This window comes from Eleutherodactylus coqui, chromosome 6 (assembly GCF_035609145.1).
Source record: "Eleutherodactylus coqui strain aEleCoq1 chromosome 6, aEleCoq1.hap1, whole genome shotgun sequence".
In the NCBI taxonomy this organism is placed as follows: Eukaryota; Metazoa; Chordata; class Amphibia; order Anura; family Eleutherodactylidae; genus Eleutherodactylus; species Eleutherodactylus coqui.
In genome coordinates this window covers 21131986-21204074 of record NC_089842.1, presented here as the reverse complement: position 1 = coordinate 21204074, position 72089 = coordinate 21131986, and the positions used below count along the sequence as shown (strand labels likewise).

General features: G+C 45.7%; 1 long non-coding RNA gene across 1 annotated transcript; it reads left to right on the top strand.

Moving 5' to 3' along the window:
• Positions 1-26664: 26664 nt before the first annotated feature.
• LOC136631930 (uncharacterized) lies at positions 26665-50380 on the top strand. Its single transcript, XR_010793098.1, has 4 exons — positions 26665-26712; positions 33573-33698; positions 47241-47275; positions 50152-50380. It is a non-coding gene; the product is annotated as an uncharacterized lncRNA (long non-coding RNA).
• Positions 50381-72089: the final 21709 nt, after the last annotated feature.

Here is a 72089-nt window from a genome sequence, read left to right as displayed (position 1 = left end):
GCTAATCTGGAATTATTTCCATCATTAAGATTCTTAAAATTTTAGAGATAGAGATTAAAATCAATTGCAAAGTTGAAGAGTGGCAAGTGACAAATAGAAATCCACTTTCTGTGTTTATATATGACTAGGGCCACAACACAAAACTGAAATTCATGTTACGTGGCCCACAGATATCTGATTGCTCATACACCATACTATCATACAGTGACATAACTCACAAAAAAGGAAGCCAAATACGGACAACCTGATAAACTGCAGGGCAGGCTGCACCATATACCCTAGTAGCATGCAGAAGGCCAGATTCTGGGAGTTATGTATTTGTACACTTTCTCTCCGACCTCTGTGATTTTAATCAAGTTTTTTGTGAGATAGCGTAGGTTCTAATGTACATTTGGTGGCATTGCTGCAGCCCATTAGCTTATGTATTTTGGCCAAATTGCAAACTAACACATGCATTTATCAGTTTTTGCATGCAGTTTGCTATAGATACTGGGGGAGCCCAGGATGTAATCCAGTGTGGCACACTGTGGTGATACAGGGCAATCCACTACTTTGCCAGTAGGGGCTGCATTCCTGTATGGTTTGGCACACTTATCTATGGCTGGCATCCTTGGTATCAGTTTATATGTGCAGACTATGTTTGTCTGCAGTCACCCCCCCCCCCACAATTTGGGTTGAGGTGATTGGCTGCACATTAGTCTGCACGTGAACATTTTAGCTCTTCCACATTGTAATCTGGCTTTCTGCATGCTACTAGGGTATATGGTGATTGAGCCTGGCCTGCAATTTATCAGGTGGTACATATTTAACCCCTTAGTGACGAAGCCTGTTTGCGCCTTAGTGACGGAGCCAAATTTTGGAAATCTGACATGCGTCGTTCAACGTGGCATAACTCCGTAAAGGCTTTACATATCCCAGTGATTCTGACATTGTTTTTTCGCCACATGTTGTACTTCATTTAGATTGTAAAAAGAGACCGATATAATTTGTGTATATTTATTAAAAGTACCAATATTGGAAAAATTTTGAAAAAATTGTCATTTTTTCACATTTTCAACCGTAATATCTCAAAGATGTCCAAACATACTGTACAAATTTTTGATAAGATATGTATTTCCATCTGTTTACTTTATTCTGAATGCACACTTGAAAAACTTTTGTGTTTTTTTTTAACCATTTAGAGGACGTACAAATTTAACATTACTTTTCAGCATTTTGAGGAGCACTTTGTTTTCCTGCACCAAGCCAAGTTTGCAGAGGCTCATAAGTGTCAGAATAATAGATACACCCACAAATGACCCCATTTTAAAAACTACACCCCTTAGTGTATTCACTGAGGGGTGTCATGAAGATTTTGACCCCACCAGTTCTTTTCAGGAATTAGTTCAATTTAAGGGACAAAAAATAAAATTTCATATTTTTGCAAATATGTCATTTTAAAGACATATTTTTTTCCTATAGAGCCCATGAAAATGAGGATTTACACACCAAAATGGATACCCCCGTTTCTCCCGTGTTCAGAAACATACCCATTGTGGCCCTAATCTTATGTCTGGATGCATAACGGGAGCCAAAATGAAAGGAGTAGTCGGTGTCTTTCAGAACATAAATTTTGCTTGAAGGCGTTTTAGGCCCCATAGCACTTTTGTAGAGCTCTTGAGTGGCCAAAACCAAAGAGAACCCCCACAAGTGACCCCATTTTGAAAACTAGACCCCTTAACGAATTTATCTAGGGGTGTACTGACCATTTTGACCCCACAGTTTTTGAATGAATTCAAGCCAAGCAAAAGGAAAAAATTGTGATTTTCATTTTTTTGTCAATTCTGTCATTTTAAAAACAGCTTTTTTTGTACAGCACACGCATGAATGAAGCCTTTCATCCCAAAATGGATACCCCTGTTTCTCCCGTGTTCAGAGACATACCCATTGTGGCCCTAATCTTTTGTCTGGATGCACAACGGGGCCCAAAATGAAAGGAGTAGTCGGTGGCTTTCAGAACAGAAATTTAGCATGAAGGTGATTTAGACCCCATTGCACACTTGTAGAGCCCTTGAGCAGCCAAAACAACAGAGAACCCCTACAAATGATCCCATTTTGAAAACTAGACCCCCTAACGAATTTATCTAGGGGTGTACTGTGTATTTTTACCCTACAATTTTTGAATAAATCTAAGCAAAGCAGTAGGAAAAAAATTACAATTTTCATTTTTTTTGGCAGTTGTATCAATTTAAAAACTGGTTTTTTTGTACAGCACACATAGGGATGAAGACTTTCACCCCAAAATGGATACCCCTGTTTGTCCCGTGTTCAGAACCATACCCCTTGTGGCCCTAATCTACTTAAAGGACGCATGGCTAGGCCTATAATGGAAGGAGCACCCGTTGGATTTTAGGGTACAACGGAATAAATTCCAGGCCCCATTGCCCACTTATAGAGTCATTGAGCGTCCAAAACTATAAAGACCCCCACAAATATCCCCATTTTAAAAACTAGACCCCTTAACGAATTCATCTAGGGGTGTACTGCGTATTTTGACCACACAGTATTTGAATAAATTTCAGCAAAGCAGAAGAAAAAAATTACAATTTTCATTTTTTTGGCAATTTTGTCAATTTAAAAACTTTTTTTTTTGTACAGTTTACATAGGAATGAAGACGTTCACCCCCAAATGGATACCCCCGTTTGTCCCGTGTTCAAAAACATACCCATTGTGGCCCTAATCTACTTACAGGAAACATGGCAAGGCCTATAATGGAGGGAACACCAGTTGGATTGCAGGGCATAACTGAATAAATTCCAGGCCCCATTGCTCATTTGTACGGAATAAAAATTGACTCCCTAAAATCCCCCCCCCCCACGCCCTTTTCGGCGTTCCCCAAATCTTAGATAAAAGTAATAATGTGAACTGTGTGGTATTTCCAAAGACGGGTAATTATGGAGGCTGGTTGGGATGGGCACATGGGGCAATAAAACCGGGTATCCCCCCTCCTCTCATGCTTTTTGGGAGTCATTTTTTGACCTCAGTGGCGGGGATGGGGTGTAAAAAGTGGCGCTCTGTGAGTCTCCGTAAGCTTGATGAGGTGCGGCGGTCTCACACAGAAGGCGCTCAACAAGCTGCTCCTGGAACTGCAGGAAGGCGAGCGTTCCCGGGGCTTCTTGTAAATTGCGCATTACAGGTAGCGGTCTGAATAACGCCGGGCTCACACAGCCGTAGGTGGATCCCAGCTGTGAGCCTGGCTGTGACCCTGCGTACGGCCGTGTAATGTACTGCGCATAACTGCGTACTTACACGGGCGGTCATGCGCAGTACACTTTTTTTGTTGTTGTTTGTATTTCCCGCACCGTCGCTTAGCGATGACGCGGGTACCCGCAGCCCGTATACAAGGTAGTTGCATATGGGCTGCGGGTATATCCGCGACCATGGAGCACAATGTACTCGACGTTGCGGATATCCGCGGTAAAATAGAACCTGCTGCGTTCTCTTTTCTGCGAGTGGATTACGCAATTCCAACCCGCTAATGTGAGCGGAATTGTGTAATCCAATGCGATTGATCTGCGTATTACCGCGGATCAGACGCATGCGGAATCCGTAATTCCTATCCGGTCATGTGAGACCGGCCAAAGGTAGATCGCTACCATTTTTTCACGTGACCGGGGACCGCTCAACGAGGCCACCCGTCACTGCTCCAGGCTCTCTGTGACCGTTGGTTGCCGAGAGCAAGGAGATATTAAGTTTCCTGTGCTCCCCGACTCCTGCGCATGTGTCCGGTGTTTTGCCGGCGGTCGCATGCGCAGAATACGGGAAAGTTCACGGAAGAAGATTGCGTCGGGGTGCAAATATGGAGGCCTCCGGTAAAAAATTTTATCTCCTCTCACCGATCGCATCAGTGAGGGGAGATGAAGCTTCACCTTTTTTTAACTTTTACGTGATCGCCATTATTCTTTGGATAACGGCGAACACGTGATCAGGAACCACTCACCGCGGCCCTCCGTGAAATCTCCAGGCTCTCGGCTAAGTTTTGTAGCCAGGAACAGGGAGATTTTAAAAAACCACGGCTTTTGCGCATGCACCTGCCACATTGGCGACGGGCGCGTGCGCAGAAGCTGGGGTGAGGTCCGCGGATAAATCCGCAGGCCTTAGGTACGTCATTTCATCCTCCCTCACGGATATGATCCGTGGGGGGAGATGAAACGCAAGCTTTTTTTAACTTTTTAAAACTTTTTTTTTACTTTTTGCACTTTTTTTTTTTTACCTTTTACCCCTTTTTTTATTTATTTTTTTTTACTTTTTGCACTTTTTTTTTTACTTTACATGATCACTGTCATCCATTGGATGACAGTGATCATGTCCCTGGTGACATCCCTCTGCTCTTGGCTACACATGGCAGCCAGGAGCAGAGCAATTTTGAATTTCCCGGGGCTCGAGCCCCTCTGTGCACGCGCCCGATGTCAATCATCGGGCGCGCATGCGCAGACGGGGATTTCGGGTCCCGGGACATCGGGACATCGCAGAGGACCGGGGGTGAGTATCTTCACCTCCCCTCATGGATCCGATCCATGAGGGGAGGTGAAACTTTACTTTTGTTTTACTTTTTAAACTTTTTCGCGATCACCGCTATCGCAATGGATAGCGGTGATCGCGGGCCCGGGGACCGCTCACAGTGGTCCCCGGTAACACCTCCTGGTTCCCGGCTACCTTCAGGAGCCGGGAGCCAGGAGATTTTAAATTTGCCGGGGACACCCGGGCTTCTGCGCGTGCGCGTGACATCATCGTCAGGCGCGCATGCGCAAAAGGCCGCCGGCGGGTCCGGGAGGACCAGATCTCCGGGGGACACCGCCGACAAGCCGTGTGAGTATTTTCAGCTGCCGTGATGGATCCGATCCATCATAGCAGCTGAATTACTACTTTTTTACACTGTTTTATTTACTTTTTTGCGATCGGCGCTATTCATTTTATAGCGCCGATCGCAATGCCGGGGGTGAATGCCCGCATCCTGGGATGACAGCTCCATGCTGTCGGCTACCTGCGGGCACCGACAGCATGGAGCTGTCACGTCCTCAGGCCAGTGGGCATCAATCCAAAGAGGATGCATAAAACTACGTCCTCTAGGATTAAGGCCCACTTTCTGAGGACGTAGTTTCCCGATGGGGCCGTCGTTAAGGGGTTAACCTCTTTGTCTGTGAGTTATGTCTTTGTATGTCTTTTCTCTCACCTCTGTGATTTTATACTATGATACAATGCATCCATACCCACCTATTCATGTACGCTATTATTATTTCAATATTAGAAATCCAGCATTGAGATAAAGTGCTAGATCAATCTGTTTGACTACACCCAATATACAAGTCCTGTATATCTCTCTACAATTGTCCAGTATTGGAGCCAATAATAGTGTAGCTTCTGGATGAGGCACTATGCCTGTAACTTGTAGGGAAGTGCTACCACCCTCACTACTGATGGAGATCACTATCTTTGTAGACCTAAAAGATGTATTATCTTAGAGACTTCATAAGTCGATCCAGTTATCAAGCCCTGGCTGCAGGATTGGTTTCCCTAACTGTAAACTTAGTACAGCAATATATAGTATCTTGAAGATCTCACCTGTCCTCAGTAGATACCTCAGCATTAGAGATGAGCTAACGTACTCGTCCGAGCTTGATGCTCGGGCGAATATTAGGGTGTTCGGGATGCTCGTTACTCGTAACGAGTACCACGCGATGTTCGGGTTACTTTCACTTTCATCTCTGAGACGTTAGCGCGCTTTTCTGGCCAATTGAAAGACAGGGAAGGCATTACAACTTCCCCCTGTGATGTTCCAGCCCTATACCACCCCCCTGCTGTGAGTGGCTGGGGAGATGAGGTGTCACCCGAGTATAAAAGTCGGCCCCTCCCGCGGCTCGCCTCAGATGCGTTGTGACAGAGATCAGGGACAGTGGTATCGTGTTGGAGCTGCTGTCGGGAGAGTGTTAGGAGTTAGTGTAGGCTTCAAGAACCCCAACGGTCCTTCTTAGGGCCACATCTAACCGTGTGCAGTACTGTGGAGGCTGCTGTTAGCAGTGGTGGTATCTGCGGCGGTGTATGCTTCCTCCACTCAACCACGCTCCTCCTCCTCCCCCTCCTACGCAACCTCTGTCTCGCAATCAAGATGTGTCAGCAGCAGCAGCACGTCGCCAGCAGTCGGTGTCACGCGGCGTGTCAGCACAGCGGTGGGCAAGCGTCAGCAGGCCGTGCTGAAACTACTCAGCTTAGGAGAGAAGAGCCACACGGCCCAAGAACTGCTGCAGGGTCTGACAGAGCAGACCGACCGCTGGCTTGCGCCGCTGAGCCTCCAACCGGGCATGGTCGTGTGTGACAATGGCCGTAACCTGGTGGCGGCTCTGCAGCTCGGCAGCCTCACGCACGTGCCATGCCTGGCCCATGTCTTTAATTTGGTGGTTCAGCGCTTTCTGAAAAGCTACCCCCACTTGTCATACCTGCTTGGAAAGGTGCGCCAGCTCTGCGCACATTTCCGCACATCCCACACGCACGCTGCCACCCTGCGGACCCTGCAACATAGGTTTAATCTGCCAGTGCACCGACTGCTGTGCGACGTGCCCACACAGTGGAACTCTACGCTCCACATGTTGGCCAGACTCTATGAGCAGCGTAGAGCTATAGTGGAAAACCAACTCCAACTTGCGCGGCGCAGTGGGAGTCAGCCTCCTCAATTATTTACAGAAGAGTGGGCCTGGTTGGCAGCTATCTGCCAGGTCCTTGGAAACTTTGAGGAGTCTACCCAGATGGTGAGCGGGGATGCTGCAATCATTAGCGTCACCATTCCTCTGCTATGCCTCTTGAGAAGTTCCCTGCAAAGCATAAAGGCAGACGCTTTGGAATCAGAAACGGAGGCGGGGGAAGACAGTATGTCGCTGGATAGTCAGAGCAACCTCATGTCTACATCTCAGCGCGTTGAGGAGGAGGGGGAGAAGCATGAGGAGGAGGGGGAAGAGACAGCTTGGCCCACTGCTGAGGGTACAGATGCAGCTTGCCTGTCATCCTTTCAGCGTGTATGGCCAGAGAAGGAGGAGGTGGAGGAGGAGGATCCTGAAAGTGATCTTCCGAGTGAGGACAGCCATGTGTTGCGTACAGGTACCCTGGCAGACATGGCTGACTTCATGTTAGGATGCCTTTCTCGTGACCCTCGCGTTACACGCATTCTGGCCACTACGGATTACTGGGTGTACACACTGCTCGATCCACGGTATAAGGAGAGCCTTTGCACTCTCATTCCCGAAGAGGAAAGGGATTCGAGAATGATGCTATACCACAAGGCGCTGGTGGACAAACTGATGGTAAACTTCCCATCCGACAGCGCTAGTGGCCGAAGGCGCATTTCCGCGGCCCAGGTAGCAGGGGAGGCGCAGAGATCAGGCAGCATGTACAGCACAGGCAGGAGAACATTATCCAAGGCCCTGGACAGCTTTATGGCTCCCCAGCAAGACTGTCTCATCGGTCCCCAGTCAAGGCTGAGTTGGCGGGAGCACTGTAAAAGGATGGTGAGGGAGTACGTAGCCGATTGCAGCACCGTCCTCGGTGACGCCTCTGCCCCCTACAACTACTGGGTTTTGAAGCTGGACACGTGGCCTGAACTCGCGCTGTATGCCCTGGAGGTGCTTGCTTGTCCTGAGGCTAGCGTCTTGTCAGAGAGTGTGTTTAGTGTGGCTGGGGGAATCATCACGGATAAGCGTACCCACCTGTCAACCGACAGTGCTGACAGGCTTACACTCATCAAGATGAACAAAGCCTGGATTTCCCCAGACTTCTCTTCTCCACCAGCGGACAGCAGGGATACCTAAGCAATACGTAGGCTGCACCCGCGGATGGAAGCATCGTTCTCTATCACCATCCAAAACGGGGACCTTTTTGCTTCATCTATCTGTGTATAATATTCCTCCTCCTCCTCCTGAAACCTCACATAATCACGCCGAACGGGCAATTTTTCTTAGGCCCACAAGGCTCAGTCATATAATTTTTCTAAACAATTTTTATACGTTTCAATGCTCATTAAAGCATTGAAACTTTCACCTGAACCAATTTTTATTTTAACTGGGCTGCCTCCAGGCCTAGTTACAAATTAAGCCACATTAACCAAAGCGATTAATGGGTTTCACCTGCCCTCTTGGTTGGGCATGGGCAATTTTTCAGAGGTACATTAGTACTGTTGATACAGCAATTTTTGTGGGCCCTCGCCTACAGTGTAATCAAATGAATTTTTAGCCCACCTGCATTACAGCTGACGTTACATCAGCTGTGATGGGCAATGCAATGGGATATATTTATGTACCGCCGGTGGCTTCCTGGCACCCACCCATGCTGTGGGTCCACAGGGAGTTGTAAATGCATCTGTTTCCACTTCTAAAGAACCCCAGTCTGACTGGGGCATGCAGTGTGGGCCGAAGCCCACCTGCATTAAGCACGACATTACCTCAGCTGTGATGGGCACTGCAATGGGATATATTTATGTACCGCCGGTGGGTTCCAGGGAGCCACCCATGCTGTGGGTCCACAGGGAGTTGTAACTGCATGTGTCCACTTCTAAAGAACACCAGTCTGACTGGGGCATGCAGTATGGGCCGAAGCCCACCTGCATTAAACATGACAATACTACCTCAGCTGTGTTGGGCAATGCAATGGGATATATTTATGTACCGCCGGTGGGTTCCAGGGAGCCACCCATGCTGTGGGTCCACAGGGAGTTGTAACTGCATGTGTCCACTTCTAAAGAACCCCAGTCTGACTGGGGCATGCAGTGTGGGCCGAAGCCCACCTGCATTAAACATGACATTACCTCAGCTGTGATGGGCAATGCAATGGGATATATTTATGTACCGCCGGTGGCTTCCTGGCACCCACCCATGCTGTGGGTCCACAGGGAGTTGTAACTGCATGTGTCCACTTCTAAAGAACCCCAGTTTGACTGGGGCATGCAGTGTGGGCCGAATCCCACCTGCATTAAACATGACATTACCTCAGCTGTGATGGGCAATGCAATGGGATATATTTATGTACCGCCGGTGGGTTCCAGGGAGCCACCCATGCTGTGGGTCCACAGGGAGTTGTAAATGCATGTGTCCACTTCTAAAGAACCCCAGTCTGACTGGGGCATGCAGTGTGGGCCGAAGCCCACCTGCATTAAACATGACATTACCTCAGCTGTGATGGGCAATGCAATGGGATATATTTATGTACCGCCGGTGGGTTCCAGGGAGCCACCCATGCTGTGGGTCCACAGGGAGTTGTAAATGCATGTGTCCACTTCTAAAGAACCCCAGTCTGACTGGGGCATGCAGTGTGGGCCGAAGCCCACCTGCATTAAACATGACATTACCTCAGCTGTGATGGGCAATGCAATGGGATATTTTTATGTACCGCCGGTGGGTTCCAGGGAGCCACCCATGCTGTGGGTGCACATGGAATTCCCATTGGGGAGTTGTACCTGCCTGTGACTATATATAAAAAACCGCGGTCTGACTGGGGCATGCAGACACCATGACAGAATGAATAGTGTGTGGCACATAGGTTCCCCATTGCTATGCCCACGTGTGCAGCTCCAGATGGAGGTGGCACAGGATTGGATTTCTCATTGCTTCTGTACAGCATTGTGGGCTATCGCCCCGCCACTTTTAAAGAGGGTTGCTGCCTAGCCGTGCCAACCCTCTGCAGTGTGTGCCTGCTTTTCCTGTGGCAGACACACTTATAAATAGACATGAGGGTGGCGTGGCATGAGGGCAGCTGAAGGCTCTGTAGGGACAGTTTGGTGTGCGCTGTGGACACTGGGTCATGGGGGGGGGGGGTTGGGCAGCATGTAACCCAGGAGAAGTGGCAGCGGAGTGTCATGCAGGCAGTGATTGTGCTTTGTTGGAGGTAGTGTGGTGCTTAGCTAAGGTATGCATTGCTAATGAGGGCTTTTCAGAAGTAAAAGTTGGTGGGAGGGGGGGGGGTCACTCATGCTGGTATTGTGGCTTAATAGTGGGACCTGTGAACTTGAGATGCAGCCCAACATGTAGCCCCTCGCCTGCCCTATCCGTTGCTGTGTCGTTCCCATCACTTTCTTGAATTGCCCAGATTTTCACAAATGAAAACCTTAGCGAGCATCGGCGATATACAAAAATGCTTGGGTCGCCCATTGACTTCAATGGGGTTCGTTACTCGAAACGAACCCTCGAGCATCGCGAAAAGTTCGTCCCGAGTAACGAGCACCCGAGCATTTTGGTGCTCGCTGATCTCTACTCAGCATGCTTGGAGAATTTAGCAATAGCCATAACAACTTTTGGAACAGGACTAGAGATGAGTGAGCATGCTCGTTCGAACATTAGCATACTCGAGAGTACTCATTACTTGAGCGAGCACAAAGCGGTGCTCGAGAAAATTTTGAGCACCTCCCCACATGTTTTCAATGGAGCCGCAGCTGCTGCCGGCGGCTCCATTGAAAACAATGGTCTGCCGGCACCCCTGAAATGTTTTTCATGGAAGGGCTATACATATAAGCCCTTCCCTGAAAACAATCATTTTAGTATAATAAAAAAAAAAAAAAAAAAACTTACCTGTCCGCTACTGCTATGTCCCCACGGGGATGGAGAACACATCTGCCGCATGCAGCAGTTGTTTCCTTCATTCCCGATAGTAAAAAAAATTCCCTGCTGCTACATGTGCTACACCTGTGACAGATGCAGCAGAGGAATTGTTCAATTCCCTACTGCAGCTGTCACACATGACAGCTGCGGTAGGATGGATCCTGCTGCTGACACCCCGTCATTGGTTTTTCAGGGAAGCGCTTTAAACATAAGCCCTTCCCTGAAAAACAATAATTTTAGTGTAAAAAAAAACAACCAAAAATACTTACCTGTCCACCGCTGGCATGTCTTTGCGGGGATGAAGAGCACATCTGCCGCATGCGGCAGATGTTTCTTTCATCCCCACAAGGGAAAAAAATTCCCTGCTGCACCTGCCACATACCCGCCTGCTTGATGGGCTGCCCCAGATTGGCTGAGCACTGTGACCAATCAGAGGCAGCTCTTAGCTATTGAATGACAGCTGAGAGCTGTCTCTGCTTTTAAATCCCCGCCTGATGAATACTACTGAGAACAGTGCAGGGAGCAGAGCCGACTGGACGCGGCTAAGCCCCGGCAGCTGAAAAATGCGGCAGATGTGTTCTTCATCCCCGTGGGGGACACATCAGCGGCGGAGAGGTAAGTTTATTTTTTATTTTAATTTTTTTACACTAAAGTGATTGTTTTTCAGGGAGGGCTTATATGTAAAGCCCTTCCATGAAAAACAATTCAGGGGTGCCAGCAGACCATTGTTTTCAATGGGACCACCGGCAGCAGCAGCGGCTCCATTGAAAACAGTGCAGAGCAAGGGTCACCTTGAAAATGCTCTACTCTCCCATTGACTTCAACGGGGTTCGTTATTCGAAACGAGCTCTCGAGCATTACAAAAAGCTTGGCTCAAGTAATGAGCACCCGAGCATTTTGGTGCTCACTCATCTCTAAACAGGACCCCACACTTTCAGTAACATTTGCCAGGTCTAAATCTTAGCACCACCTGCACTTTGAGAGCAGGCACCTTCAGCTTAATATGGTGACAAATCAATACAGAGGTTACCTGGACTTCAATCTATACTGAGGACTGTCCCTTCTTAGGAAATTTTTCCTCTGCCATCATAGCTATTCTGAAATTTTCAGCCACTTTGTATGGTTCTATGGCATCTACAAGAGAAGATCGGAGCTTCCACCAATTTACCATTCTGGTCCCTTGACCAGATGGACTTCAACAGTTTTTGTGCTTTTTAATGGAAAGAATGCTCCCTCCATCTATTTTATTCTTTATCAGGAGTGGGACCAGTCTCTTATGTTGGCACTTATGAGGCTTAAATCCAGCAGAAAAACTTAATTAATTAAAGGGGTTGTCCCGAGCCGAAACAGGTTTTTTTGTTTTTTTTTTGTTCGGCGCAGGACAAACCCAAGGGATGTGTTAAAATAAAAAAAAAAATGTTACTTACCCAAATCCCCGCTCTGCAACTTCTTTCTTCTTTTCCTGCAAGATGGCCACCGGGATCTTCACCCACGATGCACCGCGGGTCTTCTCCCATGGTGCACCGTGGACACTGTGCGGTCCATTGCCGATTCCAGCCTCCTGATTGGCTGGAATCGGCACACGTGACGGGGCGGAGCTACACGATGATGCGTAGAAGGGGCGGAGCCAGAACACCGCTCGTGCCCGGACCGACCAGAAGGGAGAAGACCCTTCTGTGCAAGCGCGTCTAATGGGCGATTAGACACTGAAATTAGACGGAGCCATGGAGACGGGGACGCCAGCAACGGAGCAGGTAAGTGTATAACTTCTGTATGGCTCATATTTAATGCACGATGTACATTACAAAGTGCATTAATATGGCCATACAGAAGTGTATAACCCCACTTGCTGCCACGGGACAACCCCTTTAACTTAATGATGTCCCAACTGGGGGTGTTGTACACAACAGCACTTACACCTTACTGATAGAAGAGAGACTAACTATTTCATCTGAGCGTGGATTTTCAGACTTCCTTCATTTGACTCTATCTTGCAGAAATAGTTTCCCAGGAAGGTCAGAAATTTGACAAACCTGCCAGTTAGAAATTCATAGCTATCAGGCAGGGGAATATCACAAACCCCATAGAAACAAAATGCTATCATTTGAAAATTGTTTTTCTTCCTCTCTAACTATACACTGCTAAAAAAAGGTCTAAAAAACATAACAATTATAAAAGCATATTAATAAGGAACACATTTGCATACAATAACTGGCTTCACATGTGTACAAATACCTTCAGAGCGCTCCAGGGCAGGTAAGTACACAACCAAGAACAGGTGGCACCCACAGGCTGAGCTGTATTATGTCCAATCTAAATAGTGCAAAACTAGAGTCAAAGAGAGATGAAGATTCATTCACAGTACAGTCACCTTAAGGAATCTAATTCCCTGACAGAAAGGCATTTTTAAGAATAGGGATATATACAGAAAACAGAGGAGACCTCATCTTCTTATAATAATTATCCCAGGGAACTCTTGATCCTTTTTTCTGAATTTTTAACTGCTAGATGTAAAAATGAGCTGCTTAGTGGGAGGAAAAGTAAAGATATATCTCATAGGGGGATGAAAAGATTACACCATTGTGAGATGTTGAGAGTGTCCACTGAGCAATGCCAGGCCTGGAGAGTTTGTAAAGAGCCTGTAATGCATATTACATAAACAGTGGGGAAAAAAGTATTTAGTCAGATACCAATTGTACAAGTTCTCCCACTTAAAGCACACAAAATCACTTTGTCTGATTTTTAATTAATTTATTTGCAAATTATGGTGGAAAATAAGTATTTGGTCACCTAGAATCAATCAAGATTTCTGGGTCTCACAGACCTGTAACTTCTTCTTTAAGAGGCTTCTCTGTCCTCTACTCATTACCTGTAGTAATGGCCCCTGTTTGAACTTGTTATCAGTATAAAACACACCTGTCCACAACCTCAAGCAGTCACACTCCAAACTCCACTATAGTGAAGACCAAAGAGCTGTCGAAGGACACCAGAAACAAAATTGTAGCCCTGCACCAGTCTGGAAAGACTAAATCTGCAATAGGCAAGCAGCTTGGTGTGAAGAAATCAACTGTGGGAGCAATACGAAAATGGAAGAGATACAAGACCACTGATAATCTCCCTTGATCTGGGGCTCCACGCAAGATCTCACCCTCAAAATGACCACAAGAACAACAAGTAGAAATCCCAGAACCACACGGGGGAACCTAGTAAATGACCTGCAGAGAGCTGGGACCAATGTAACAAAGACTACCATCAGTAACACACTACGCCACCATGGACTCAGATCCTGCAGTGCCAGACGTGTCCCCCTGCTTAAGCCAGTACATGTCCGGGGCCGAATGAAGTTTGCTAGAGAGCATTTGGATGATCCAGAAGAGTATTGGGAGAATGCCATATGGTCAGATGAAACCAAAGTAGAACTGTTTGGCAGAAACACAACTCGTCGTGTTTGGAGGAGAAAGAATGCTGAGTTGCATCAAAAAACACCATACCTACTGTGAAGCATGGGGGTGGCAACATCATGCTTTGGGGCTGCTACCAGGACGACTGATCCGTATACATGAAAGAATGAATGGGGGCATGTATCGTGAGATTTTGAGTGCAAACCTCCTTCCATCAGCAAAGGCACTGAAGATGAAACGTGGCTGGGTCTTTCAGCATGACAATGATCCCAAGCACACCACCAGGGCAACAAAGGAGTGGCTTCGTAAGAAGCATTTCAAGGTCTTGGAGTGGCCTAGCCAGTCTCCAGGTCTCAACCCTATAGAAAACCATTGGAGAGAGTTGAAAGTCTGTGTTGCCCAGTGACAGCCCCAAAACATCAAAGCTCTTGAGGAGATCTGCATGGAGGAATGGGCCAACATACAAACAACAGTGTGTGCCAACCTTGTGAGGACTTAAAGAAAACGTTTGACCTCTGTCATTGCCAATAAAGAATATATAACAAAGTATTGAGATGAACTTCTGTTATTGACCAAATACTTATTTTCCACCATAATTTGCAAATACATACATTAAAATTAAAACAATGTGATTTTCTGGATGTGTTTTCTTATGTTGTCTCTCATAGTTGAGCTCTACCTATGATGTCAATTACAGGCCTCTCATCTTTTTAAGTGGGAGAACTTTTACAATTGGTATCTGACTAAATATTTTTTCCCCACTGTATAAATATATATTTATTTACGTATATTTTATATTTTTAGGCTCTGTATTTTATATATGTCGTAGGACCTTCGATAACATCACTGAGAGCGGGGGTGACATCACCAGGGGCAGAGCATGAGAAGCACTCACATACTAGCTGACAAGTGGTCATTAGAAGTTATATATATATATATATATACACACGTCTTCAGAATCTATTCCATTAAGCCTGAGGAAGACCCCTAAGTAGATTTCAAAGCTCACTATAACATCATGTCTTCTTGTAAGCCATTAAAATCTATAATATTACTTGGTTTCTCTTAATGAGGACAATTACTTTTTTAAGCCTAACAGTATTGCCGAATGCTGAAAGTATTGCAATGTTTTGAAACTGTTATACCCAATTAAAGTGACTGTCCTGTTTGTTCAACTGTCAAGTAAAGATTATTCCTGTTTATCCTGAACTGTCTCCTTCTCTACCTGCCGTCTACACCTATTAGTGAGATAGGGAAATTCAATGGTTTCCTGATATGCTGTCGGGCTCCAAATTAAAGTGATATGACCGGTCATAAGAACACAAACACACAATCTTTATAGGATTTTACAAAGCGAGTGGCTTTATGCCAAATACAATTAAGAATACAATTAATATGCACATAGCGGTTTAATATATATTAGTTTCTTATCAATTTGTCCTTCTCTTTACATCCTGTAAAGCTCATTAGTAAGTTTTGGCAAGAAATATATTAGATAAGAACACAGAACAGGAAACTTTATGGTGGTCCAATTAGTACCCCCCGCTGGATTATTCAAAGTGAAATCTAGAATATTTTGTAGGTGAAAGTTCAAACAATACAGTGAAAATTAAAAGCAATGCAAATATATGTGTAGCTAAGTGTTATAGCAGACAAGCAATAGAAACAGACATCATGGAGTCTTTGTAGGCTATCTTTTAGACCTAAAGCCTTCACAAGTGCAAGGAAGCAAAATACATAATAGTCAGCTGTAGCAGGTTCGAAGATTGAGAGCCTCATTTAGGGTTAATGGAACACAAAAAGCACACGTTAAGCACATAAAATCCTGTGCTTCACCTGTACTTGCTGCAAAAAAGTAATCCATGTACAGTTATGCTGCATGCTTCGTGGTTGTGTGGCAAACTGCTGCACTACAGATTCCCTGTAGAAACCCAGCCTCATAGGCATAGGTAGCTCTAGTTATCTATTAAAGATGACCTCTTACCTACTAATACACAGGGGCAGAAATACCCTATTATTGTGTGGCTGTGTAGGACATAAAGGAAGTATGCATTCAAATACTTAGTGGAGTGAAGACTTTTGAAACCAAGTAATACAGTAACGCACAATCTTATAAAGATGCCACATAAAGATGTGAATTACGACAAGATATCTCCCCGTCGCTTCCATAGAAATCTTCATGTTGGTCCTCTGACAGTGAATTGGATGCTTCTTGCATAATTATGAAGGGCGGTACACTGGGAGTGGTTATATTTATGATCCATTAAACTATATAAAGATCTTTCCATGCCAAGGTAGTCAGAGTCTTGGGCAGACGAGGAGCAGGTAGGCATTACATTTATCTATGAAGTCTATGAGATCTAATTGTTTCATTTTCCAAATTTAAGTTTGTAAAAAAAAAGGGGGGAAAAATCGAGCCAAATTTTTTTTTTCTGTTAACCCATTTCAACCTTTAATTTGCAATTTTTTAATGATGCATTTTTTATATATTAGAATATTTCTCAAGAGTAAGTATACTTTTGTAAAACGTTTGACAAATCATAGAGATGTATTAAAAGTTTTGATTAATGGAAGTCTGAGTGCTAAGACCGCCACTAAGGATGAGCGAGTATACTCGCTAAAGCACTACTCATCCGAGTAATGTGCTTTAGACGAGTATCTCCCTGCTCGTCCATAAAGATTCGGGGACCGCTGCGGCTGACAGGTGAGTCGTGGCGGGGAGCAGGGGAGAGCGGGCGGGAGAGAGGGAGAGAGAGATCTCCCCTCCGTTCCTCCCCGCTCTCCCCCGCAGCTCCCGAATCTTTAAAGGGGTTGTATCGCGAAAGCAAGTGGGGTTATACACTTCTGTATGGCCATATTAATGCACTTTGTAATATACATCGTGCATTAAATATGAGCCATACAGAACTTATTCTCTTACCTGCTCCGTTGCTGGCGTCCCCGTCTCCATGGCTCCGTCTAATTTCGCTGGCTTCTTGCTTTTTTAGACGCGCTTGCGCTGTGCGGTCTTCTGCCTGGTGAATAGGGCCGCTCGTGCCGGAGAGCTGCTCACCGCGTCGTCATCGTAGCTCCGCCCCGTCACGTGTGCCGATTCCAGCCAATCAGGAGGCTGGAATCGGCAATGGAACGCAAGGAAGGAGAAGAAAATCCACGGTGCACCATGGGAGAAGACCCGTGGTCCACCGTGGGAGAAGACCGGCGGTGCCATCTTTAAAAGAAGAATAGAAGAAGCTGCAGAACGCTGATGCAGGTAAGTGCAATGTGCTTTTTAAAAACTAACCTATGCTTTCTTTTTAACAGGACAGAATGCGGGGGTAAGTGAAAAAATTTTTTTTTCGCTTTCGCCGCGAGACAACCCCTTTAAGGACGAGCAGGGAGATACTCGTCTAAAGCACATTACTCGAACGAGTAGTGCTTTAGCGAGTATACTCGCTCATCCTTAACCTCCACTGATCATTGAAATAAAGGGCTGCAGTGGTCATCTCGGCATTTTGCCCCTTTGGCTACGTTTGTTATGTTTTCTCAATGCAGACAATGAGTTTAATATAGAAGAATTGGGGCCAGAGTGAGGCATTAGTATTATAGTGAGGATTGGGGGTGCTGAGAGGGGCTCTGAGGGTAGTCGTTGGATTGGGAGATTGTGCAGACAAGAGTCATGAGTTGGAGAATTCTTCATGTTGGTCTGTGCCCAGAGAGAAGAAAAATGAAAACGGATAACTGCAATCAGAGAAGACATCTCCAGTGATCACTGGAGGTAATTGAACTGCAATCATTATCACTGCTTACAGCTGGTATCTGATATGATATTTTGACTGCATTTTTTAGAGGTATATTGGAGATGAGCTGCTATATCTAAGTTAGCGATGTTATAAAAGTGCTTTGTAGAATATATCTATATATATATATATTTATATATTTATTCTACATATATCTATATATCTATTTTTCTGGGGGGGGGGGGAGGCCCAATTCTGAGTTTTGTTATGGGGTGACCCCATGAATTCCTTGTATGTCCCTGTTCTGACTTGAGCAGTGAGTATGCACTCATTGTGACATCAGTTGCCAAATCCACGTAGTCCCAGAGCTGCCCCAATTGAATGGGTAAGAGAACCCTGGGCCAGCAAATACCTTGCCTCAAACTCAGCACTACAAGGAAGATTAGCACAGACATGGTGCAGAAATGAGGGCTAGAGACATGCTTAGCCTCAGGTGTGCCTTCACCTGCTCAGCTTGGCCAAGAATGTAGGTGAAGGTCCTGAGGAAGCAGAGGCATCACACATGGATGGTATCAGCAAACTCTGTATTGTAAGGGTGTCACTAAGGCAAATGATTACTGTGTGGGGTCACTGAGGGACAATGTTACTAGGAGAGGGTCACTAGTATGCATTATTACTGTGGGGGCATACAAACGGAATGGACTAACATGTAACAAAAATTGCCATGGGGAGCATGACATCCTTTTTCATTGCTCAAAAGTTGGGAGGAATGTGTAGATATAAATTATTAGTAATTAAAAGATTAACCCATTTAGGATGAGTCACTGTAAATTTACAACTCCTGGCCCTTTGCCTAAAGCCCAGCTGTATGTAAAATTACCATGGGGATTTAAGCCTCCTCCCTCTGCAATCAATCAGAGGCAGGACCTTTTGTCAGCTGTTAGTAACAGCTTATAACCAGGGGGAGAAGGCAGGAGGGGTTTTTAACCCTTTCTGCGTTCTCCTTCCCTTAGAACACAGCACTCAATGAGCGCTGTGTACTGAAAAGTAAAAGCAGAAGTGTATCTTCCACTACGGGAGCCTGGGGATCATGTGACCACCGGGATTCCCCGCTACAGCAAAGCTACACGGTGTCAGAAAACCCAGAATAGCTCTGCTAGTGACTAATGTCACCACATGGGATGTTTTTCCCTGTAAATGGGGCTCCTATGGATGCCCCAGCTACAGTGGAAAAATGTCAAATAAAAAAACCCCCAAAAAATGTGAATATCCCCCAGGAGCTCTTATATGATGTCATGGGAGACATAGATAGTAAAAAACATAATTATACACATCAGTAAATAAAAACTACAGAATACAACAACTAAATATACATAAGAAAGAAAATAACCCACCGCCGACGCCAATCAAAACAGTCGCCATATGCGCTCTGTAAACCAAAACCATACATATTATATATCAAAACATCTGAAACAAAATGAGAACCCATTCCCATACTTTATTATAGCGTAAATATACTAATTTTTTTAAAAAAATCATTTTTTCAGCCTTTTACCCCCAATAAAACTAAAAAACAGGTAAAAAGTCAGTGAAAATGATATTAAAAAATAGCCCTACATGTCACGGGAAAAAAACGCAGCAAAAATAATTTTGGCAGCTGAAGGAAAAAAAATAGGGCAGTAAAATTATCACATGGGTTAAATCCCTAAAAAGTGTCTGGTCCTTAAGATACAAAACAGCTTGGTCCTTAAGGGTTAATGAGTTTGTGCTAGAAAGTATGTGTGTTAAGGCCCATTTATACAAAGCGATGATCGCTCAAATGGCAGTTTGATTGACAGCTTTGAGCGATCATTTTGCATAAACTATTAAGTAGCTACTTAATAGCAATTTAGTGTGCACAGGAAGCCCTTAGCTGAATGCAGTTAGAAGCCCGAGGGCTTTTATCTGCTTTTAGTCCCTTTGTTCTCCGACGGGAAACAATGTTTTCAGCACTACCCGCTGAGAACTGCTGATAAGGCTGAATGACGTGCCAATGATCACTAAAACATTCGCTTTTTAGCGATTTTTAAGCGAACATCGTTCCGTGTAAATGGGCCTTTAGCTAGAGTCTTTAAGCCGTTAGCGAATTCCATTTTCCTGTTCCATGTTCAGGGAGCAGGAAAACGGCACCCTTGGGCAAACATTTATATCTTATGAGTGAACTGAGCAGCGCCAAAAGGGACCCCCTTGTTTATTATGGGGTCAGTTTTATTTCTACTCAGCAATCCAGCATAGGGTAGACATGCGCTGGACCGTTCAATGTAGCATACGTGCAACACCGGACATCTAAGGGCATCACAGATCTGTTATTGATCAACCTCACATGGCTGAAAGCAGCTTGTCCCTCTAAGAAGATGGACACAGCTGCCTGAGTTTGCTTAACTAGTTAGCATGGGGGAGTTTCATTCATTATCGGAATTAACCAGACAAAAATCGCTCCACCAACTAAGAATGGCCACACACCACTGACCCACAGAATCGAGAAAGAGCTATCAATTTGTCAATCCTTTCCGTGTACGGGCTGGGTGAGGTTTCCAATGTTAGTCAAATTAAGCCACAGGCCCCACTCCTGGTGGTGCCCTTCCGTCAATTCCTTTAAGTTTCAACTTTGCAACCATACTCCCACGGGACCTGCTCAGTGGGTCATGGAAATAACGCCGCCAGTTCACCAGTCAGCATCGTTTATGGACCTACGATGGTATCTGATAGTCTTTGAACCTCCAACTTTTTTAGAATATTGCAAAACATTTCTTAACAGAAAACTGTAACTGAAATTTTCCCTCAATAACTGACAAACAAATTCACAACCAAACTATTCCAGAACATAATCCATGCAAAGAAACAGGACAACAAAAAAATGTTCATAGGTTATGTCCTCTTGTTCAGTTGGTACGCACCAAAGACTGGGAGGGACTTGGCAATTCCTTCAGATCCTTGCTCAAGGCAGCCCTATAACTGCCTCAACGACTGTGCACGCCCCCGCCCATTGGACTGCGTGTTCCTTTAACACTTAGATCTTCCCTCAGGACAGGGGCTCCAGCACAGGTTCAGCACACCTCCTGGAACTCTGACGCAGCCACTCGGGCAGACGGCACCTGGTTGCCGGTCATTCGCTCTTTTTCACCCATCCAACAGACCTGTGCATAACTGCTGTACATGACTTTTTGCTGCCCCCCCCCCCCCATTTTGAACATGTTCAGTCTATGAGAGGAAACTAAGCTGCCTCATGCCGACCTCCTGGAACCACAACCCGACATGGGCACCAAGTATTTTTCCCATCCTGGTTCTCACAATCTCCAACCGGCCACTTTGACAGCTATCACCCAGTCCCCACCAAAGACTGGGAGACACTCGACCAATTGGAGGGCTATCGCCCGGTTTCTACCGGAGCCTGGGAGACACTCAGCAGGACTTACTGCTTGCCCAGGCCGACCTCCTGAGACTCCAACCAGGAACTCAGGTGGCTATCACCCAGTTCCCTTCAAAGACTGGGAGACACCCAGTGGGACTTCTTGCTCGCCCAGGCCGACCTCCTGCAATTTTGACACAGCCACTCTCACAGCTATCACCCAGTTTCCACCAAAGACTGGGAGGCACCCAGGGGGACTTGCCGCTCGCCCAGGCAGACCTCCTGGAACTCCAACCTGGCCACACAGAGGGCTATTGCCTGGTTTCCACCAAAGACTGGGAGACACCATTTGGGAGTTTCTGCTCTCCCAGGTCGACCTCCTGAAACTCCGACCCATCCTCTCTGACAGCTATCACCCGATCCCCACCAAAGACTGGGAGGCACCCAGGGTGACTTGCCACTCACCCAGACTGACCTCCTGGAACTATGACCTGGCCATTTTAACAGTTAACACCTGGTCCCCACCAAAGACCCAGAGGGACTGAGCAGGGTCTGCCACTCACCCAGGCCAACCTCCTGGAACTCCATCTGACCACTCGAGCAGCCATTATCCGTCCTTGTCACGGACCATGCAGGACTTAGCAATTCCTCCAGATCCTTGCTCAAGGCAGCCCTCAGTGGCTAGGCACTTACTTTTTTAACCAACCAGCAGTCCTATACAAAACTGCCAGAAATGACTTTTTGCTGGCCCTCATTTCAACACCTATTCAGTCTATGAGGGGAAAATAAGCCACCTCATGATGGCCTCCTGGAACCGCAACCCAACATGGACACTGAGGATTTTTCCCATCCCAGTTCTCAGACCCTTCATTTTAACTTGGCTCTATCCGACCGCATGTAACTCCCACCTGACCACTCGGGAGGCTATCACCTGGTCCCCACCAAACACCTGGACAGACCCAGTGGGATCTGCTGCTCGCCCAGGCCAACCTCCTAAAAATCGCACCCAGCCACTTGGGTGCCACCAAGAACTGAGCGGGACCTGCCGCTTGCCCATGCTGCTCTCCAACCCCTTTCCCTCCCCCTCTCTTCCCCTTGCTGTCTGTCTGCAATGGGAAAGTGTTGGACGCGAGATTGGCACATTAGCTCTATTGCTGTCCTGCCTTCTTCCATTGCAGACAGCCAGCAAGGGGAGGAGAAGGGGAGGGAGTTCAGCAGTCATGCTGTTAAACTCCCTTCTACCGTCCTTCTCTGGCAGCTCTCATAAGCTCTCATAGGAGTCTATGAGAATGGCCACTGTATTCTGCCCGTAGATAGATCCAAAACTATCTTTTATAGCTGGCATAAAACCACATAAAGTGACAGATGTCAGATTAGAAAAATAAGGATTGGTCCTTAAGGCTAAAATAGGTTATGTCGTTAAGGACTTAAGAATAACTTTTAAGAAAGCTGTTAACATTCACTGTTTTGATAAAGGTTGGATTGTGTATAATTAAATCAGGTGGGTAGTCAGGACTCCTAGTTTTGTCCTTGACATGTCATGACACACTGACACTTGGGGTACAGGATAATGATATGCTGACACTTGAGGGACAGGACTATAAGGCTACTATCACATAGGCACTTTTTTTAAGAACATTTAGTGGGTGTTTAAAAACTGTACTGAGCATCCATTTATTTTAATGGAGCTCTTCAGACGAACATTCTAATACAATGTTTTTAACGCATGCAAAATCGAATGCCATATGTTCAATTAATGCAGCACTTTTTAACACTCACAAAAACGCTGTACAAAGCAGCTCTGCCCACATTAAAAATACTGCGTGGAAAAACAGCATTTTCACAAACGCATGTGAAAGTGGCCTAAGGGCGAAGTCAGATGAGCTTTTTTTGCGCATACTTAGGGAACCATGGGTTTCCAATAGTGTGTTCATATGTCCGTCTGTTACAGGTGCAAAATACTCGCACCTGCTAAAGATAGGACATCCATGTGCCAGAAAGGTTAATGCTGCACGGAAAGATTTCTTTGCGGGGAGTTCCCTCATCACTGAACACTGTGACAGCACTATCACAGTGTTCAGTAACAAGGGGACTCCCTGCGGGGATGAAGGAACACCTTGCCACAGCTGTGACAGCTGTGACAGCTGTGGCAAAGGACCATGATGCCATTCCATTGCATTGTGGCAGATTGGCTGAGCGCTCAGCCAATCACAGGCAGCGCTTAACCATTCATTGAATCAATAATTGGCTGAGCAGTGCCTCTGATTGGCTGAGTGCTGTGACCAATTACAGGCAGTGCTCAGCTCTCATTCAATGAATGGATAAGCGCTCAGCCAATCAGACACAGCCCTTTCAGGAGGCGCATATTTTTAAATATTTGTCTGCTGAAATAGCTTCAGAACACTGCCGGGATTGCACAGACAAGATACGCTGAAGCCCCAACAGTAGTGGACAGGGAAGTATATATATAATTTTTACACCAGCTAGGGATGATTTTCAGGGAAGGACTTAAATTGCAAGCCCTTCCCAAAATTCACTATGGGCATTGCCTGCATCCCATTGCTTTTGATCGGGCCGGCGGCTGTAGCCCGACCGCATTGAAAGCAATGAGCACGGAGCCATGGTCACTCGCATTTTGCTAATGTGTGGAGTTTTTTTTTTTTTGCACACATAGGTCTGCAAAAAAAAAATTAATAACACGCGTCTGACTGAGCCCTAACAGGTGTGAAATGTAGGAAAAGACTTGACAAATTCAAGAAGCAAGACGTTCCTAAGTGTCCGATGGAAAAAGCTCTGGCAGTAGCTTACAATTGTAATATATGGCGACAATGGAACAGGTTACTAACAATCAATACTATGACTCAGTTCATATCCTTAGAAAAATGTATACCGTATATACCGGCGTATAAGACGACTTTTGAACCCCGAAAAATCTGCTCTGCAGTCGGGGGTCGTCTTATGCGCCGGTAATTCAAAAAAAAAAAAAGTGTAAAAAAAAAAAATTTATTACTCACCTCCCACGGCGTTCTGTCGCGCTCCGGCAGGATGTCGCTCGCTCCGGCAGGCTGTCGCTCGCTCCTCGTCCCCGGCGCAGCATAGCTTTCTGAATGCGGGGCTTGAAATCCCCGCTTCCAGAAAGCTAATACACACGCCGGCAGCCATGACAGCATTGAATGGCTGTGATTGGCTAAAGCACACGTGGCTTCAGCCAATCACACTATTCAATGACATCATTGAATGGCTGTGATTGGCTGAAGGCGCACGTGTTAGCAATCACAGCCATTCAATGATGTCATTGAATAGTGTGATTGGCTGAAGCCACGTGTGCTTTAGCCAATCACAGCCATTCAATGATGTCATGGCTGCCGGCGTGTGTATTAGCTTTCTGGAAGCGGGGATTTCAAGCCCCGCATTCAGAAAGCTATGCTGCGCCGGGGACGAGGAGCGAGCGACAGCCTGCCGGAGCGAGCGACATCCTGCCGGAGCGCGACAGAACGCCGTGGGAGGTGAGTAATGAATTTATTTTTTTTTCTCCACTGTATACCGGCGTATAAGGTGACAGTTGGGGGGTCGTCTTATACGCCCCGTCGCCTTATACGCCGGTATATACGGTACTTATTGTTATGCGCACTCATATGGAATATTGCAGTGGATTTACAGTTAATCCTGGCCAGGGGTAAGTATCTCCACAGATAATATTTGGAGGTGATAGCCCCCTCCTATACAACTTATTCCTACGGAATCTTAGGTTATACCCAAATATTGAAATCCAGCTCATTAGAATATACATTCAAAGTCCATTGAACAACTGATTAGCACAGTAGATTTAGCGAGACTCTACACCGATGAGTCAAACACAATCCAATCCATTTTTAGATGATGTGGGGCCATGGCACTCACCACTGCACAAACGTATGAAACATAGCTGTTCAGATTGTTGCTGTCAATCTCCGGGTCACTACTGCTTTCAGTGACTGCAATCTGCAGGTGTCAGCTGAATCTGTCTCTGGAGCCTGGATTGTGTCTGTTGGCGAACAATGCTTCCATCACCCGAGTCTCCCTCCCTTGGGTATACAAGTCCAGCTGCAGGTCAGCTCTGCTGCAGCTCTTACTGCTTTAGTTTCTCTCTTCCCTGCACTCTGTGAAGCTGCTGTTACACCAGATCCCGGGAACAGGACCTCTCTTTTATACCTAGCCCTTCAGCCAATCAGTGTATATGGTAAACATCACTGCTGGTTCTTGTCCTCTATAATGTATAATTCTGTGTCTCTTCTATCTGCAGAGATGCGGGCGCGCTGGATTGCACAACTTTGCATATGGGGAGTGTTATTCTGTGGTAAGATCCAAAGGGAAATTCATTAATTATGAGAAAAATATCCAGCTGTCTGCCTCATCAGTAATCAAGAATCTCACTTAACCACTTAAAGGGATTTTGTCATCAGGGTAATGCTTCCTGAACCACAGGCAGCATGAAACCAGGACAAGATGACCTTGACGATGTTTTATTCCGAAAAGCTACAGCAATTCAGAATAAACACACTTTGAGGTTTGACTCAGAGCTGAGTTTCAACTCACAGAGGAGGGTCGGGGCACACAAGCCTACCAGCTTCTCCCTGCCCACAGTATGCAAAATGACAGCTCCCTCCCTGCTTTTGTATATGGAAAGAGCTGCCACTTTGCATACTGATTAGAGATGAGCGAATCTACTCGGTTCGGGTGTTTTTGAACTCGAGCACCGTTTTTTTCGAGTAACTCACTACTCGGACGAAAAGATTCGGGGGGCGCCAGAGGAAGCATGGTGGAGCAGGGGGTAGCAGTGGGGTACAGGGGGAGCTCTCTCTCCCCCCCCCCTCACTCCCCTCTGCAACCCCCCGCTCACGCCCGGCGCCCCCCGAATCTTTTCGTTCGAGTAGTGAGTTACTCGAAAAAAGCGGTGCTCGAGTTCAAAAACACCCGAACAGAGTAGATTCGCTCATCTCTAATACTGATTACTGTGACCAATCCCCAGCCTCAGCATTGGTAACAATGATCACATGCTACCATAATCCAAATGAGCAGTGAGGGGAGCATAGTGGTGTGCACTGGTGCATCAAAGAGTGAATGCTTGGTGGAAACCTTTTTTTTTTTTTTTTTTTTAATATTTTACTACATTTCTGGTGCCCCTGAGTACATGTCTACTGCCTACGGGGATAGTGGAACAGCCCCCAAAATATAGAAATGCCCCACCGAATTTTGAATGGTTGAGAGACATGCTCTTGCCGCTTAGCTACATTTACTACTGCACGTTAGTTCACTGGCTGCAAATGCAAATATTTAACCATATGATAGAAGAAAGTAAAGGAGAAGAGGGCTCAGTAAAGAACTTGATGAGTAGGGCAAATTCTTGGTGTCAGTCAGTTGTTACTCAGTTTGTTAAAAGTAATCTATTTCTTAATGCCAAATCATAATTATAGGAAAATTAGGGAACGTACATGATGTAGAGATGATCGACTGAATGACTACTCAAAGAAATCGGAGGAGAGACATGTTCTGTCTTTAATCCTTACAGGAGGATTCTTTAGAAAAGCTTGCCCAGAACCAGGAAATCGGCGATGTGAGTATAACAAGTTTACGTGTACAATAGGTATGTAAGTGTAAGTCTAGGGATCGTCCGGTATAATGGCAGTTATAGTGTGTGTGTGTATGTGTGTATATATATATATATATATATATATATATATGTATACACATAGTTAAGCGTTAAATTCTCCTTGGGTATGCATGAATGTAGAATGTGCCAATGCTCCCATTCTCCTCCTTTAGGAACAAAGAATGCTCGCGCAAAATTTCACTCTTGTACGACACCAGGACGTTACATTACATAGGGGTGTCAATACTTTTGCAATTAGCATTGAATAACCGAGTTATGACCCCTTTACTTTTCCTATTTAGGACCTAAAGTGGGTGCCTTGCTACACTCATTAGGAGAGCTTTTTTTAAACAATCTTTTTTTTATTGAAAGTCATTAAAACAAGGGTTGAAGCAGTGGGTGAGAACAGAGTATACTCAGTACAGTGTATCATCAAATATAGGACACACAGGTCCTGTGAACATTGTGTTTATGCAGTTTGGCAGTCACTAGGCTTATTTGGCTTGAGGCAGTAATAGTCTATGGGGTGTTTCGAATGTGTGTGTGTGTACAATATTATGTGCTCTAAGGAGAGCTTTAAACTAGTACAATATGAGAAGGGAAGTGAAAGGTCAGTTAAAAATATACAGCTAATTATTACATTTGAGATCCTCGCTATTAGAAGTGGAAAGGAAGAACAAAGACAAAAAAGTCAGAGGGAAAGTAGAGGAGCAAGAGACACTGATCACAAACTAAAATGTTTTTACACAAATGCACAGAGCATGGGGAAACAAACAAGGATAATTGGAGCTCCTATCACAGGAAGAGAAATATGATGTCATAGGCATCACGGAAACTTGGTGGAATGAAACACATGATTGGAATACAAGGCTTGAAGGATACAACTTATTTATAAGAAACAGACCTAAAAAAGCGAAGGAGGTGTTGCGTTGTATGTTAGAAAAACATTCATCTCCACAGAGATTTACACTTCAGAGTATGGGAGTTCTGTAGAAATTGTTTGGGTAAAAATACAAGGAGAAAACAACAGAAAGGACACCATTGTAGGCATTTACTAAAGGCCGCCTGGACAAGCAGAAGTTATTGATGAACACATTCTACATTAGATGACCAAGCTCTCAAAGAAGCATGACATAGTGATCATGGGAGATTTTACCTGTTTAGACATTTGTTGGGAATCTCTCTCAGATAAACGTAATGGTTCCAACAAATTCTTATCCGCTCTTGCTAACAACTTTATATTCCAAAAGGTAGAAGAGAAAACAAGGGGATCTGCTATCTTGGACCTAATACTTACCAACAGGGAGGGAATAGTTGAGGAAGTAAGGGTGGCTGGGACCTTAGGAGGCAGTGATCATGCTATCCTTGAATTTTGGATGAAAAGGGGAGGAAGACCTGAGAAAACTCAGACCTCAAGGTTGGATTTCAGAAAGGCAGGTTTTAATGAACTCAGAAAGAGGCTAGGTAGAATCAACGGCTGGATGTTCTTAAGAACACAAATGTCGTAGAAGGTTGGGAAATATTGCAAAATGAGATTCTCAAAGCACAATTGTTAACAATCACTAAAATAAGGCATAACTGGAAGCATTTAAAAAGGCCAGGATGGATGGACACATAACTTGCACACATGTTAAGAATGAAGAAACATATGTTTATCAAATGGAAAGAGGGGAGAATATCTAAAGAAGATTCTAATGCGGTCTGTAGAAACTGTAGGGCAAGTGTCAGAAAAGCTAAAGCTAATAATGAATTGAGGCTTGCAACAAAGACCAAGAGCAATAAAGAAGGATTTTGGAGGGTATGTCAAAAGCAAAAGAAAAATCAAAGATGCTATTGGATGCTTACAAGATGAAAATGGTGAATTGGTTAAGAATGATTTTAAGAAGGCCAAAGTTTTAAATTCCTATTTTGTATCTGTTTTCTGTCAGAAAGTAGATGGGACATCAACTGATCTTCCCTGTGCTATTGGGGGGATAAAATAATGCAGACTATCTATAAGCAAAGAGATGGTGAGGGAACACTTAGCTAATTTAAATGAATTCTAATCTTAAGGTCCAGATGAATTGTATCCTAGGATACTAAAGGAAGCAGCAGAGGTAATTGCTGAACCACTCGCCATAATCTTTGAAATATCCTGTAGAAAATGAGAAGTCCTAGAAGATTGGAAAAGGGCAAATGTTGTCCCTTTCTTTAAAAAAGGGAAGAAGGTGGATCCAGGAAACTACAGGCCGGTGAGCCTGACTTCTATACTGGGAAAGATCTTTGAACAAATTATTAAACAGCATGCATGCAAGTACTTGGATAAGAATAGAGTAATTAACCAGAGACCGCATGGGTTTGTAACAAAAAAGTCATGACAGATGAATCTTATTTCCATCTATGACAGAATCACTGACTAGGTTGATCAGAGAAATGAGGTAGATATAGCATATCTTGACTTTAGTAAAGCATTTGACAAAGTATCTCATAGCATATTTATTGAAAAAATGACCAAATAGGGGATTGACAAGACAACTGTTAGGTTGACTTAAAACTAGGTGAGTGATCATACTCAGAGTGGTCATAAATGGCTGCACATCCAAGTGGAAGAATGTATCAAGTGGGGTACCACAAGGGTCTGTCCTAGACCCAGTGCTGTTCAACATTTCTATAAATGGAGGAGGAAATTGATGGGAAATTGACAAAATTTGCTTACGAAACAAAGCTAGGAGGTATAGCAAACACTAGAGAAGAAAGAGAGAGTATTCAAAAAGATCTAGAAAGGCTTGAACAGTGGGCGGCGACTAACAGAATGGTATTTAACAAGAAGAAATGCAAAGTCTTACATATAGGCAAGAAAAATGAAAAAAGCACATACAGAATGGGATGAATTGAGCTAAGTAGCGCATGTAAAAAAAGACTTGGGTTTACTAATAAATAATAGTCAACAATGTGATGCAGCAGCCAAAAAAGCAAACACAATTCTGGGATGTATTAAGAGAAGCATAGAGCCTAGATCACGTGAGGTAATTATCCCCCTCTACTCTTCCTTAGTCAAACCTCATCTGGAATACTGTGTCCAGTTCTGGGCACCCCACTTAAAAAAAAAACATAGACAAACTGGAGCAAGTTCAGAAAAGAGTTACCAAGATGGTGAGCGGTCTGCAAATCATGTCCTATGAGGAATGGTTAAAGGATCTGGAAAGGTTTAGTTTCCAAAAAAGAAGGCTGACAGGTGACTTAATAGCTATCTACAAATATCTGAAGGGCTGTCACACTGCAGAGGGATCAGCCCTGTTCTCATTTGCAGAAGGAAAGACTAGAAGCAATGGGATGAAACTGAAAGAGAGGAGACACAAATTAGATATTAGAAAGTCTTTTTTTCCCTACATTTAATTTGTGACAGTGGGGGTGATCAATGAGTGGAACAGGTTACCACAGAAGGTGGTGAGTTCTTCAATGGATGTGTTCAAACAAAAACTGGACAAATATCTGTCTGGGATGATTTAGTGAATCCTGCCCTGAGCAGGGGGTTGGACTTAACCCTTCCAACTCTACCATTCTATGAATGGTTGTGCCAAATTTAATGTTTGGGAAGTTAGAAATTTAATTAGGTACATTACATAGGGGTGCTCTTACTTTTGCAATTAGCATTGAATAATCAAGTTGTGACCCCCTTTAGTTTTCCTATTTAGGACCTAAAGAATGGTTGTGCCAAATTTCATGTTTGTACAACACCAGGAAATTAGAGAATTAGATTAGGTACATTACACAGGAGTACCAATACTTTTGCTACTAGCATTGCATAATCGAGTTGTGACCCCCTTACCTTTCATCTGTAGTACCTAAAGAATGCTCATGCCAAATTACATGTTTGGACGACACTGAGAAGTTACATAATGTAGGGGTGCACTTACTTTTGCACTTAGCATTAACTAATGCAGTTGTGACCCCTTTACCTTTCTTAGTTAGGACCTAAGTAATAGTCGTGCCAAATTTCAAGTTTATATAACACCAGAAATTTAGAGAATTAGATTAGGTATATTACATAGGGATGCACTTACTTTTGCACTTGGAATTGTGAGCCCTTTACTTTTCCTGTCTAGGACCTAAAGAATGGTTGTGCCAAATTTCAAGTTTGTACAATACCAGGAAGATAGAGAATTAGTGGTGAGTGAGTGAGTGAATGAATGAATGAATAACTGAATGAGTAAGTGAGTCAGTTAATCAGGGCTTTCGCCTTTATATAAATAGAAAATGGGACCATCTGCGATGCCAACTTTGACAGCCTATAAGTTTTCATGATCTAGAGCAGTGGTGGCGAACTTATGGCATGCGTGCCAGAGGCGGCATGCAGAGCCCTCCCTGCTGGCACGCGTCGCCGTCGGCCGCTCACCACGTTGGGGAATACCGGCCTGAGTCGTGGCTCCCCTGCCAGTATTCACTCAGCAGCACTGCAAGCGGCGCTGATCCCAGTGCACACTGTGATGTCAGTGTGTAACCGGGATCCTCCTCCCTACTACAAGAGCAGGGGAGGAGTGTGGGTGTCCCTATTACTCCTGGTGGCCGCTATGGGGTGTTACTATTACTGCTGGGGGCTGCTGTGGGGTGTCACTATTATATTGGGGGCCACTGTGGGGTGTCACTATTACTGCTGGGACCATTGTGGGGTGTCAGTATTATACTAATGGCTACTGTGGGGTGTCACTATTATACTGGGGCCACTATGGGGTGTCACTATTATACTGGGGGCTGCTGTGGGGTGTCACTATTATACTGGGGGCTGCTGTGGGGTGTCACTATTATACTGGGGGCCGCTGTGGGTGTCACTATTACTGCTGGGGGCCGCTGTGAGTGTCCCTATTACTGCTGGGGACCGCTGTAGGGTGTCACTATTATACTGGGGGCCGCTGTGGGGTGTCACTATTATACTCGGGACTGCTGTGGGGTGTCACTATTACTGCTGGGGCCACTGTGGGGTGTCACTATTATACAAGTGGCCGCTGTGGGATGACACTATTCTATTGGGGGCCGCTGTGGGATGTGACTATTAATGCTGGGGGCCACTGTGGAGTGTCACTATTATACTGGGGGCCGCTGTGGGGTGTCACTATTATACTGGGGGCTGCTGTGGGGTGTCACTATTACCGCTGGGGCCACTAGGGGGGAGTTACTATTACTGCTGGGGCATGTTTACATGTGGTGGAATAGGGCAGGGCTGTTTCAAAAACAGACAGCGTGCAGATTTTGACTGCTTTTTAGATGCGGAAATGCTGTAGAATTTATCACAAAAATTTTCGCTGAGGACATTCTGCAGCATTTCTGCATCCAAAAAGCTGTCAAAATCTGCACATTGTCTATTTTGAAGCAGCCCTGTCCTTTTTAGCTTACAGTGATAAAATCATATGTCGTGATAAGCCCTGCCCCCTGACATGTTGGCACTTTGTGATAAAAAAGGGGATTTTGGGTTGCAGTTTGGGCACTCGGTCTCTAAAAGGTTCGCCATCACTGATCTAGAGACTAAGTTACAACATGTGTGAACCAACAAGCTGCGAGATACCATAAGGAACCTGTGTGCCTCCATGTCTGCCTGTTTCACATCTTGCATATAAGCTAGAGGTGGTCCAACAGGGTACTAGAGCCTCCATGTTACCCCGTATCACATCTTTTATCCAAGTTAGAGGCGACCCAACAGGGCATTAGAGCCTCCATGTCCCCCCGTACCACATCTTATATCCAAGCTAGAGGCAGTATGAAAGGAGGACTAGAGCCTAATTTAAATTTTTCCTTTTGCTCTGATATTGTAATCACTTAGGGCTTCTACCCACTAGCGTTTTTTTTAACGCTGCAATATCGCTGCATTTTTTTCAATGGGACTTTCTAATATTAAAATTGCATCCCACAAAAATCGTGAGTTTGAGCTTTTACAATTTTTGCATGATGTGATTTTAACATTAAAAAGTCCCATAAAAAAATGCAGCGATATCTCAGCGCTAAAAAAAAACACTAGTGGGTAGAAGTCCTCACTTATAACAATGATACAATCACAAATAGATATTGTTATATCCGTAAACCTATAAGTGAGTATTAATTCACTTCCAAAAAACAATAGCGATAACAAGTGATAAAAAAGTCCTATGTTCCCAAAAATAGTACCAAGTAAATCTACATCTTAAACGAGCCACAATGGACAAGTTGTGCACAATATTTCAGGATGCAACATGCATGACGCAGCACACGGAAATGCATACATGCGCTGTGCAACACATGCAGGCAGTGTACATTGTGTATCCAACATCACTCCGTGATATAAACCAGAATAGTGTATACTGCGATTGTTTTACTCAGACTGTTTGTCCTAGTAAGAGAGGCCATGTGAAGATTCACTATGAAATGAATGTGTTCTATCTCCATCCAATTTCTGGGCTTATTCACACATCCGTATATATCGGCCGAGTTTTCACGCCCGGCCGATATACGGTGTCACACAACTGTACATACACAAGTATTTAGCCATGTCAAAAAAATCACCCTAAAATTGTGAGCACCAAAGTATTGGATTCCAATGTATTCATTCAGATGAATGATTTTTGGGCACATAAAAAAAATCACGTCAGAAAAATATCAATATATCATTGCTAACCAGAAGACAAGAGAAGGGGAGGAGGGGGATGCAGTTGCCACTCACTGTGGAAGATAGTGAGAGGAGCAAAAGTAACAAGATGTGACTCTCCTTTTCCTTTCATTCCGTTCTTTCTCCACCCCTGCTTAAACTTGATAGATATGTGTTTATATGTACCTACTTAATATAGCTGGGGTGTAATATTATACTTATTTATTCACAGGGGGAGAACGCGAAAGAGTGTCTTTGGGGAAAGGCGATACTACCGACCTCCTTGTAGCAGAGATTGTGCTAGAGCTAGATGGTCCCCCCAAGCTTTCTGATATTCTACATAAATGTGCCACACCAGGTAAAACTGATACACTGCGTTATACTGAGTACAAAACCCAAGGGGCAGAGAAGAATGCAAAGAGCACCAAATACAGAAGCCCTGTGCCACGATCCATGTGTCATGCCCCGTGCCTGGCATAGTAGTTTTCTATTAATTTGTGTAAGGTCTCAGAATAACTGCTTCATCCAGCTGTGTATAATGGACCTGTAGGCACTCTGCATTGTATGACGCCTCCATCAGAAGTAATATGGCACAGATGTTTTATAGGGATCTATTAATGCTATATGATAGAACTATAGTTACCGGGGCAGTAATTCTTCAAGTATTTTTAAGGAGATTCACTGACGAAGAATCTGTTAAAATATACTAACTTTATTAATGACTTTTAAAATCTAGACAGAACAAAACATATATAATGGATCCTGAGGGCCCTCGGGTATATATCTTTTTGATGAAAGTAAGATGTTTTATTCCTTGGCGTCTCAGTTACATAAACCGTCTCTTAAGTATCCCTGCTATTCAATGGGTAATGGGCAGTTCAAACCACTTATGAGGTATTTATGATATGTGTGGGATGATTGCCACCATTGACTCAGTCAGGGTTGCAGAGATGGATAAGGCAGCGCCTTTTTTTATCACAGTTCTTTCTTTAGATAGTCAGATATATTGCAGTGTTTTATACTGAGGCTTTGCCCTCAGTAGTATAGTCAGAGTCCCCTGTCCCTTGAGCATATGATGAGATCACGTGTATTGTGTTCTTGATTACTTATTCATAGAGTGACTCATCAGAACATAGTAATACAGCAATGTTCGTATCCCAATTGGGGAGATATTGAGGAGGGGGGGGGGTGTTAAATTGTGTAATATATCCTCTATGATACTCAGTATCTAAAGGGTTAAGTTGTCCCTTTGTAAAATTCAAACAGATTAGACAGCAGCAATATAGATGAAAATTGCCGGTTTCTAGAGTTTGAAATTCAAATTACACTTGTTTTCACCCAGAGGTAAATCTTGCCCCTGAATGGAGAGGAAAGGGTTAATTTTGAATAGGTGGGCTCCTGGGTGATATATATCCCTGGCCCAATTGCCCAGTTAAGATAAACAACTGACAGGTATCCAAAACTATGCCTTTTCCAGTTTTATGCAAGTCAACGCATAAAGGGTTAACTCCCGTTAAATAGGAGAATTTCTGTTGAGTGACTCACTTCAGGGATGCCGCCAGTCATCACGGCTGCTCCCTGCTTCTCTCTTTACAACATCCTGATGAAGCAGTCTCCTTTCAAGAAGGCTGCAGAAACGAGTCGATGACGCAGAGTAGTGAGGTTAGATTCTTAAATTAAGATAGACAGTGCAGTATACTCTCTCATTGGCTGCCTGATACCATATGTCGGGCGGCTACATCGATGCCGAGGTAGTCACTTTCATATCACAGTGTCTGATGCTGTGAGAGGAGATAGGGACTTTCTCATGCAATATTGAGGATTTTTCTCTACTGGGGGATATACTTGAATATGGGGGAGGAACCACCAGCGCACAGAAATTCTTGCATAACAAACATAACTAAACCAAAATGGGAAAATCTCTTCCTAAACAAAACCTTTTATCACAGGAGCAAACCTGCCTAACTGGCAGGCCGATCGCTCTGATAAGAGCGGACCCACAGGTGTACCTAGGCCACTTATAAATCTCTACCAGGGAGCCCTGAAAACCATAAGCACTGCAAGGTACACAAAAGTGACACTTATCTGAAGTAGCAGCAGACTGCAGCAGGCATATGGAACTCCAACTATAGGCTGTGCTCCTCACAGCAGACCCAGGAAAAGACTGAAAATTGGCCAGCCCTGAGGTCAGCTCTAGAACAGCTTATTTAGGGTCGGGCCACTAAGAGACAGGTGAAAACTGACATCACTCACCCGACACCACGCTCCTTTGCCCCGATTCAGGACACTGCTAAAGCTTGGTCCGGCCTGAAAGCAAGGTGAAGATTTCAGAACAGCTGCAGCAATATGACTTGCGTCCAATTATTAAGACACCAAAATTGAAGAAAATTTTTTAAAAATCATTTTTTTTTTGTATTTTTGAGTAGTACCTACTAAAGGTATGAAGGAAAATGACAGCTCAGCGATATGTTCAGGACATCCTACAGCCACATGTGTTTCCTCTCATGGCAGCTTCCAAGAGGCATTTTCCAGCAGGATAATTCTCAGTTGCACACACAAAGATGTCACAGGAATGCCTCCACAACATTGCCACACTTCTGTGGCTGCCCGGTTGCCAGATTTATCACCAATAGAACATGTATGGGACTATCTGGGATGCCAACTTTGACAGCCTATGATCTAGAGGCTCAGTTGCAGCAAATGTGGACCAAAATGCCACTGGATACCATATGGAACCTGTGTGCCTCCATGCCCGCCCGTATCACATCTTGTATATAAGCAAGAGGCTGCCCAACAGGGTACTAGAGCCTCCATGCCCGCCTGTATCACATCTTGTATCCAAGCATCAAGGGGTCAGTTTTCCTCAATAAATTATACTTTTGCTCTGATATTGTAATCACTTACAACAATGTTACAATCACACAAGGAAAGTTTCATTTGATTCCAACAATTCCTTCTAGATTTTTTTTTGACATTGGCCAATCCGATTTGCAAACAAATCGCGGTTTTACCAACAAAACCATGCAGCCATAAAAGGGGTTGTCCAGCTCTGACAGATGGATGACTTATTGTCAGGATAAGTCATCAGTGGCTGATCGGCAGGAGTCTGGCGCTGGGGACCCTGGCCACATGGCTGATAACCAGGCTGCTGTATCAGTGTATGGAGCAGGAAGGACACAATTCCATAAGGCCAAATGGAGCAGAAAAGAGGAACTCCTGAACGTTCATGTGAAAGAGCCCAAACAAAGTTTCTATAAGGATAAAAAAAATATTCAAAGCAAAAGTAAATAACTTTTCTGAATGTAGGCATAAATAAACAAAGCACAAAAGCCTATAATTGGCATTGTTATATCTGTAAAATCTGAACTATTAAAATACCACATTTACTTAAAATACCCAATTTAATTAAAAAATATAAAATGCCAGAATTGTATTTTTTGAGTATTTCTTTACTTTTAAAAAAGAATAGAGATAACAGGTGATCAAAAAGTCATGTTCCCAAAAATCGTACCAATAAAATCTACATCTCGCTCTACAAAAAATGAGCCTCTATACAGCCCCATCAGGTGAAAAATAAAAAGGTTGTAGGTCTCAGAATGTGGCGAAAAAATGCAATTTTTTAAAGTAAAAGATATTATTATTTTTAGAAGTAGCAGTAACGTAAAGGGAAAAACAATTGGCATCAGTGTAACTGTACTGACTCAGAGAATATAGTGAACATATTCTGTTTAGTACACCGTGCATGCTGTAAAAACAATGGCATGATTAAGATTACACATAGGATGTGACTATTTACTCCCCTCCTCTTTGCAGAATCACCAGTGTACAGGTCACAGAGCATGTATAGGACAGTCTCCCATGCGAGTTAATAGGTCCCCTTCAGTCTGTTGTGAGAATGACCTATGAAGCTGCTGTAAAGCACATCGCTATATGCTATTAAATGTAGCTCAGGAAAGATGCACGGTCTTTCCATTAACATTGGCTGCAGCAGTCACATGTCCTGGACAGCATCAACCAGGAAGGACAGAGTGCTTGTGAAGCAATTTTAAGTTTTGGGAAAACCGCATAAAATGAACAACCAGCGATAAGCGAACTAATTATCTTTCATTGTCAGCCATGGTTACACTGATCAATTGTTTTTTCAGATTTGAAGGATCCAGCACATAAGAACAGGAGATAAGGTTGTCACGGGTGACGCCACCGCTCCGTTACCACCGGAATGACCCTCAGCGGTAGATAAAGAACTGGCTCAGAGATAGAAAGCATAGGGTGATTATAAATACTTCATGCGCTGATTAGGCAACCATTGCTATTGGGGTGCCACACAGTTCAGTATTAGGCCCCATTCTGTTCAATATATTTATCAATGACCTGATAGAGGGGCTGCACAGCAAAATATCAATATTTGCAGACGATAGGAAATTATACAAGATAATTAATACAATACAGGATAATGTGCGGCTACAAATAGATCCAGATACGTTGGGGGCTTGGGTAGGAAAATGACAAATGAAGTTCAACATTGATAAATGTAAGGTTATGCACATGGGCAGGAGAAATGAATGTCACCGATATACACTGAATAGGGTACTGTTAGGGAAAAGTGATATGGAAAAAGACCTGACTGTAGACTTAACTGGAGCAATCAAAGCCAGTCAGCTGCTGCAAAGGCAAATTAAGTTTTGGGGTGCATTAAAAGAGGTATAGGGGCGAGGGACGAGAACATTAGTCTTCCACTATATGAGGCACTTGTCAGGCCTCACATGGAATACTGCGCACAGTTCTGGTCATCGGTGCTCAGGAAAGATGTTACAGTGCTGGAGGGGGTCCAAAGAAGGGCAAATAAATTAATAAATGGAATGGAAGGACTGGAATACCCAGAGAGGCTATCAAAAGTGGGATTATTCACCCTGCAAAAAAGATGGTTAAGGGGCGACCAAATAACTATGTATAAATACATTAGGGGGACAATACAAGGATCTCTTCTGTGATCTGTTTGTACCCAGGACTGAGACGGTAACAAGAGGGCATCCGCTACGGTTAGAGGAAAGCAGGTTCCATCACCAACACAGAAGTGGGTTCTTTTCTGTAAGAGCAGTGACAAAGTGGAACTCTCTGCCTGAGGACGTGGTGATGGCAAAATCCATAGAGGAGTTTAAGAGGGGACTAGATATTTTTTTTTAGCGCTATGATATTACAGGATATAGACATTAAATAACCAGCGGGTTGTTGATCCGGGTCTTGGTGTCAGGTAGGAACTTTTAAATGTTGATCCAAGGATTATTCTTACTGCCATTATGGAGTCAGAAAAGACTTTTTTTTCCCTAAAATGAGGTAATCTGGCTTCTGCCTCATTGTTTTTTATTGCCTTCCTCTGGATCAATAAGGAAGGGAGGTGTGGGGTGCCGGGGGGGGGGGGGGGGGGGGGGGAACAGCCTAAACTGGATGGACATTTGTCTTTTTTTCAGCCTAGCATACTATGTTACTTCTTTTGGCTAATTTCTTGCTTTTTTTTGGGTGGCCTTTTTTTTGTTAACTCAATTGTTTTTTAACATATATTTTTCCAGTCCATTACTGAGGGCTCGGTCAGACGAGCGGAGATCTGCGCGTTTTTCCGTGCGGAAAAAGAAAGCACTGCATGCAGGAAAAATCTACATGACCACGTCCATTGCCCCCCATATGTTCTATCTTTGGTAGGTGCAGATTTTTGCCCGCACCTGCGGTGCATCTTTTTTTCTGTGGGGAAAAACATGTGCATCTCTGCTCATCTGACCGAGCCCTCAGGATTTTGTATTTGTGATAGTCCCATTTATTGGGCCTCATGTTTATGGGGAAAATAAAATTTAAAATCCACAGTGGATCACCCGCACGCATGATCCACACTAGAGATGAGCGAACGTACTCGTTTCGAGTAATTACTCGATCGAGTAGCGCCATTTTCGAGTACTTCAGTACTCGGATGAAAAGATTCGGGGGGCGCCGGGGGGCGGGGAGAGGCGTGGCGGCGCGGGGGGTAGCAGCGGGGAACAGGGGGGAGCCTCTCTCTTTCCCTCTCCTCCCCACTCCCCACTGCTAACCCCCGTGCCGCCACGGCGCCCCCCGAATTTTTTCGCCCGAGTACGGAAGTACTCGAAAATCGCGGTACTCGGGCGAAAAAGGGGCGTGGCCGAGCACGTTCGCTCATCTCTAATCCACACCTAAAATTTCCCATAGGAATGCATTGACCACCCACGGGTAGATAAATAGCAGCGAATGGCATTTTAAAGTGATTTTAAAATTTCATGCGCGTTAAAAAAACGCGACATGCTCCATAGCTCAATTGATCTCCCGCATGAAAAAAAAGGAGTTTAAGCTCACCCGCACTGTATCCGCAGTAGAAATCCGCGTTACATATCCGCAGCGGACCTGATTTTCCCCGTGGACATGAGAAATTTTCAGGTCAGATATCTAAAATGATGATCATATAAAACCAGTAAATGTTATAAAATAAAGTTTGTATGTGTAGATATCAGAAAAATTTTTATGAAAAAAGTATAAACTCCTGGTGAGATATATTAGGACTGATCTTTCATACCCGCCTAAAACCAAAACTTCTTAAAGGGAACCTCTGTTTTTCACTGCACTAAACCATCCCCAGCGCACTCTCAGCCGCAAAACAACCTTCCAGATGATATTTGTATAACTGTCCACTGCAGCCACATATCTCAGCTTAGGAATTCTTCTGATCTCTCCTACTGTATGCTGATAACGCTGCAAAATCCTGTGGGCGTACTCAAACTGTGCAAACGCCCCAGAGACCTTTTTCTAACTCAGCATTTTATTGAAGTGGATGATGTCCTCTATGTCATCCAAAGACCAATGAAGACACTGAAGTCCCAGAAGTAGAATGGAACCAGTGCATGTGCAAAAGAACCTGATGCCAATGACAGTTCAGGCTCTTCTGTATATACACTGACATCACTACTGGAACATCGGTGTATTCACTAGCCTATGGATGATGTAGGGGAAGTCATCTCTTTCTATTAAAGGCAGAAGGAATGGGTTGTAAAGAAGTCTTCAGGAGGCTGGCACTGTCCAGGCATGCCCACCAGACTGGTGAGCCCTCATTAGCATATGGTGCAGGAGTATTAAAAATGATGTTTCTTTAGGTAGGTGGGTACAATGGATTAATATAGATACATGTTCAGGAAGGTGGCTCTGTGACTGGAGGAGTGCTGGAATTGTGTAATGGGGTGAAAATAGGGCACAGGCTCCCTATAATAAATCTGGCACATCTTGGGTTGTTAAAAAAATAAAAAATAAATAAAGGATCTACATTAGAGATGAGCGGGTATACTCGCTAAAGGCAATTGCTCGAGCGAGCATTGCCTTTAGCGAGTATCTCCCCACTCAAAATGGAAGGTCGGGTGCCGGTGCGGGGGAGCGGTGAGTAGCGGCTGTCAGCAGGAGGGAGCGGGGGGGGGGGGGGGGTGAGAGGGAGAGAGAGATCTCCCCTCCATTCCGCCCCGCTCTCCCCCGCAGCGCTCCCTGCCCGCTGCCGGCACCCAAACCTTCCGTCTCGAGCTGGGAGATACTCGCTAAAGGCAATGCTCGAGCAATTGCCTTTAGCGAGTATACTCGCTCATCTATAATCTACATCTGTTGTCAGATCTCCACTTTCAAAATATTACTAACATGCAGCGCACATATGTTAAATGATATTTAGTAGCTATTTAGCATGATATGATTATTTGTTTTACAAGCAGAAATATTCAAAGTTTGAAAATTGTAATTTTTTTAAAACCCGTAAATTTGGGATTTTTAAAGCATATACATGAAACTTCACCACTAACAAAGTACAATGTGTCATGAATAGAGATGAGCGAGCACACTCATCGGATGCTCATTTGAGTATTAGGGTACTCGAGATGCTCATTACTCGAGACGAACACCACGCGGTGCTCGAGTAAACTTCATTTCCCTTCCCTGCATGTTTAGCGCCATTTCTTATCCAATAAACATGCGGGGAAGGCATTACCACTTCCTGCTGGGACGTGCCAACCCTCTGCACATCTACAGCAGTGAGTGGCTGGCCGGATCAGGTGACCGCTGAGAATTAAAGCTGTTGCCACCCACAACTCGCCTCAGACGCATGCTGCATCAGATTAGGGATAGAGCTGCTGCTAGCAGTGCTAGGCAGAGAAAGTCTTAGTGTAGAGATTAGGTTGCGGTTAGGCAGGGAGCCTGACTACCAGAACTCAACAGTCCTTTTTAGGACTACTACTCCTCTCATTGTGTGCATCAGCATTTTGGTTGGCTGGGACCAGTAGTTCGCACAGATTTTTTTCAAGCTCACTATATACTAGTCTCTGGGGGTCTGTGAATTGGTGCTATTCAACAGCAGTATACACTTTTACATTTTTCTGTGCCAGTTGAGAGCGTACAGTTTATATCAGTCTCTGGCATTTTGAGTATCATTTAGTCCAAGTGCTTTATCCAACATGGTGAAGACTAGGGGTAAGGGTTGAGGCCGTGGTCCTGGGCGGGGTGAGACAGTGCCTGCTGCTGACAGATTAATAAAGCGCCGCGTATCTCCCCTCCCTAGCTTTATTTCACATTTTGCAGGTCCGCGTGGTAGACCATTATTAAAAGCAAAAGAGTGGATGTGGATAGCAGATAATGACTCCTGTACTTTATCCAACAGCCAGTCTTCCACACAGTCCACTCACGCCAGCCAAGGCACTGCACCTCTGAATCTTCACGCTGCTCCTCCTTCCTTGCAGCCTGGTCATTCCAGGAAAAGGAGAGATTATGAACAGGCATACACCCAACAACTCTTCTCGGGTCCCTGCCCTGAGTCGGGAAAAACAGTTCCACAGCCACGTGAGGAGTTCGTCGTCACCGATGCCCAAAATTTGGAACTTTCACAGACTCAGGGTGATGAGGGTGTGGACTTCCAATTACTGTCTCAAGAGCTATTTGTGGATGATGAGGATGAGACACAGTTGTCTGTCAGTGAGGTTGTTGTTAGGGCTGTAAGTCTGAGGGAAGAGCAGACAGAGGATTCAGAGGAAGAGCTGGTGGACAATGAGGTGACTGACCCCACCTGGGTTGATAAGCCTACTGAAGACAAGGCTTTAAAGGATGAGGCAAGACCAGCAGCAGAACAGGTTGGAAGATGCAGTGGGTTGGCCAGGGGGAGAAGCAGGGCCAGAGCAAATAATACACCGACTGTTCTCCACAGCACCCCCTCGCGGCAAGCCTCCGTGCAGAGGGCTAGGTGTTCGAAGGTCTGGAGGCTTTTTATTGAGAGCGTGGATGACCGAAGAATAGTAGTGTGCAACGTGTGCCGCACCAAGATCAGCAGGGGAGCCACCACTACCAGCCTCACCACCACCAGCATGCACAGGCATATGATGGCTAAGCACCCCACGAGGTGGAAAGAAGGCCATTCATCGCCTGATGGTCACACCACTGCCTCTTCACCAGTGTAACAACCTGGCACAGAGATGCAATCCCCCTCCCGGGACGCAGGCACAAGCGCCTCCCTGCCTGCACCCTTACCTCCATCAATGTGTTCCAGCACAGCGTTCAGCTGTCGCTAACCCAAGTGTTGGAATGAAAGCGGAAATACACGACCACGCACCTGCATGCACAATCTTTAAATGTGCACATTGCAAAACTACTCAACCTGGAGTTGCTGCCATACAGGCTAGTAGAAACGGAGGCTTTCCACAACCTAATGGTGGCGGCGGTCCCTCGGTACTTGGTCCCCAGTCACCACTATTTTTCCTGGTGAGCCGTCCACGCCCTACACCACCACGTGTCACAGAACATAAACCGTGCCCTCACTAACACGGTTACTGGGAAGGTCCACCTAGCCACAGACACGTGGACAAGTGTGGGCGGGCAGGGACACAGCATCTTCCTGACGGCACATTGGTAGAATTTGGTGGAGGCTGGGACCGAGTCTGACCCTGGGTCAGCTCACATGCTACCCACATCACCCCTCCTCCTTCACCATCTCCACCACTCAATTACCATATGTGAGCACGTCGCCTACAGTCGTTAGCTCGAGGCACTACAGCACAGCGGTAGGGAAGAGTCAGAAGGCCATGCTGAAACTACTCAGCTTGGGAGACAAGAGGCACACAGCCGAGGAGTTGTTACAGGGTTTGACGGAGCAGACCGATCTGTGGCTTTTGCCGCTGAACCTCCAACCAGTCATGGTCGTGTGTGACAATGGGCGTAACCTGGTAGTGGCTCTGCAGCTTGGCAGACTAACACACACATGCCATGCCTGGCCCACGTGTTCAATCTGGTGGTTCAGCACTTTCTAAAAAACTACACCCATTTGTCGGACCTGCTCAGCCAGGTGCGCCACTTGTGCGCACATTTCAGGAAGTCCACCACAGATGCTGCCACCCTCAGGACACTGCAACATCGCTTCCAGCTGCCAGTGCACTGACTGTTGTGCGATGTGCCCACACGCTGGAATTCAATGTTGCACATGTTGGCCAGGCTGTACGTGCAGCATAGAGCCATTGTAGAATACCAGCTGCAACATGGCCGGCGGAGTGGTAGTCAGTCTCCGCAGTTGTTCACAGAGGAGTGGGCATGGATGGCAGACATCTGTCAGGTCCTAGGAAACTTCACAGAGTCTACGCAAATGGTGATCGGCGATGTGGCCATTATTAGCGTAACCATTCCACTGCTGTGCCTGCTGAGAAGTTCACTGCTAAGCATAAAGGCCGACGCTGTGCAGTTAGAACAGGAGATGGGGGATGAAAATATGTTGTTTGATAGCCAGACCACCCTCTTTCCTGTTTCTCAGCACGTATTGGAGGAGGAGGAGGAAGACACTGCTGCCCACACTGCAGAGGGTACCCATGCTACTTCCCCCACATCTGTTCAGCATGTATGGGCTCAAGAGGAGGATCATAAAAGTGATCCTCCTAGTGAGGACAGCGATGTGTTGCGTACTGGGACTCTGGCACATATGGCTAACTTCATGTTAAGCTGCCTTTCCCGTGACCCTCACGTTAGACGCATTCTGGCCAACATAGATTACTGGGGTTTCACCCATCTTGACCCAAGATATAAGGAGAACCTTTCCACTCTCGTTTCCAAAGAGGAAAGGAGTATGAGAGTTATGCAATACCACAAGGCCCTGGTGGAAAAGCTGATGCTAAAGTTTCCATCTGACAACACTAGCGGTAGAGGATGTAGTTCAGTGGGCCAAGTAGCAGGGGAGGCGCAGGCATCAGGCAGCATGTCCAGCACAGGCAGGGGAACACTCTCCAAGGCCTTTGCCAGTTTTCTGGATCCGCAGCCAGACTGTGTCACCACTCCCCAGTCTACACTGAGTCGGAGGGAACACTGTAAAAAGATGGTACAGGAGTTCATTGCTGACCGTACCAACATCCTCCGTGATCCCTCTGCTCCATACAACTATTGGGTGTCAAAGCTGGACACGTGGCATGAACTTGCGCTGTACGCCTTGGAGGTGCTGGCCTGCCCTGCCGCTAGAGTCTTATCAGAGACTGTATTGTCGCCCTCATACCTCACGCCAGCAAATTCTTTTAAAGATCATACAATAATTCATTGCGACAATCGTTGAACAGGAACTGCCCGACGCTTAAGCTGGCTTACACAAAGGATGTGGCACCAGAGACCAAATCACGAACCTGCACTGGATCATAGAGAAGACCCAGGAGTGGCAAAAGGACATGTACATGTGTTTCATCGACTATAGCAAAGGTTTTGACTCCGTCGGACATGACAAGCTTTCGAAGTGTCTAAAGCAAATGGACATCCCAGAACATATTGAACAGCTTATAAGGTTGCTTTACAACAAGCAAGAAGAAACAGTCAGGCCAGCTTATGCAAACACGGATTAGTTTGGAATCGAGAAGGGCGTACAGCAAGCCTGTATTCTATCACCAGTCCTTTTCAATCTGTATGCAGAAACCACCATGAGGTGATGCAATTTGGTTAAATTAGAAATCAGAGTCAAAATCTGTGGCAGAAATGTCAACAACCTTCGATATGCAGATGACACCACCCTGCTTGCGGAAAGTGAAAGGGACCTGGAATACCTTTTCCAACGAATGCAAAAGGAAAGCGAATACATGGGACTGTACCTCAACAGCAAGAAAACGAAAGTCATGACCATGGTAGGCAACGGTACAGTGAACAGAAAAATTAACAACAGAGAAGTTGAGACGGTCCAAGATTTCATCCAAAATCGATTGCAACAGGTAATCTAGATCTGAGATCAAGAGATGGATTACACTTGGTAGAATTGCAGTGCAAGGAATGGAAAGGATCTGGAAAAGCAAGGACATTAGCATTGCAACAAAAACCAGACTGGTCAATGCAATCGTCTTTCACATAACGGCGTATGGTTGCGAAAGCTGGACGCTCAGAAAAACAGAAGGAAAATGGATAGGTTTGAACTCTGGTGCTGGAGGAAATTGCTATGGATACCTTGGAATGCCATGACAATGAACAAGATAGTGTTAGATCGTGTCAAGCTAAAAATATCACTAGAGGACAAATTTAGCAAACAGTGGCTCTCTTTTTTTGGACAAATGATGCACGCTAACTCAGTGGAAACAGTATTGATGCTTGGTAAGGTCAGTGGAAAGAGATGATCAGGACGACAAAGAACAATATGACTAGATACAATCAAGGCCACCACGAACGAGCCAATGCTGGAATTGAAAGAAGCCGTGAAAGACAGGAATGCATGGAGAACATTTATTCATGGAGTGACCGAAGGTCGGATGCGACTGAATGGATAATCATCATCTATACTATACATATTTATCCACAGGCGGAATGTGTATTTTGAAGACGGACATCTCTGATGAGGATCCTGTAACAGGAATTGAGTTGAATGGTGATTCATGTACCCCCAAGTTTTCTGATATTCTACACAAATGGCGCTCACCAGGTAAAACTGATGCACTGTGTTATACAGAGTACAGAACCCAAGGGGGCACAGAAGGATGCAAAGAGCAACAAATACAGTACCTCTGTGTCGGATCCGCACCTCACACCCTGTGCAAGACATTATATTCGTTTTCTATGAATTTGTGTAAGGCCTCAAAACTATTGCATAATCCAGCTGTGTATGTTGGACCTGTAGGCACGCTAAGTTGTATGGTGCCTCCGTCATACGGAATATGGCACAGATATTTTTCAGAGACATAAGGAGGTTCAGTGTGGGCCCATATATTTCTATTGGTTCTATATAATACAGCAATAAATATGTAGTACGTATAAATAAGCTGTCGGGGTGTTACTCTATTAATGTAGCGCATCGTGCTAATACTAAATGTAAGAACGCTGTGCAACAATAATATATACATTTATACACTGGCTGAATTCTTGGTCTAATGTATTGAGTGGCAGTCGACAACCATGTCATCCACAGTCGTTTACTTTAATTACTTCAAGACCGAACCTTACTGACCAGGCCAAACATTGGAAAACTGGTGTGTCACTTGTACAGAGAATACATCTGTAAAGGCTTTACATATCCAAGTAATCTTGATTTTTTCTTCGTACATATTGTACTTTATTTAGGTGGTAAAAGCAGACTGGTATGATTTGTGTATATTTATTAAAAATGCCAAAAATGAGGAAATTTTTAAAAAAGTATGTTTTTAGTTTTTTTGAACCAGCATCACCGGCCTCCACTTTGCTTCAACTGGTTTTCAATTGCATATATGTCCTGATGAAATCTTTCACCATACACATCTGATAAGTCACTGCATCTTTCCAGGACGTACTGTTAGACCGTTCTGATAAATGAGGCCCTTGGTTATAATGGTCAATATGCTATAACAAATGGTACAATATTGAATATCCTACTTTCTAATGGTGTCTGTAACTTTGTTATCTTGCCTGACAGAGAAATCTGCTTGTGATTCTGCACCCTGACTGCAGGTAAGAATACTGATTTTTACACAGGAAAATGTATCCCTGTAACAATGTGTTATTTATCAGATAAATATTTCTACCTGTTTATTGTGGAAGCACATTTGAAAAATGTTGCATGTTTCTAAGCAGTTTTGGAGAATTACTAATTTAATATTAATTTTTAAAATTATGATGTTTTTAATTTTCATTTATGCTTAATGTATAATTTTTAATGTATATACATTGTATTGATGATGAGATTGAATTAATTGATGTAATAACTAATTGATGTGATAAAATAATGCAAGAGAACATTCACACTTGGCAGAATTGATGCAGATTTTCCATAGGAGAAAATCCGCACCAAAACCCGTTGTGCAGACTTTGACGTGGATCCAAATTAGACTTCACTCCTATATTTAAAAGAGTGATATCTGCTACTCCTCACCACCTATGTTTGACCCAATACATTCCCACCTCATTCTCAAACTTCCTACTGTGCTCATCCCAGCCTTGACTCATCTCCTTATCCTAGCACTAACCTCAGTTGTCTTGCTATCTTCATTTAAACATTTAACCATCACATTTATCCTAAAGAATCCGTCCCTCGATCCGTCCTCTGTGTCCAGCTATCGCCCCATCTCACTGTGTGGGATAAACTCAAAACGCTAAGCAACCCACTATTCAGCCATCTACAATCTGGCCTCCGACCTCACAACTCCACTTATTGGCTTTAACCAAAGTCACTAATGGTCTTTCAGCTGCAAAAGCCACATGACATTATACTATACACTGCTCCTTCTATAGCTGTCCTCTTCCGTCTACATTATCCTATACTCATTTCTCCTAGAACTGTCCTCTGATTTCTACATTACTCTATGTTTCTCCTTGTAGACCTCTCCTTCTCTTAATACATTTCTCTGTGCTTCTCCTTTTAGACCTCCCCTTCGCCTTCTACAACCCTCTGTGCTGCACCTTCTAGGCCTCTTCTCCTCCTTCTACATTACACTATGCTTCTCCTTTCAACCTGTATGCCACCTTCCGCTTCACTGTGTGCTCCACTTTCTACACCTCTATTCCTCCTTCTATATTACTCTATGCCTTAACTTCTAGACCTTTCTTCTGCTTTCGAAAAACTGTTGTCCACTCTCTCTCTTGTAAAAAACTCCCTTGTCCCTTGGCATTACATGCTTGGCTTCTTCTAGATCACCAAATCATTACTTAATGACCAAATATTGTGTTTCCTAATCGCACACCACCTCAATGCCTTGTCCAGTCTCTGTTAGAGCCCTCAGGCCTCTGTCCTAGGACTCTATCTACACTTATGACCTAAACCAGCATATAAAACACCATAGGTTTCAGTATCACATTTATGCTGATGACACTCAAATCTACCTTTCTGTCCCAGATGTCACTGCTCAGCTGTCCAGAATTCCAGATTGTCCATCAGTTATTTCCTCCTTCTCCTTCTGCTTTTTAAAAATCAGCATAGAGAAAACACAATTCTTCATCTTTCACCCATTTCACTCAACAGTCCCACCAGATTTATCAATCACCATCAATGGCTCCATACTTTTCCCAGTCTCACTAGTCTGCTGCCTCAGGATAACTTTGATTCTGCCCTGTGTTTCAAACCACACTTGTAAGCCCTCACCATCTCCTGCCATCTCCATCGTATAAACCATTTCTTCAATCTACTCTTCAAGTCAACAAGAATGCTATAGATGTCTACATCATCTCCAACCTACACTAATGCAGCATCCTCCCCTGTGGCCTCCCATCTAACACTCCTATACTTTCAATCCACCCTCAACTCTGCTGACCAACCTTTCCCCTTGCTCCACTTTTGCCTCTCTCCACTACCAATCCCTTCACTGGATACCTCTCACAAGGCTTACTGAAAAGTTAAAAGATATGGACTCACTGGGCTGGTACGAATTTGACAATGTGAAGCAAACAGAACTCACAGTCAGATGGGTTGAGATTAGTGAAAGTGGTGTGCATGCATCTACAACGATAGACAAACCAAGGCTCCGTCAGACGAAGTACAGGCAATACAGTAGACAGGCAAAAGGTTTCCCGGCTCCCACAGTCAACTGTCTGTTTCTCCAGACAGGAGACTCCATGGAATTCTTGCACAGCTCACACTACTTTACTTTACTCACTCACTGTTGCGCACTTCACTGCTGCAGCAACACAGCCCAACTCTGCAGCCACGACATTCAATGCCACACCCCACCTTATATATGTCACTCAGCATCACCTGCAGAGTACAGCATGTCCTCTTGTATGCCCACATATGCACAGGCTCAACCCCATGTGGGTTCAGAGCCACACACCTTCACACTGGGCATCACAGTAGTTGTTGGCAGTAGCAAAGTACATAGTTAACCATAACTAATATACATATAGATTACAACATCCTACACAGCATTGTCCCAACTAAACTTTACTGTAGTCACATTATTACACATACTATAGCTGCCCGGGGAAATATTCTAAAAACTATATCACTGACCTATTAATGAACTTTTAGTCTAGCCCACTGAAAATATAACGTTTTCCTATTAGAGCGGCATTCAGGTTATCCATTATCCACAGAATGGGGATAACTAGCTGATCATTGCGGGTCTGACTGCTGGGATTCCCACCAAAACTGAGACAGAAGTCCGATCAGTCCTTGGATAAATGGAGCACAGGTTGAGCAGGCATACTGCTGCTCCATTGATTTCAATGAGAACTCAGGAGATTGCCGAACGCTTGAACTATTCTGTCAATAGGGAATATCTTGTAATTCATCTATCTGTAGTCACAGAGTCCTTCAGCTTTGTTGTTCTAATATTGAGATCCCGTCTTTCCTCACCTACAGAAATATAACATTGATCACTGTCTCTGTACCGCAGGTTCTGTGTTGCGGCTTCCAAACTACAAGAACTACAACGACTCTGAGAAGTGTAATTCCTGGTCTAATCTGAGAGATTGGAGGAACATTAGCATCGGAAATCAACAGCACAATCACAAATTGGGTGGAGGGCACAAATATATATTCACTATAATAATGTAATGAATGATCTTCACTTTCCTGATTACGACAGACTTAGTGAGAAGAATAAACACAATGATATAATCAGATCTGTGTTGAGAGTTTATTCTCCAGGGTAATAATAAGTATAATGTGCTGGATCTGATGTGGTAGCAATATACATGGCTGAAAAATAAGGTCATTTAGAGCCGTGCAATAAATACTACTTCCACTAGGAGGCGGTTTATCTATAAAAACTGCACTATATGGCCAGAAGAGCAGTACATGTGTAGTGGGCCATAAATGGGTTCTACAAAAGCAACTTTGTCATTATTTGTCGACATTTAAATTCAGCAGGGCAAGGAGGGGTTAAAGGGGTTGTCTCGTGAAATCAAGTGGGGTTCAGCACTTCTGTATGGCCATATTAATGCACTTTGTAATATACATCGTGCATTAATTATGAGCCATACAGAAGTTATTCACTTACCTGCTTCGTTGCTAGCGTCCCCGTCGCCATGGATCTGTCTAAATTCGCTGTCTTCTGGCGTTTTTAGACGCGCTTGCGCAGTCCGGTCTTCTCCCTGGTGAATGGGGCCGCTCGTGCCGGAGAGCTGGTCCTTGTAGCTCCGCCCCGTCATGTGTGCCGATTCCAGCCAATCAGGAGGCTGGAATCGGCAATGGACCGCACGAAGCCCACGGTGCACCATGGGAGAAGACCCGCGGTGCATCGTGGGTGAAGATCCCGGCGGCCATCTTGGTAAAGGAAGAAAGAAGTCGCCGCAGCGCGGGGATTCGGGTAAGTAATAAACTTTGTGTTTTTTTTTAACCTATCCCATGGGTTTGTCTCGCACCGAACGGGGGGCCTATTGAATTAAAAAAAAAACGTTTTGGCGTGAGACAACCCCTTTAACCACTGGTTAACCTGCACTGCAACTGAGCTAATAATAATCTGCCTGGTGACTAGCTACCTGGTTGCCGGCAGATTCACAGTAGCACAGATGAGCCGAGCAACCTGATAGGCTTCAAGTTGTGAGGTGACAGGGGTATGAAAGTCTGTGATTTTAGCGCCCGTTGCCTGGTTACACCAGAGCAGCGCACAGGAGGAAAGGAAATAAAAAAGCGTGCATATGCTTTGCGGTGACAGTTGCTCTAGACCACAGGTGTCAAACACAAGGCCCGAGGGCCGAATCCGGCCCGCAGCCTCATTTTCTGCGGCCCGCCGGCTGTGCAGTAAGTTCCCTCACCTCCGTGCTGATGTCAGTAGGCGATCTGCTATCGGCTTGTACTGTCTAGTGCAAACCGTAATAGAGGATGCCGATAGCAGACTGACAACGGCCGTGGAGGAGGGAAGAAGACTGCAGAGAACATGAGAGCGAGGCTGAGGAGGAGCAGCTGCAGGGTGAGTGCCTGGTCAGCCCTGACCTCCCCTCACCGGCCCTGCCTCTGTTCATGGCTGAAGGCCTGGGAGACATCAGGGGCTCAAGTATGCAGGAGGGCCCCAAGAAGGACTGAGAGCAGCCGGTATATCTGCCAGTGGGACCACATTGGATGCAGGTAAGTATAAAAATGCAGAAGTGTCCGTGTGTGTGTGTGTCTGTGCTTATATATGTATAATAGTGTGCATCTGTGCATAATAGTGTGCGTCTGTGCGCATGTGTGTGTAATAGTGTGCGTCTGTGCGCATGTATGTGTAATAGTGTGCGCCTGTGCGCATTTGTGTGCGTAATAGTGTGCGCCTGTGCGCTATGTGCTTAATAGTATGCACCTGTGTGCGTAATAGTGCGTGCCTGTGCACATGTGTGCGTAATAGTGTGCGCCTGTGTGCGTAATAGTGTGCGCCTGTGTGCATAATAGTGTGCGCCTGTGCACATGTGTGCTTAATAGTGTGCGCATGTGTGCAGAATAGTGTGCGTCTGTGTTATATGTGTGCGTGATAGCGTGCGTCTGTGTTATATGTGTGCGTGATAGCGTGTGTCTGTGTTATGTGTGTGCGTGATAGCGTGCGTCTGTGTTATGTGTGTGCGTGATAGCGTGCGTCTGTGTTATGTGTGCGTGATAGCGTGCGTCTGTGTTATGTGTGCGTGATAGCGTGCGTCTGTGTTATGTGTGTGCGTGATAGCGTGCGTCTGTGTTATGTGTGTGTGTGATAGCGTGCGTCTGTGTTATGTGTGCGTGATAGCGTGCGTCTGTGTTATGTGTGTGCGTGATAGCGTGCGTCTGTGTTATGTGTGTGCGTGATAGCGTGCGTCTGTGTTATGTGTGTGCGTGATAGCGTGCATCTGTGTTATGTGTGTGCGTGATAGCGTGCATCTGTGTTATGTGTGTGCGTGATAGCGTGCGTCTGTGTTATCTGTGTGCGTGATAGCGTGCGTCTGTGTTATGTGTGCGTGATAGCGTGCGTCTGTGTTATGTGTGCGTGATAGCGTGCGTCTGTGTTATGTGTGCGTGATAGCGTGCGTCTGTGTTATGTGTGTGCGTGATAGTGTGCGTCTGTGTTATGTGTGTGTGCGTGATAGCGTGCGTCTGTGTTATGTGTGTGTGCGTGATAGCGTGCGTCTGTGTTATGTGTGTGCGTGATAGCGTCCGTCTGTGTTATGTGTGTGTGTTATAGCTTGCATCTGCGTTATTGGTGTGCGTGACCGTGTGTGTCTGTGTTATGTGTGTGCGTGATAGTTTGCATCCGTGTTATTGGTGTGCGTGACAGTGTGCGTCTGTGTTATGTGTGTGCGTGATAGCGTGCATCTGTGTTATGTGTGTGCGTGATAGCGTGCATCTGTGTTATGTGTGTGCGTGATAGCGTGCATCTGTGTTATGTGTGTGCGTGATAGCGTGCATCTGTGTTATGTGTGTGCGTGATAGTTTGCATCTGTGTTGTGTGTGCGTGATAGCGTGCATCTGTGTTATGTGTGTGCGTGATAGTGTGCGTCTGTCTATATATATAATAATAGTGTGCGTCACTGGCCACTATGGGGGACCATATTACCAATCGGGCTGCTGTGGGGTTCAGTTTTAGTATACAGTCTAACAATTAGCATCGGCCCTTTGAAGGCAACCATAAGGCTGATGTGGCCCTCGGTGAAAATGAGTTTGACACCCCTGCTCTAGACAGTTGGTCCAGGCAGGTAGTCTAGTGAGTTGCTTTAGTCAGGTGGTGAAGTCAGTGAGTCAGGTCAGTCGTCCCTGTGAAAAGATACAAACTAATGTTACTCAGTCAGTGAGTCGACTGCTAGACAGAGAAGAAGATAGTTACTGTACTAGAGAGTGCAGTGAATGCCGTGTATACGAGCTGGCATAGGAATAGGGAGAAATAGTGAAATATATCTGCTAGTGAGGGTCCAGTCAGCTGTCAGTCAGTGTGCAGCAGATGAGAAGTCAGTGTCCGTACAAGACAGAGTGTCCACAGAACAAACACTTGAATATGGTGTGCTGTGCTGTCAGCTCGCTCACTTCATGTATGTTTCACGATCCACTGCTTGCCCAAGCGGGTTCACCTGCCCCCGATTCTGGGCTTGAAACAACAAAAAATTCCATGCAGGAAAAGGTGTAATCCACGCTTGCTTGCAGAGTAAAATTTGTAATCTTCCTTTATTCAGTCATATTTAAAACTGCCAGGTCTACACATCTCTAACCGGACGCGCTTCGGCTGCACGGAGCCTTCATCAGTGGGATGATCTGAATAGAGTGTGGAACCGGCTTAAAGGGGTTGTCCCGCGCCGAAACAGTTTTTTTTTTCAATAGGCCCCCCGTTCAGCGCGAGACAAACCCAATGCATGTGTTAAAAAAAAAACAAAACGTTTAGTACTTACCCGAATCCCCGCGCTGCGGCGACTTCTTCCTTACCATAGCAAGCTGGCCGCCGGGATCTTCACCCACGATGCACCGGGGGTCTTCTCCCATGGTGCACCGTGGGCTCTGTGCGGTCCATTGCCGATTCCAGCCTCCTGATTGGCTGGAATCGGCACACCTGACGGGGCGGAGCTACGAGGACCAGCTCTCCGGCACGAGCGGCCCCATTCACCAGGGAGAAGACCGGACTGCGCAAGCGCGTCTAATCGGGCGATTAGACGCTGAAATTAGACGGCACCATGGAGACGAGGACGCTAGCAACGGAGCAGGTAAGTGAATAACTTCTGTATGGCTCATAATTAATGCACAATGTACATTACAAAGTGCATTAATATTGCCATACAGAAGTGTATAACCCCACTTGCTTTCTCGGGACAACCCCTTTAAATAGGTGTAACAGAACAGATAATTACAATGACTGTCAGCTGTACAGGCTATAGGGCAAAGGGAAAATACACAGAAACAGCAAACTACTACTGGTAGGATAATGCTTGTGATGAAACTTGTGATCAAACACATATCAAACACATATCGACATGACATGAAATGGATACCATTGGGCGCTCTGCCAAAACTTCATATATTCTATTTGTAGCAAGATTAACCTCAAGTTGCACTTTGTTTATATTTTTGTGGTTGAACCTCACAATTGTGGTAGTAAAAATATACAAGAGACTATTAGAGATGAGCGAACCTACTCGGCCACGCCCCTTTTTCGCCCGAGCGCCGCGATTTTTGAGTACTTCCGTACTCGGGTGAAAAGATTCAGGGGGCGCCGTGGGTGAGTGGGGAGTTGCAGCGGGGAGCGGGGGAGAGAGAGAGAGAGAGGGCTCCCCCCTGTTCCCCGCTGCTACCCCCCGTGCCACCCCGCCCCCCGGCGCCCCCCAAATCTTTTCACCCGAGTACTGAAGTACTCGAAAATCGCGGTGCTTGATCGAGTAAATACTCGAAATGAGTAGATTCGCTCATCTCTAGAGACCATAGAAAATTCCCATTGTTATACAATAGCATTATACTTCGCTCTCTCTTAAAGAGCAGTTAGTCTGCATATTCCATAATATCGAGGAAAAAAAAAAGAAAAAAAAACCCTTCTTTATTTCTCTCTATGGAAATATATGCTCATGTTTGATTCTTGCATATGTAATGTTTCTATATACATAATGTTAGTCTGACTTGCAGTATGCCCCCCCCCCCCCCCCCCCTAAAGGGGTCTGGTCCAAACAAACTTTCTTCTCTTTTGATCATGTTTGATCCCTATATATGCAATGCAGGTCTGACTTGTAATTTAACCCCTGAGGGGATCTAGTCCCCAGTTTATGAATCCAAAAGGACTCTCTAATCAATATATTATTGAATAGAGATGAGCAAGCACACTCGTCCGAGCTTGATGCTCGCTTGAGCATTAGGTTGTTTGAGATGCTCGTTACTCGAGGCGAGCACCACGTGGTACTCGAGTCAATTCCATTTCCTTCCCTGCATGTTTAGCACCATTTTCTGGCCAATAGACATGCAGGGAAGGCATTACCACTTCCTGCTGTGACGTTCCAGCCCTATCCCACCCCCCTGCAGTGAGTGGCTGGTGAGATCAAGTGACCGCCCAGTATTTAAAGCGGTCCCGTCCACGGTTCGCTTCAGATACATGCTGGCAGAGATTAGGGAGAGCGGTGCTGCTGCTATAGGGAAAGTGTTAGTGTCTTCAAGAACCCCAACGGTCCTTCTTAGGGCCACATCTGACCGTGTGCATTACTGTTGTGGCTGCTGGGAGCCATTTTGCACAAAAAAAAAAAAAAATTCCATCTCGGGCTGTGCAGGCTATTACAGCTATAGCGTTCTCAGTCTGCAGTCAATTATACAAAGTATAGGAAAAGTGCTGGTGAGGCAGGGACAGTGATAGTGTAGGATCCTGTCAACAAGAACTCCAACGGTCCTTAGGACTACCTGTGACCGCGTGCATTTTACTGCGTGGCTGCTGGGAGTTGTAGTGCCTCACTATTACCCAGCTAGGCCTTTTTGCAGCCTTGCGTATAATTTTTTTCTGGCTGCAGTTTGCGTTACATAACCGCTGTCAGCCTCCAACTGTACGCCAATAATTCCATGATTTTTTACAGCGCTCTGTGTGTGCCGTCAACTTCACGCACAGCGTGCGGCAACAGGCCCTGATAGAGGGAAAGTCATATACATGCTATATAGCCTATATTCTTTTTCAAAAAAATTTAAATAAAAGCTCCTTCATTGGGCTACCTGTGACCATGTGCATTTTACTGCCTGGCTGCTGGGAGTTGTAGTCCATCACTATTACCCAGCAAGGCCTTTTTGCAGCCTTGCGTATAATTGTTTTCTGGCTGCAGTTTGCGTTACATAACCGCTGTCAGCCTCCAACTGTACGCCAATAATTCCATGATTTTTTACACCGTTCTGTGTCTGCCGTCAACTTCACGCACAGCGTGTGGCGACAGGCCCTGATAGAGGGAAAGTCATATAGACGCTATATAGCCTGTATTCTTTTTCCAAAAAATTTAAATAAAAGTTGTCAGCTGCCAACTGTACGCCAATAATTCCATAATTATTCAGACCGCTCTGTGTCTGCTCTATTCGTAATGCACCATGCTGAGGGGTAGGGCTATAGGACGTGTACGTGGATGTGGACGCGGGCGAGGACGTGGAGCTCCAAGTGAGGGTGTGGGCACAGGCCGAGGTGAATCACAGCCGGCTGCTGCGGGATTAGGAGAGAGGCACGTTTCTGGGGTCCCCAGCTTCATATCACAATTTTTGGGTCCATGTGGTAGACCTTTATTACAAACAGAGCAGTGTGAGCAGGTCCTGTCGTGGGTGGCAGAAAATGCATCCAGCGATGTATCGACCACCCAGTCTTCTACACCGTCCACTGCTGCAACTCTGAATCCTCTCGCTGCTGCTCCTCCTTCCTCCCAGCCTCCTCACTCCATGAAAATGACACATTCTGAGGAGCAGACAGACTCCCAGGAACTGTTCTCGGGCCCCTGTCTTGATTGGGAAAAAATGGCTCCTCTCCCACCTGAGGAGTTTGTTGTGACCGATGCCCAACCTTTGGAAAGTTCCCGGGGTCCGGGGGATGAGGCTGGGGACTTCCGGCAACTGTCTCAAGAGCTTTCAGTGGGTGAGAAGGACGATGATGATAAGACACAGTTGTCTATCAGTGAGGTAGTAGTGAGGGCAGTAAGTCCGAGGGAGGAGCGCACAGAGGATTCGGAGGAAGAGCCACTGGACGATGAAATGAACCCACCTCGTTTGCTAAGCCTACTGAGGACACGTCTTCAGAGGGGGAGGCAAGTGCAGCAGCAGGACAGGTTGGAAAAGGCAGTGGGGTGGCCAGGGGTAGAGGCAGGGCCAGAGCGAAGAATTTTCAAACTGTTTCCCAAAGCACCCCCTCACGCAAAGCCACCGTGCAGAGGCCTAGGTCTTCAAAGGTATGGATGTTTTACAGTGAGAGCGCGGACGACCGACGAACAATGGTGTGCAACCTGTGTTGCGCTAAGATCAGCCGGGGAGCCACCACTACCAGCCTCACCACCACCAGCGCAGGCATATGATGGCCAAGCACCCCACAAGGTGGGACGAAGGCCGTTCACCGCCTCCGGGTCACACCACTGCCTCTCCTCCTGCGCCCCAACCTGCCACTGAGATCCAACCCCCCTCTCAGGACACAGGCACAAGCACCTCCCGGCTGGCACCCACACCCTCACCTCCACTGTCCTCGACCCCATCCAGCAATGTCTCACAGTGCAGCGTCCAGCTGTCGCTAGCGCAAGCGCAAATACGCCGCCACGCACCAGCATGCTCAAGCTTTAAACGTGCAAATTGCCAAATTGATCAGCCTGGAGATGCTGCCGCACAGGCTTGTGGAAACGGAAGCTTTCAAAAACATGATGGCCACGGCGGTCCCACACTACTCGGTCCCCAGTCGCCACTATTTTGCCCGGTGTGCCGCCCCAGCCCTACACCAGCATGTCTCCTGCAACGTCAATCGTGCTCTCACCAACGCGGTTACTGGGAAGGTCCACTTAACCACGGACACGTGGACAAGTACTGGCGGGCAGGGCCACTATATCTCCCTGACGGCACATTGGGTGAATTTGGTGGAGGCTAGGACCGAGTCAGAGCCTGGGACCGCACCCGTCCTACCCACACCCAGAATAGCGGGTCCTTCCTTGGTTCTGGTATCTTCGGCGGTCTATGCCACCTCCTCTAAACCCTCCCCCTCCTCCTCCAACAATGAAAACATTCTTGGCAAATGCTTTCGCTTTGGTCCGTCTTGCGCCAATCCAATACTAGAGATGAGCGAGAGTACTCGGTAAGGACAGATACTCGAGCGAGTATCGTCCATTTCGAGTACCTGTCTGCTCGCCTGCAAAGATTTGGGTGCTGGCGGGGGAGACCGGGGGAGGAACAGTGTGGAGATCTCTCTCTCCCCTGCTTCCTCTTGCTCACTCCCGCAACACAGCACTCACCCCCCTTGGCACCCGAATCTTTGCAGGCAAGCAGGCAGGTACTCGAAAAGGACAATACTCGCTCGAGTATCTGTCCTTACTGAGTACGCTCGCTCATCTCTAGTCCCTACTTCTCAGTCATCTTCTGCTTAACAGAAGGCTTTTGATCAGAAAGTCACTTATTTTTGCTGTGCTAATCTGGAATTATTTCCATCATTAAGATTCTTAAAATTAACTCTTAAAAAAGTTGCAAAGTTGAAGAGTGGCAAGTGACAAATAGAAATCCACTTTCTGTGTTTATATATGACTAGGGCCACAACACAACACTGAAATTCATGTCACGTGGCCCACAGATATCTGATTGCTCATACACCATACTATCATACAGTGACATAACTCACAGAAAAGGAAGCCAAATACGGACAACCTGATAAACTGCAGGGCAGGCTGCACCATATACCCTATTAGCATGCAGAAGGCCAGATTCTGGGAGTTATGTATTTGTACACTTTCTCTCCGACCTCTGTGATTTTAATCAAGTTTTTTGTGAGATAGCGTAGGTTCTAATGTACATTTGGTGGCATTGCTGCAGCCCATCAGCTTATGTATTTTGGCCAAATTGCAAACTAACACATGCATTTATCAGTTTTTGCATGCAGTTTGCTATAGATACTGGGGGAGCCCAGGATGTAATCCAGTGTGGCACACTGTGGTGATACAGGGCAATCCACTACTTTGCCAGTAGGGGCTGCATTCCTGTATGGTTTGGCACACTTATCTATGGCTGGCATCCTTGGTATCAGTTTATATGTGCAGACTATGTTTGTCTGCAGTCACCCCCCCACAATTTGGGTTGAGGTGATTGGCTGCACATTAGTCTGCACGTGAACATTTTAGCTCTTCCACATTGTAATCTGGCTTTCTGCATGCTACTAGGGTATATGGTGATTGAGCCTGGCCTGCAATTTATCAGGTGGTACATATTTAACCTCTTTGTCTGTGAGTTATGTCTTTGTATGTCTTTTCTCTCACCTCTGTGATTTTATACTATGATACAATGCATCCATACCCACCTATTCATGTACGCTATTATTATTTCAATATTAGAAATCCAGCATTGAGATAAAGTGCTGGATCAATCTGTTTGACTACACCCTATATAAAAGTCCTGTATATCTCTCTACAATTGTCCAGTATTGGAGCCAATAATAGTGTAGCTTCTGGATGAGGCACTATGCCTGTAACTTGTAGGGAAGTGCTACCACCCTTACTACTGATGGAGATCACTATCTTTGTAGACCTAAAAGATGTATTATCTTAGAGACTTCATAAGTCGATCCAGTTATCAAGCCCTGGCTGCAGGATTGGTTTCCCTAACTGTAAACTTAGTACAGCAATATATAGTATCTTGAAGATCTCACCTGTCCTCAGTAGATACCTCAGCATTAGAGATGAGCTAACGTACTCGTCCGAGCTTGATGCTCGGGCGAATATTAGGGTGTTCGGGATGCTCGTTACTCGTAACGAGTACCACGCGATGTTTGGGTTACTTTCACTTTCATCTCTGAGACGTTAGCGCGCTTTTCTGGCCAATTGAAAGACAGGGAAGGCATTACAACTTCCCCCTGTGATGTTCCAGCCCTATACCACCCCCTGCTGTGAGTGGCTGGGGAGATGAGGTGTCACCCGAGTATAAAAGTCGGCCCCTCCCGCGGCTCGCCTCAGATGCGTTGTGACAGAGATCAGGGACAGTGGTATCGTGTTGGAGCTGCTGTAGGGAGAGTGTTAGGAGTTAGTGTAGGCTTCAAGAACCCCAACGGTCCTTCTTAGGGCCACATCTAACCGTGTGCAGTACTGTGGAGGCTGCTGTTAGCAGTGGTGGTATCTGCGGCGGTGTATGCTTCCTCCACTCAACCACGCTCCTCCTCCTCCTCCTCCTCCTACGCAACCTCTGTCTCGCAATCAAGATGTGTCAGCAGCAGCACGTCGCCAGCAGTCGGTGTCACGCGGCGTGTCAGCACAGCGGTGGGCAAGCGTCAGCAGGCCGTGCTGAAACTACTCAGCTTAGGAGAGAAGAGCCACACGGCCCAAGAACTGCTGCAGGGTCTGACAGAGCAGACCGACCGCTGGCTTGCGCCGCTGAGCCTCCAACCGGGCATGGTCGTGTGTGACAATGGCCGTAACCTGGTGGCGGCTCTGCAGCTCGGCAGCCTCACGCACGTGCCATGCCTGGCCCATGTCTTTAATTTGGTGGTTCAGCGCTTTCTGAAAAGCTACCCCCACTTGTCATACCTGCTCGGAAAGGTGCGCCAGCTCTGCGCACATTTCCGCACATCCCACACGCACGCTGCCACCCTGCGGACCCTGCAACATAGGTTTAATCTGCCAGTGCACCGACTGCTGTGCGACGTGCCCACACAGTGGAACTCTACGCTCCACATGTTGGCCAGACTCTATGAGCAGCGTAGAGCTATAGTGGAAAACCAACTCCAACTTGCGCGGCACAGTGGGAGTCAGCCTCCTCAATTATTTACAGAAGAGTGGGCCTGGTTGGCAGCCATCTGCCAGGTCCTTGGAAACTTTGAGGAGTCTACCCAGATGGTGAGCGGGGATGCTGCAATCATTAGCGTCACCATTCCTCTGCTATGCCTCTTGAGAAGTTCCCTGCAAAGCATAAAGGCAGATGCTTTGGAATCAGAAACGGAGGCGGGGGAAGACAGTATGTCGCTGGATAGTCAGAGGAACCTCATGTCTACATCTCAGCGCGTTGAGGAGGAGGGGGAGGAGCATGAGGAGGAGGGGGAAGAGACAGCTTGGCCCACTGCTGAGGGTACAGATGCAGCTTGCCTGTCATCCTTTCAGCGTGTATGGCCAGAGAAGGAGGAGGTGGAGGAGGAGGATCCTGAAAGTGATCTTCCGAGTGAGGACAGCCATGTGTTGCGTACAGGTACCCTGGCACACATGGCTGACTTCATGTTAGGATGCCTTTCTCGTGACCCTCGCGTTACACGCATTCTGGCCACTACGGATTACTGGGTGTACACACTGCTCGATCCACGGTATAAGGAGAGCCTTTGCACTCTCATTCCCGAAGAGGAAAGGGATTCGAGAATGATGCTATACCACAAGGCGCTGGTGGACAAACTGATGGTAAACTTCCCATCCGACAGCGCTAGTGGCCGAAGGCGCATTTCCGCGGCCCAGGTAGCAGGGGAGGCGCAGAGATCAGGCAGCATGTACAGCACAGGCAGGAGAACATTATCCAAGGCCCTGGACAGCTTTATGGCTCCCCAGCAAGACTGTGTCACCGGTCCCCAGTCAAGGCTGAGTTGGCGGGAGCACTGTAAAAGGATGGTGAGGGAGTACGTAGCCGATTGCAGCACCGTCCTCGGTGACGCCTCTGCCCCCAACAACTACTGGGTTTTGAAGCTGGACACGTGGCCTGAACTCGCGCTGTATGCCCTGGAGGTGCTTGCTTGTCCTGAGGCTAGCGTCTTGTCAGAGAGTGTGTTTAGTGTGGCTGGGGGAATCATCACGGATAAGCGTACCCACCTGTCAACCGACAGTGCTGACAGGCTTACACTCATCAAGATGAACAAAGCCTGGATTTCCCCAGACTTCTCTTCTCCACCAGCGGACAGCAGGGATACCTAAGCAATACGTAGGCTGCACCCGCGGATGGAAGCATCGTTCTCTATCACCATCCAAAACGGGGACCTTTTTGCTTCATCTATCTGTGTATAATATTCCTCCTCCTCCTCCTGAAACCTCACATAATCACGCCGAACGGGCAATTTTTCTTAGGCCCACAAGGCTCAGTCATATAATTTTTCTAAACAATTTTTATACGTTTCAATGCTCATTAAAGCATTGAAACTTTCACCTGAACCAATTTTTATTTTAACTGGGCTGCCTCCAGGCCTAGTTACAAATTAAGCCACATTAACCAAAGCGATTAATGGGTTTCACCTGCCCTCTTGGTTGGGCATGGGCAATTTTTCAGAGGTACATTAGTACTGTTGATACAGCAATTTTTGTGGGCCCTCGCCTACAGTGTAATCAAATGAATTTTTAGCCCACCTGCATTACAGCTGACGTTACATCAGCTGTGATGGGCAATGCAATGGGATATATTTATGTACCGCCGGTGGCTTCCTGGCACCCACCCATGCTGTGGGTCCACAGGGAGTTGTAAATGCATCTGTTTCCACTTCTAAAGAACCCCAGTCTGACTGGGGCATGCAGTGTGGGCCGAAGCCCACCTGCATTAAGCACGACATTACCTCAGCTGTGATGGGCACTGCAATGGGATATATTTATGTACCGCCGGTGGGTTCCAGGGAGCCACCCATGCTGTGGGTCCACAGGGAGTTGTAACTGCATGTGTCCACTTCTAAAGAACACCAGTCTGACTGGGGCATGCAGTGTGGGCCGAAGCCCACCTGCATTAAACATGACAATACTACCTCAGCTGTGTTGGGCAATGCAATGGGATATATTTATGTACCGCCGGTGGGTTCCAGGGAGCCACCCATGCTGTGGGTCCACAGGGAGTTGTAACTGCATGTGTCCACTTCTAAAGAACCCCAGTCTGACTGGGGCATGCAGTGTGGGCCGAAGCCCACCTGCATTAAACATGACATTACCTCAGCTGTGATGGGCAATGCAATGGGATATATTTATGTACCGCCGGTGGCTTCCTGGCACCCACCCATGCTGTGGGTCCACAGGGAGTTGTAACTGCATGTGTCCACTTCTAAAGAACCCCAGTCTGACTGGGGCATGCAGTGTGGGCCGAATCCCACCAGCATTAAACATGACATTACCTCAGCTGTGATGGGCAATGCAATGGGATATATTTATGTACCGCCGGTGGGTTCCAGGGAGCCACCCATGCTGTGGGTCCACAGGGAGTTGTAAATGCATGTGTCCACTTCTAAAGAACCCCAGTCTGACTGGGGCATGCAGTGTGGGCCGAAGCCCACCTGCATTAAACATGACATTACCTCAGCTGTGATGGGCAATGCAATGGGATATATTTATGTACCGCTGGTGGGTTCCAGGGAGCCACCCATGCTGTGGGTCCACAGGAAGTTGTAACTGCATGTGTCCACTTCTAAAGAACCCCAGTCTGACTGGGGCATGCAGTGTGGGCCGAAGCCCACCTGCATTAAACATGACATTACCTCAGCTGTGATGGGCAATGCAATGGGATATTTTTATGTACCGCCGGTGGGTTCCAGGGAGCCACCCATGCTGTGGGTGCACACGGAATTCCCATTGGGGAGTTGTACCTGCCTGTGACTATATATAAAAAACCGCGGTCTGACTGGGGCATGCAGACACCATGACAGAATGAATAGTGTGTGGCACATAGGTTCCCCATTGCTATGCCCATGTGTGCAGCTCCAGATGGAGGTGGCACAGGATTGGATTTCTCATTGCTTCTGTACAGCATTGTGGGCTATCGCCCCGCCACTTTTAAAGAGGGTTGCTGCCTAGCCGTGCCAACCCTCTGCAGTGTGTGCCTGCTTTTCCTGTGGCAGACACACTTATAAATAGACATGAGGGTGGCGTGGCATGAGGGCAGCTGAAGGCTGGGTAGGGACAGTTTGGTGTGCGCTGTGGACACTGGGTCGTGGGGGGGGGGGGGTTGGGCAGCATGTAACCCAGGAGAAGTGGCAGCAGAGTGTCATGCAGGCAGTGATTGTGCTTTGTTGGAGGTAGTGTGGTGCTTAGCTAAGGTATGCATTGCTAATGAGGGCTTTTCAGAAGTAAAAGTTGGTGGGAGGGGGGGGGTCACTCATGCTGGTATTGTGGCTTAATAGTGGGACCTGTGAACTTGAGATGCAGCCCAACATGTAGCCCCTCGCCTGCCCTATCCGTTGCTGTGTCGTTCCCATCACTTTCTTGAATTGCCCAGATTTTCACAAATGAAAACCTTAGCGAGCATCGGCGATATACAAAAATGCTTGGGTCGCCCATTGACTTCAATGGGGTTCGTTACTCGAAACGAACCCTCGAGCATCGCGAAAAGTTCGTCCCGAGTAACGAGCACCCGAGCATTTTGGTGCTCGCTGATCTCTACTCAGCATGCTTGGAGAATTTAGCAATAGCCATAACAACTTTTGGAACAGGACTAGAGATGAGTGAGCATGCTCGTTTGAACATTAGCATACTCAAGAGTACTCATTACTTGAGCGAGCACAAAGCGGTGCTCGAGAAAATTTTGAGCACCTCCCCACATGTTTTCAATGGAGCCGCAGCTGCTGCCGGCGGCTCCATTGAAAACAATGGTCTGCCGGCACCCCTGAAATGTTTTTCATGGAAGGGCTTTACATATAAGCCCTTCCCTGAAAACAATCATTTTAGTATAATAAAAAAAAAAAAAAAAAAACTTACCTGTCCGCTACTGCTATGTCCCCACAGGGATGGAGAACACATCTGCCGCATGCAGCAGTTGTTTCCTTCATTCCCGATAGTAAAAAAAATTCCCTGCTGCTACATGTGCTACACCTGTGACAGATGCAGCAGAGGAATTGTTCAATTCCCTACTGCAGCTGTCACACATGACAGCTGCGGTAGGATGGATCCTGCTGCTGACACCCCGTCATTGGTTTTTCAGGGAAGCGCTTTAAACATAAGCCCTTCCCTGAAAAACAATAATTTTAGTGTAAAAAAAAACCAACCAAAAATACTTACCTGTCCACCGCTGGCATGTCTTTGCGGGGATGAAGAGCACATCTGCCGCATGCGGCAGATGTTTCTTTCATCCCCACAAGGGAAAAAAATTCCCTGCTGCACCTGCCACATACCCGCCTGCTTGATGGGCTGCCCCAGATTGGCTGAGCACTGTGACCAATCAGAGGCAGCTCTTAGCTATTGAATGACAGCTGAGAGCTGTCTCTGCTTTTAAATCCCCGCCTGATGAATACTACTGAGAACAGTGCAGGGAGCAGAGCCGACTGGACGCGGCTAAGCCCCGGCAGCTGAAAAATGCGGCAGATGTGTTCTTCATCCCCGTGGGGGACACATCAGCGGCGGAGAGGTAAGTTTATTTTTTATTTTAATTTTTTTACACTAAAGTGATTGTTTTTCAGGGAGGGCTTATATGTAAAGCCCTTCCATGAAAAACAATTCAGGGGTGCCAGCAGACCATTGTTTTCAATGGGACCACCGGCAGCAGCAGCGGCTCCATTGAAAACAGTGCAGAGCAAGGGTCACCTTGAAAATGCTCTACTCTCCCATTGACTTCAACGGGGTTCGTTATTCGAAACGAGCTCTCGAGCATTACAAAAAGCTTGGCTCAAGTAATGAGCACCCGAGCATTTTGGTGCTCACTCATCTCTAAACAGGACCCCACACTTTCAGTAACATTTGCCAGGTCTAAATCTTAGCACCACCTGCACTTTGAGAGCAGGCACCTTCAGTTTAATATGGTGACAAATCAATACAGAGGTTACCTGGACTTCAATCTATACTGAGGATTGTCCCTTCTTAGGAAATTTTTCCTCTGCCATCATAGCTATTCTGAAATTTTCAGCCACTTTGTATGGTTCTATGGCATCTACAAGAGAAGATCGGAGCTTCCACCAATTTACCATTCTGGTCCCTTGACCAGATGGACTTCAACAGTTTTTGTGCTTTTTAATGGAAAGAATGCTCCCTCCATCTATTTTATTCTTTATCAGGAGTGGGACCAGTCTCTTATGTTGGCACTTATGAGGCTTAAATCCAGCAGAAAAACTTAATTAATTAAAGGGGTTGTCCCGAGCCGAAACAGGTTTTTTTGTTTTTTTTTTGTTCAGCGCAGGACAAACCCAAGGGATGTGTTAAAATTAAAAAAAAAATGTTACTTACCCAAATCCCCGCTCTGCAACTTCTTTCTTCTTTTCCTGCAAGATGGCCACCGGGATCTTCACCCACGATGCACCGCGGGTCTTCTCCCATGGTGCACCGTGGACACTGTGCGGTCCATTGCTGATTCCAGCCTCCTGATTGGCTGGAATCGGCACACGTGACGGGGCGGAGCTACACGATGATGCGTAGAAGGGGGCGGAGCCAGAACACCGCTCGTGCCTGGACCGACCAGAAGGGAGAAGACCCTTCTGTGCAAGCGCGTCTAATCGGGCGATTAGACACTGAAATTAGACGGAGCCATGGAGACGGGGACGCCAGCAACGGAGCAGGTAAGTGTATAACTTCTGTATGGCTCATATTTAAAGGAGATGTCCCGCGCCGAAACGGGTTTTTTTTTTTTTAACCCCCCCCCCCCGTTCGGCGCGAGACAACCCCGATGCAGGGGTTAAAAAAACCACCCGCACAGCGCTTACCTGAATCCCGGCGGTCCGGTGACTTCAATACTTACCGCTGAAGATGGCCGCCGGGATCTTCTACCTTCGTGGACCGCAGCTCTTCTGTGCGGTCCACTGCCGATTCCAGCCTCCTGATTGGCTGGAATCGGCACGTGACGGGGCGGAGCTACACGGAGCCGCTCTTTGGCACGAGCGGCTCCATAGAAGAAAGCTGAAGACCCGGACTGCGCAAGCGCGGCTAATTTGGCCATCGGAGGCCAAAAATTAGTCGGCTCCATGGAGACGAGGACGCTAGCAACGGAGCAGGTAAGTATAAAACTTTTTATAACTTCTGTATGGCTCATAATTAATGCACGATGTACATTACAAAGTGCATTATTATGGCCATACAGAAGTGTATAGACCCACTTGCTGCCTCGGGACAACCCCTTTAATGCACGATGTACATTACAAAGTGCATTAATATGGCCATACAGAAGTGTATAACCCCACTTGCTGCCGCGGGACAACCCCTTTAACTTAATGATGTCCCAACTGGGGGTGTTGTACACAACAGCACTTACACCTTACTGATAGAAGAGAGACTAACTATTTCATCTGAGTGTGGATTTTCAGACTTCCTTCATTTGACTCTATCTTGCAGAAATAGTTTCCCAGGAAGGTCAGAAATTTGACAAACCTGCCAGTTAGAAATTCATAGCTATCAGGCAGGGGAATATCACAAACCCCATAGAAACAAAATGCTATCATTTGAAAATTGTTTTTCTTCCTCTCTAACTATACACTGCTAAAAAAGGTCTAAAAAACATAACAATTATAAAAGCATATTAATAAGGAACAAAGTTCCATACAATAACTGGCTTCACAGGTGTACAAATACCTTCAGAGCGCTCCAGGGCAGGTAAGTACACAACCAAGAACAGGTGGCACCCAGAGGCTGAGCTGTATTATGTCCAATCTAAATAGTGCAAAACTAGAGTCAAAGAGAGATGAAGATTCATTCACAGTACAGTCACCTTAAGGAATCTAATTCCCTGACAGAAAGGCATTTTTAAGAACAAGGATATATACAGAAAACAGAGGAGGCCTCATCTTCTTATAATAATTATCCCAGGGAACTCTTGATCCTTTTTTCTGAATTTTTAACTGCTAGATGTAAAAATGAGCTGCTTAGTGGGAGGAAAAGTAAAGATATATCTCATAGGGGGATGAAAAGATTACACCATTGTGAGATGTTGAGAGTGTCCACTGAGCAATGCCAGGCCTGGAGAGTTTGTAAAGAGCCTGTAATGCATATTACATAAACAGTGGGGAAAAAAGTATTTAGTCAGATACCAATTGTACAAGTTCTCCCACTTAAAGCACACAAAATCACTTTGTCTGATTTTTAATGAATTTATTTGCAAATTATGGTGGAAAATAAGTATTTGGCCACCTAGAATCAATCAAGATTTCTGGGTCTCACAGACCTGTAACTTCTTCTTTAAGAGGCTCCTCTGTCCTCTACTCATTACCTGTAGTAATGGCCCCTGTTTGAACTTATTATCAGTATAAAACACACCTGTCCACAACCTCAAGCAGTCACACTCCAAACTCCACTATAGTGAAGACCAAAGAGCTGTCGAAGGACACCAGAAACAAAATTGTAGCCCTGCACCAGTCTGGAAAGACTAAATCTGCAATAGGCAAGCAGCTTGGTGTGAAGAAATCAACTGTGGGAGCAATAATTAGAAAATGGAAGAGATACAAGACCACTGATAATCTCCCTTGATCTGGGGCTCCACGCAAGATCTCACCCTCAAAATGACCACAAGAACAACGAGTAGAAATCCCAGAACCACACGGGGGAACCTAGTAAATGACCTGCAGAGAGCTGGGACCAATGTAACAAAGACTACCATCAGTAACACACTACGCCACCATGGACTCAGATCCTGCAGTGCCAGACGTGTCCCCCTGCTTAAGCCAGTACATGTCCGGGGCCGAATGAAGTTTGCTAGAGAGCATTTGGATGATCCAGAAGAGTATTGGGAGAATGCCATATGGTCAGATGAAACCAAAGTAGAACTGTTTGGCAGAAACACAACTCGTCGTGTTTGGAGGAGAAAGAATGCTGAGTTGCATCAAAAAACACCATACCTACTGTGAAGCATGGGGGTGGCAACATCATGCTTTGGGGCTGCTACCAGGACGACTGATCCGTATACATGAAAGAATGAATGGGGGCATGTATCGTGAGATTTTGAGTGCAAACCTCCTTCCATCAGCAAAGGCACTGAAGATGAAACGTGGCTGGGTCTTTCAGCATGACAATGATCCCAAGCACACCACCAGGGCAACAAAGGAGTGGCTTCGTAAGAAGCATTTCAAGGTCTTGGAGTGGCCTAGCCAGTCTCCAGGTCTCAACCCTATAGAAAACCATTGGAGAGAGTTGAAAGTCTGTGTTGCCCAGTGACAGCCCCAAAACATCAAAGCTCTTGAGGAGATCTGCATGGAGGAATGGGCCAACATACAAACAACAGTGTGTGCCAACCTTGTGAGGACTTAAAGAAAACGTTTGACCTCTGTCATTGCCAATAAAGAATATATAACAAAGTATTGAGATGAACTTCTGTTATTGACCAAATACTTATTTTCCACCATAATTTGCAAATACATACATTAAAATTAAAACAATGTGATTTTCTGGATGTGTTTTCTTATGTTGTCTCTCATAGTTGAGCTCTACCTATGATGTCAATTACAGGCCTCTCATCTTTTTAAGTGGGAGAACTTTTACAATTGGTATCTGACTAAATATTTTTTCCCCACTGTATAAATATATATTTATTTACGTATATTTTATATTTTTAGGCTCTGTATTTTATATATGTCGTAGGACCTTCGATAACATCACTGAGAGCGGGGGTGACATCACCAGGGGCAGAGCATGAGAAGCACTCACATACTAGCTGACAAGTGGTCATTAGAAGTTATATATATATATATATACACACGTCTTCAGAATCTATTCCATTAAGCCTGAGGAAGACCCCTAAGTAGATTTCAAAGCTCACTATAACATCATGTCTTCTTGTAAGCCATTAAAATCTATAATATTACTTGGTTTCTCTTAATGAGGACAATTACTTTTTTAAGCCTAACAGTATTGCCGAATGCTGAAAGTATTGCAATGTTTTGAAACTGTTATACCCAATTAAAGTGACTGTCCTGTTTGTTCAACTGTCAAGTAAAGATTATTCCTGTTTATCCTGAACTGTCTCCTTCTCTACCTGCCGTCTACACCTATTAGTGAGATAGGGAAATTCAATGGTTTCCTGATATGCTGTCGGGCTCCAAATTAAAGTGATATGACCGGTCATAAGAACACAAACACACAATCTTTATAGGATTTTACAAAGCGAGTGGCTTTATGCCAAATACAATTAAGAATACAATTAATATGCACATATAGCGGTTTAATATATATTAGTTTCTTATCAATTTGTCCTTCTCTTTACATCCTGTAAAGCTCATTAGTAAGTTTTGGCAAGAAATATATTAGATAAGAACACAGAACAGGAAACTTTATGGTGGTCCAATTAGTACCCCCCGCTGGATTATTCAAAGTGAAATCTAGAATATTTTGTAGGTGAAAGTTCAAACAATACAGTGAAAATTAAAAACAATGCAAATATATGTGTAGCTAAGTGTTATAGCAGACAAGCAATAGAAACAGACATCATGGAGTCTTTGTAGGCTATCTTTTAGGCCTAAAGCCTTCACAAGTGCAAGGAAGCAAAATACATAATAGTCAGCTGTAGCAGGTTCGAAGATTGAGAGCCTCATTCAGGGTTAATGGAACACAAAAAGCACACGTTAAGCACATAAAATCCTGTGCTTCACCTGTACTTGCTGCAAAAAAGTAATCCATGTACAGTTATGCTGCATGCTTCGTGGTTGTGTGGCAAACTGCTGCACTACAGATTCCCTGTAGAAACCCAGCCTCATAGGCATAGGTAGCTCTAGTTATGTATTAAAGATGACCTCTTACCTACTAATACACAGGGGCAGAAATACCCTATTATTGTGTGGCTGTGTAGGACATAAAGGAAGTATGCATTCAAATACTTAGTGGAGTGAAGACTTTTGAAACCAAGTAATACAGTAACACACAATCTTATAGAGATGCCACATAAAGATGTGAATTACGACAAGATATCTCCCCGCCACTTCCATAGAAATCTTCATGTTGGTCCTCTGACAGTGAATTGGATGCTTCTTGCATAATTATGAAGGGCGGTACACTGGGAGTGGTTATATTTATGATCCTGTAAACTATATAAAGATCTTTCCATGCCAAGGTAGTCAGAGTCCTGGGCAGACGAGGAGCAGGTAGGCATTACATTTATCTATGAAGTCTATGAGATCTAATTGTTTCATTTTCCAAATTTAAGTTTGTAAAAAAAAGGGGGGAAAAATCGAGCCAAATTTTTTTTTTCTGTTAACCCATTTCAACCTTTAATTTGCAATTTTTTAATGATGCATTTTTTATATATTAGAATATTTCTCAAGAGTAAGTATACTTTTGTAAAACGTTTGACAAATCATAGAGATGTATTAAAAGTTTTGATTAATGGAAGTCTGAGTGCTAAGACCGCCACTAAGGATGAGCGAGTATACTCGCTAAAGCACTACTCGTCCGAGTAATGTGCTTTAGACGAGTATCTCCCTACTCGTCCATAAAGATTCGGGGACCGCTGCGGCTGACAGGTGAGTCGCGGCGGGGAGCAGGGGAGAGCGGGCGGGAGAGAGGGAGAGAGAGATCTCCCCTCCGTTCCTCCCCGCTCTCCCCCGCAGCTCCCGAATCTTTAAAGGGGTTGTATCGCGAAAGCAAGTGGAGTTATACACTTCTGTATGGCCATATTAATGCACTTTGTAATATACATCGTGCATTAAATATGAGCCATACAGAACTTATTCTCTTACCTGATCCGTTGCTGGCGTCCCCGTCTCCATGGCTCCGTCTAATTTCGCTGGCTTCTTGCTTTTTTAGACGCGCTTGCGCTGTGCGGTCTTCTGCCTGGTGAATGGGGCCGCTCGTGCCGGAGAGCTGCTCACCGCGTCGTCATTGTAGCTCCGCCCCGTCACGTGTGCCGATTCCAGCCAATCAGGAGGCTGGAATCGGCAATGGAACGCAAGGAAGGAGAAGA